General features: G+C 34.6%; 2 long non-coding RNA genes and 1 other non-coding gene across 3 annotated transcripts; all 3 read left to right on the top strand.

Annotated features, from left to right (window-relative positions):
• Positions 1-12,636: 12,636 nt before the first annotated feature.
• On the top strand, positions 12,637-12,743 carry LOC114424858. Its single transcript, XR_003669148.1, has one exon. It is a non-coding gene; the product is annotated as a small nucleolar RNA R71 (small nucleolar RNA).
• Positions 12,744-24,123: 11,380 nt separating this feature from the next.
• On the top strand, positions 24,124-24,804 carry LOC114421412. Its single transcript, XR_003668533.1, has 4 exons — positions 24,124-24,159; positions 24,253-24,473; positions 24,574-24,630; positions 24,705-24,804. It is a non-coding gene; the product is annotated as an uncharacterized LOC114421412 (long non-coding RNA).
• Positions 24,805-32,703: 7,899 nt separating this feature from the next.
• On the top strand, positions 32,704-34,283 carry LOC114423816. The gene is made up of 3 exons (XR_003668905.1): positions 32,704-32,771; positions 32,851-32,944; positions 34,218-34,283. It is a non-coding gene; the product is annotated as an uncharacterized LOC114423816 (long non-coding RNA).
• The last annotated feature ends 28,231 nt before the right edge of the window (positions 34,284-62,514 follow it).

Below are 62,514 nucleotides of genomic sequence, written 5' to 3'. Positions count from 1 at the left end.
CAAGCTGACCTCATTCTTTTTTCCTCCTTTTGGACTATATATTGTTTGATACCTTTTCTGTCTATCAGGTGCATCTTCTATTGGTTCATCTGCCAATTCAAAATTTGTTGCTGATTTTTCATCTTCTGTTGGGAAGAAATCATTGCAACATTTTGATTCAAAAGAGTCTGATCCCAAAGAAATTTGAAGGCCTTTGCTCTTTACATTATATTTCCTTGAAAAGTTTTACATCTTTTCTGCAAGATATATTGAAAGAGTGAAGAATGCTTATAATGGGATTTTGCCTTCAAGATATATTCTTTGCTTCACAGAGGTAATATGATTTTATTATCAGCTTTTAATGAATAAATTAGATGTGTCAGGGAATATATATATATATATATATATATATATATATATATATATATATATATGTATGTATATATTAAGCTAGATTCTTGGGTACCCTTTATTTTCGTTATTGTGTTGGTTCCCTTAGTAGGTTGTGGTCAATATTTTGTCAAATGTCTCACTTAATTGAAATAAGAAAACAAAAATAATGTATTATATTTATATTTTCAAATAACAAATAAGCAGATATTGACCATTAACTGTTTAGGTGTTATCACCAGTACCCTCATTATTAAAAAAAGGGTTCCAGAGAAATGTCTGTTAAGACAATTCTGCATGATGGATACAAGGACAAATTTGAGTCCTCATTTGAGTTTTTAAAGTAGCAGGATCACATGGAGAAAGAGGCACACACTCTTGCAAAGATTGCATGGGACAATTTGTAGGTCCCTATTTAGGATGAGTCCATCTCTCTTAACATGTGGAAAACACATTTTCAAAGGGTTATTTTAGAGGAATATATCGAGTCAGCAAATACCCCCCAAAAGCCATTTCAATTTAAAAAACAAATTTGTTTGTTAGTTTTGAAATCTTTTTGGCATCACAGATGTGAATCTCATTTAGCTTGTGACTCTTGTATTAGTATTGAAATTTAATTTTAGAAATTCTTTTCAAAATTATCTTAGGAAGGTGAAGTTTTGACATTGTACATAGATGTAATTATGTGGACAATGCATAGCTGATTCTCTACTTTTGGACAGAAAACATGGCAAAGGTTGAAGACTTCAAATATACTTCATGATGCCATCCCTCATACACATGAAAGAATAGGTCATCCAATGCATATCAAGGTAACTAACTTTATACTGATTTATATTTTATACTCATGTATGTATTCTTGTTATGGAAACTATACTCAAAAGTTAGTTGCTGTATTTTTAGGGACACGCTAGCAAAAAAACATGGTAAAATGTGCAAAAAAAAACTTGGTAGTAAAATTCACAAAATGAAGATAATTGGGTAGTAAAATGTGCAATTAAACTTTATTTATTTTCGTTTAGTTACATGGAGTGTAATATTTAATATGCTAGTTCTTTTACTCCCGCTGTAATAATTATCAATGTTCTGGAGGCTCCCCACCATTTTTTGTCCTATATTGTAAGTGCACATGTTTTGTGTTTTTCTCTCCGAACACGATACTCATGTTTCTAAGGAAAATGACAGTATCCAAATCTGTCTGTAGGATGAACTTTTGTCATTTCTTTGTTTATGCTTTCCATCTTACAATTGTGCAGTTAATTAACAAGTTGTTGTTGATGCAATTATGAACTTGGGATTATATTTACTTTTCCTCCTACAGAAAATAATGGTTGTCCCGAAGTTAAGAACAAGGAAGATGCTGGCTTGTGAGTGGGAAGAAGTTCAGCCATATATTGTGGTTAGAAATCACCTTTACTTCTTGAGTACTATATATATATACTCTAGATTCATATAAACATTACCTGTCATCATAAGGTTAACAAAATTTTAGATCCAGGAACTCCACCTATGGTTTCATATCTGGTTCCAAGTCTGAGTAAAGGAGGAGGTTGTGTTAGGCCCTCGGCAGTCAATGCAAAACTCGTTGATATACCAAACAATATTCTAGACTTGAAACTGAAACTATTTGGCAAGAAAAAAGCATGTGTAGTTGATTCCATAGATATCATACTTCTTTTAAGCATATGATGTCATTCTTTGGAATGCTTATGTTTTTTGTGTTTGACTAATAAATCAGATAATATCATGTTTGGATAGTTTCTCAATGATTTTAATAAAAAAAAAAGTTGTTTTATGACATTAAATCTTTTGGATATATACTTTTAGTCAAAATCAATATAGTTTCTCCCTCCATTCCTATAAATATATTTTATGAACATGCCTGAATCATAGACAATAGAAATTGCCATTGCACTAGCAAGTATGCAGTTGGATTTAGATGCATTTGACTACCTTCCACTTGAAAGACTTGGATTTAGATTGGGAAGGATGTGCATGAATGGCATAGACGTATTGCTTATCAGGTACATGCAGCAAAAATTTAGTTGTCTCCTACAAGTTAATTCACTTTTTTTATACATTATTAGCTGACAATTGTGATATAAGCCTGTTAAAGAAAAGGTGCATACACTTATTTTCTGCCCTGAGTCAGAATAGTTGATTGGATCTAATAAAAATATGACAGATGACATATTCTTTCAGGTTACAGTTCATGCTTTAATTAAAGAAGCAATTGATTTGGAGATATTGCTTTCACATGAACGGCTAAATGAATTTTCCCCTGTGAAAGAGATGTAAGCTTTTACCCTTTTCTCTTGCATACTTGTAACATAATTTTGGGACATTGCTTTTCTTGTCAGTTGTAACATTGACATATATATATATATATATATATATATAAAAGATGTAACAAGTTAGGCTTTTATCAACCCTATGATTGGAAGAATAGTTGTGCATCATATTATATTATATTTACTACTTCCACTTTATCCTTACTAGTTATGACTAGTAATAGTAAACGTGATATTGTCAAATTCAACTGATATAAGCATTGCTCAGATCTGAGTAACTTTTCCTCCCTGGTTTCAGTCTGAGCCCAATAATGAATCAAATAGGAGAGCACATTGACATTCGACTGAAAATGAAGCATCCGTATTTGGTGCAGTAGTTTAGAGAGACTGAAATGCCACGAATAGCTGGATATTTTATTCCACTTCTAAAAAAGTGGTCTGTGGAATATGCAGGAAGGTTTGCTTGAAACAACCTTGTTTTTAGAAACATATATTTGAACCTTGGGGATGAAAATCCTTTTTCATAGTCAACAAATGTCCTTGCATTGGCTTAACTTTCAAAGTTATTCTTCAAGTTGATGATTTTATTATGTTTCTTTCTGTTAGATTCGCCAAATATTCAGCAGAAGGAATTTAGCCTGACAAAAAACTATTCAGCGGTATTGCAGGAATTATTGTGGCTATAACCTGCAGTAGTGCAGTGGTGAAATTGGGCGCTTGGCGCATCTGCTGCCCCTTACTTGTATTGTCTCTTGAAGATATTTTGGTCAAGCTCATGGATTTCTCACTCAATCTTGCACCTGTGGACAAGTTACACCGGTTAGCAACTGAGGCGGGATTTGAACTGAATTTCTTGTCCCATTTTGGTGGGAATGTCTTTCCCAATGAGAAAACTGAGGACCTAGAGTTTTTGATTGGTTTGGCCCATAAGAAATTATTGAAAGCTTTCTGTGAAGAAAGCATCACTTCAAAGAAGCAAAATTTTCAGCAAAAGGTCAAATTGCAGACTCATGCAGAAATTCGTGGATTCATAGAACTTAATCTTATAATTTTTATTTAAGAAATTTGCCACAATCACAGTGAATAGCAGAAACATTTAGGCAAACATATTTTGGATCAAATTTCAGTCCTGTTCTCTAGATGCACAGTTGACATGAAGAGAACATGTTTTATCATTGTGCATGCATTTTTCTTTTTTCAGTTTTGAAAAACAGAGAGAATATATTCCTAGTCACAGTTTACATGATCACGTCTGACATGCCTGTGACACCCTCTACCCTTACAATTATAACTAACTAATTAAATAAATCATACAAAATTTAATTAAAAGATTATAAACACATAATAATAAAAGAAGGAAAAAAAAACATGCAAAATTAATTAATAATTTTTCTTTTTAAACACATTTAATTTAATCAATTCAAAAGGATAAAGGTTCACATCCACTTAGTGAAAACATAATAGAATATTACTTTTTTTTAATAAAAGATAAGATTATCCCGGCTCAAAACAAGGCCGTCCACTCTAAATAAATAATAAAAAAAATCTAAAGTAGAAAAGTATAACACAATTATATCATTCAGTAAATCATAATCCCTATCACAGACTAAGTCTCTCCATCTCTAGCATGTGACTCATCATATGAAGGCTCACCTGAAACAAAGTGGCAATCAGCCCAAACACAAACACACACCGGGAGTGAGTTATCACATTCGTATATAATAAAACATTAGAGCATGTGAAACATATAATACTTAAAGCTGAATTTATATAAATAGCATTACTGCACAAAATCGCACACATTATTCACACCCATTCAAGTTTACACACTCCATAAAATAACATCAACCACAATTGTTAACTCAATGAAATTCAAACACAAGCGTTATGCAACAATTACACTAAGACTCAAGCCTATATGCAATGTGGTACCATGTCAGTGAAAAACAACACTGGGGCGCTTAGGAGTACATGACGAAGCACACCACACAATGGGTATACTCGGTCACTCTCACTAAGTAACATCATAAGGTGACCAGTCAGGGTTACTCTGTTTTGCGAGAATGCCCCAACCACATGGGATCAACATGGGCTTAAAGGAGCACTCAAACCGAGTATCTTTACCCCCAAGGCCTAGACTCCGAAGAATCCGTTTGGGCCTCACCTTCCTGATTCAGGTCCAACCCCTAAAATATTATTTTTTTATTTGCACGCAGACACTGTTTATGAGTTATATAATACCCATGACCTTACTCTTATATTTCAAACATATTTAACAAATTGCGCTATAGTTTAACCCTTCAGGATCCTAACTAGGAATCCTACAATTTTCTTTAACACTGCGTGATCGAGGCCGTACCCGAATCAAATAAACATGAAAATGCAGTAACTTGGAAGTGATCCTAGGTCGTTTCCCAACGAGCAGTGACAAACCAAATGTTCATAATATACTTGCAGTAACAGTAACGATTGGGGGGGGGTTGTTTGTTTTGTGATTAAAGAGCAGAACAGGTAAACTGAAATTCGAAACTACTAATATTAAAAATGGGTTGTTTCCTCTGATTCAGAAGCCATTCTCTTATCCTGGGTTAGAGAATTCGTCCCTTACAGTCAACCACTTAATCCAACCCTATTTCAATTTACTAAGCGAAAATCAACTTAGGGTTTTCAATACGTGATTAGGCACCACATACACCAGTTAGCCCTTCGTCCATTAAGCATGAATGCAAGTTAGGCTCAGAGGCAATTAATCGAACACGAAGTGTGCACTGATTAATATTCACGAATTTGGGATACTGGTGAAGGGAGAACTGCCAGGAAACCACATTACAAGCGAAACCTCAAAGAGAGTTGGGCTTCGTCCTCAAAAGGAAACAACACCAGAAAATCTAGCCTTCCATGGATTCAAACAGAAAACGCAATTGAAACATGAAGCAGAAACGTAAATGAACGGAAACGTAAATGAACAGAAACGTAAACGAACAGAAATGTAAAATGGAACAGAAACGTAAATGAGAGTAGAAGAAGAAGCAAGAACGAAATTGTAATTAGAAGCAGAAAACGTAAAATTGCATTACGAACTCAGAAACGTCAAAACAGAAAAACGAAAACCCTAAAAACAAAGCTCTGAATAATGAATAGCATAACAGAATAGAATGCCCTGCACGAATCCCAAGGCAGCTATTTAAAAAGAGTCACTCAAAGTCACTGGGCCCTATTACAATACTCTGGCCCAAAATGAAATAAACACTGAACAACATAAAATAAAATTGCGAAATTTCCTAATTAGAAATTAACTAAGGTAAGCGCTGCTTTATTTGCCCTCTTCAAGTCCACAACCAAAATCCGGATTAAGCCCAATGTTTCATTAATTCCTGAAATTAGATTAAAAACATCAAGTTAGGTAATTGAGCCCAAATAATAAAACTGCCTAATTAATTGATAATTAAGACCAATCAATACTTAAAATGGTGCAAAAAGGGTTTAGAAAATAGAAGAAAATGATGGCACATCAAAACCCCCCATACTTAGCCTTTTGCACTCCTGGGCAAAATGAAACAAAGAACAAAATCCAAGGATATCAAAGGGAGACAAACAAAAACATTCACATATTTCTCAATGAACATCAAGGAATGAAAGGAATGGGTAACATCTAACATAAGGAGATCCAAAAAGTCAAGACATTCATGAAAATCATCCAAGCAACCCAATCATGGCAAAATAGTTAATCAGCTCAAGAATGAAAAGTGATAAAGCCTCACAAGATATACACTCTATCTCTCAAGTGTCTAGGCTACTATTTACCCTCAAAGCACCCATGAAAGCAAACACCACATAAACTTGGCAAGATTCTAAAATTGACAATCAACCCATAAACACAAGCACATGAGGATCAAAAGGTCTTTTAAGGTTGTAATGGGGCCAAGGACAAGGTATGGAGAAATATGGAATAAGTGGCTAAATCCCAAAGGAATAGAGGAGCAAAGGGGAATAAGTGCATATTAAGAAAAAAATAAGAAAATAAAAAGAAGTAAAGATAAAAATTAAACATGAAGAGTAGAACCAAGAGTTTCATCATTCTTGTGCCATTTAAGATCTTATTCACTCAACTTTATTGCTTTTTTTTTTTTTTGAACTCTTTAGCCTTTGAGAAACAACATTTCATTCAGCATGTCCAACATTTAACCAATATACAATGTACATCAAGTATGGCCCAAAATACATCATGAAGCATAGCCAACAAAACAAGTTGTCCAATGAAACAAAAACCCCCCACACTTATTCCCAAAACAATTCCAAAGCTCCAAAATTCCTTAAGGATATGGTAATATCATGGTTTTTCACTTAAGGCTTGTAGTGAGCTTCAAAACAAGGAAAGGGAAACAAGGCTCAAAAGGGCTATCAAAGGAATTAATTCAAGGTAAGTCCATTTGGCTAGAAGCTTATAAGAACAAAATTGCCTTAATCATTTCCAAATATGCATGTGAATTAGGACGCATCAACAAGAATCAAGCCAAGGCTATTGTGCAAGCAATCAATGGGGCAAAACATACCAAATGATTATAATGATGGATGGCTCAAATTCTCACAAAGGTAAAATCATCACTTTCAAATTGAGCTTTCAAAACTATCATGACATGTAGAGAAGAATCAAGGATTTCAAGTCACAAAATGTCAAGAACTTTTATTTTCAAAACAATTACCCATTTTTTTGAACATATCCTATAATTCAAAGAAAAACATGCAAAGTCATACGTGCACACGAAATTGACCCAAAATATTAAACTGAAAATCCGACGAAACTAACAACATTAACAAATTAACACAACTAACAAATTAACAAAACCAACAAAACTAGCAAAACCAAAGAACACTCCCCCCCCCCCATACTTAAACAACACATTGTCCTCAATGTAGCACAATTAAAAGATTAAAAACAATTAAATCATCAAAGAGAATCGGACAAGTGTAATAAAAGCAAAGAAGGAGATAGGAAAAGAAAAACTCCCTAAGTCATGGTGGAGGAAGAGTAGGGTGGAGTAAGGAAGTCTCTTCCACCACTACGTCCACTAAAGAAGGGTTCGTGAGGAATGGCTTAAGTCGATGTCCGTTGACCTTGAAGCTCTTGTTTGTGGAGTCGCTTTTGATCTCAACTGTACCATAAGGAAAAACATTAGTAACAACAAAAGGACCAATCCACTTAGACCTCAACTTACCACTCATGAGTCCAAGCCTAGAATTATACAATAACACTTTTTGCCCAACCACAAAGTCTTTTTTAACTATCATGCTATCATGGAACTTCTTGGTCTTTTCTTTGTAGAACTTGGCATTCTCGTAGGCGTCTAGGCGGATTTCATCTAACTCACTCAGTTGCAACTTCCTTTCCTCGCCAGCTTGATCCATAGAGAAGTTGCAAGTCTTCACTGCCCAGTATGCTTTGTGCTCAATTTCCACTGGAAGATGACATGCCTTTCCAAAGACAACCCGATAAAGAGACATTCCTATGGGTGCTTTGTAGGCAGTCCGATGTGCCCGGAGAGCATCATCAAGCCTGGTACTCCAATCTTTCCTGGTTGGCTGCACAATCTTCTCTAGAATTCTCTTGATTTCCCTGTTAGAAATTTCTGCCTGTCCATTAGTCTGGGGGTGGTATGGTGTGGATACCCTGTGTACCACCCCGTACTTTTTAAGCAAGGCATGTATTGTCCTGTTGCAAAAATGGGTTCCTTGATCACTAACAATTGCTTTAGGTACTCCAAACCTGCAAAACAGATTAGACCTGACAAAGTCTGCGACAACTTTAGCATCATTAGTTCTAGTGGGCTTGGCTTCCACCCATTTTGAAACATAGTCAACTGCAAGGAGAATGTAAACATAACCAAAAGAGACAGGAAAAGGACCCATGAAATCTATACCCCAGACATCAAACACCTCACAGAATAGCATAGGTTGCTGAGGCATTTGTTGTCGCCATGTAAGTGTATTTCCTGCTCTCTGACACTGCTCACAAGTGCTGCAGATCTTCCACGCATCTTTAAAGATGGTGGGCCAATAAAAACCAGAATCCAGCACTTTGCGAGCTGTCCTTTGAACACCCAGATGACCTCCCGGTGCGGAAGAATGACAGAACTGCAGGACTGAGTCAGTCTCATGATCTGGAATGCACCGTCTAATGACCTGATCACTGCACAATTTCCACAAGTAGGGGTCATCCCAAATAAAATGCTTAGCATCACTTTTAATCTTATCTTTTTGGGCCTTAGATGCTAAGGGAGGAAAAACAGAGGCAACTAAATAATTGACAATGTTAGCAAACCAGGGAGTAGAAAGAGAGTCAGAAATACTATACAATATATACAAATGATCATCCGGGAAATCATCCCGAATAGGTGAATCTGCATCAGAGACACGTTCGATCTGACTCAAATGATCAACAACTAGATTTTGTGCTCCGCTCCTATCACGGATCTCCAAGTCAAAATCTTGGAGCCAGAGCATCCATCGGATCAACCTAGGCTTAGAATCAGCCTTCTTCAACAAGTACTTTAGAGCTGCATGGTCAGTATAAACAATAATGCGAGTACCAAGCAAATAAGATCGAAATTTTTCAAGAGCAAAAACTATGGCTAGAAGCTCTTTCTCAGTAGTAGTATAATTTGCTTGGGCAGCATCTAAAGTCCTAGAAGCATAATATATCACCCTGGGCAATTTATCAATTTTTTGAGCAAGGACAGCCCCCAATGCATAATTTGATGCGTCACACATAAGCTCAAAAGGGGCTATCCAATCGGGTGCCTGGATGATGGGGGTGGTAGTCAACGCTCTTTTGAGGCAATCAAAAGCCTCTTTGCATCTGTCATTAAAGTCAAACTCCACCTCCTTTTGCAACAAGTTGGACAGTGGAAGGGCTACTTTGCTAAAATCCCTTATAAAGCGCCTGTAGAATCCTGCATGACCAAGAAAAGATCGCACCTCTCGCACACAAGAGGGGTAAGGCAATTGTGAAATAACAAAAATTTTTGCAGGATCTACTTCAATACCCTTATTGGAAATAATGTGGCCTAAAACTATACCTTGCTCAACCATAAAATGACATTTTTCAAAATTTAGAACAAGGTTAGTTTCAATGCATCTATTCAAAACTTTTTCCAAACTATTCAAACAACCATCAAAAGAGGATCCATATACAGTGAAATCATCCATAAACACCTCTATGCAATTTTCTAAAAAATCATTGAAAATACTAATCATGCACCGCTGGAAGGTACCAGGGGCATTGCACAGGCCGAAAGGCATCCTCCTATAAGCAAAAGTGCTGAAGGGGCAGGTGAATGTGGTCTTTTCCTGATCCTCAGGAGCAATAGTAATTTGCATATAACCAGAAAAACCATCAAGGAAACAGTAGTGGGATTTACCTGCCAGGCGTTCAAGCATCTGGTCAATGAATGGCAGGGGAAAATGGTCCTTTTTGGTAACCTGGTTCAGCCTCCTATAGTCAATGCAGACTCTCCAACTGTTCTGCACCCGAGTAGGAATCAGCTCCTCCTTCTCATTTCTGATCACTGTGAGGCCAGTCTTTTTCGGGACTACCTGGACGGGACTCACCCATTGGCTGTCGGAGATAGGATAAATGATTCCAGCTTGCAAAAGCTTGGTTATCTCCTTCTTCACTACATCAAGAATCACCGGGTTGAGTCTTCTCTGTGGCTGTCTTACTGGTTTAGCTTCACCCTCTAAATTTATTCGATGCATACATGTGGATGGGCTAATACCAGGAATGTCCGCCAGGGTCCAGCCTATAGCCTTCTTATGCTTCTTGAGAACTGACAACAACTTCTCCTCTTGCTCATCAGCAAGGGAGGCAGATATAATCACTGGAAAACTCTTGCTATCATCCAAGTAAGCGTATTTTAAATTTGATGGCAGAGGCTTCAATTCTGGTGTGGTCGGCTGGACAGTGGTAGAAGGAGATGGTTTCTCAGCCTTTACCTCATAAAGAAAGTCAGAGGTATGTGTACTTCCTGAAACATGGTTAGTCCTATCTGACTCTATAAAATCAATCTCAAGAGGTAAAACACCACCACCAAGCATGCAATCAATATCACTCTCAGATTCACTCTCAGCATCAAATTCAGACATATGATCAAGTACAATTTCAGACTCAATGCATGAAGAGTGAGAGGCATGCAGATTAGAATAAAGATCAGTCATGTATTCATCAACAACATGGTCAATTATTTCAGCACGAAATAGAGAAAGATCTTCAGATGGGTATTTCATAGCATCCAGAATATTAAAATGAACAGTTATATCACCAAACTCCATGGACAGTGTGCCTGCATAAACATCTATCTTAGTTCTAGCAGTTTTCATAAAGGGTCTGCCTAGAATGATGGGAACTGATCCTTGAGAAAATCCATCTTCCATATTCAAGATATAAAAATCAACAGGGAAAATCAGTTCACCAACTCTAACTAAGACATCTTCTATGAAACCAACAGGATAGGCAACACTTCTGTTAGCTAAATGAATTACCACATCAGTTGACTGCAAGGGACCTAGAGATAGAGAATTAAAAATAGACAGAGGCATAACACTAACAGAAGCTCCTAAATCTAGCATGGCATTGTCAAACTTACTATTCCCTATGATACAAGGTATGCTGAATGTACCTGGATCTTTGCATTTTTCAGGAATTTGAGGAACAGATTTACCAATCAATGCGGAGACATTTCTGCCCATGCTAATCCGTTCACTTCCTTTAAGCTTCCGCTTATTAGTGCACAGCTCCTTCAAGAATTTGACATATCTTGGAATTTGCTTTATTGCATCCAACAGAGGTATGTTTACCTCTACCTTTCTAAACGTTTCCAAGATCTCTTTCTTTGCCTCTTCCATTTTTTTGTTGGAAACTGCTCTTGGAGGGAATGGAAGAGGGGGAATGTGCTGCTTCTGCAAATCAGAATTACTTGTGGAAGAAGATTCACCTGCACAGAAATTGTTAGGTAAATTTTTGTCATCACCTTTTTCTGGAATAGAGTGAAGTTTGGCAGGTTCATTTGCAGATGAGGAAGGTGCTACGGGTTGAGGTCCTTGACATTGCTTTCCCGACCTCAATGAAATGGCACTGACATTTTTGGGATTTTGGACAGCTTGAGAAGGCAGCTTGTCAGAATTCTGGGACTGTTGTTGATTCAATTGGGTAGCCAATTGTCCCATCTGATTGGTTAAGCTCTGAATGGAGGCTCTGGTCTCTTGCTAAAACTGCATGTTCTGCATAGTCATTTGCCTCACAAGTTCTTCGAGGGAAGGTTGTGGAGGGGCCTCAACTGTTGGCTGTTTCTGGGGTTGTTGCTGTTGTTGGATTGGTGGAGGAATGTATGGTCTGCTTGGGCCAGCAGCATTTTGGAAGGAAGGAGCAGGCTGCTGTTGTTGCTGAGGGCTGGACCATCTGAGGTTAGGGTGATTCCTCCATCCAGGGTTGTATCTGTTGCTGGAAAGGTCATAATTGTTCTGCTGTGGTTGATTTTGCTGCTGAGGTTGAGGAGGTCTATTGTAAATATTTGCAGCATAAGCTTCAGGCTGCTCAATTGCTCCAGGTTGCTGCATGGAAGGGCAAAGGTCTGTATGGTGGTCAGCAGAGGAGCACAAACCACAAACCCTTGCGACAGGTACAGATTTCTGATTCAAGGCCAGCTGGGTTACCAAGTTAACCAATGCATCCAGTTTGCCTTCAAGCTTCTTAGTTTCAGATGATGCAGATGGGTTTGTAGCTACCTCATGCACTCCTCTAATGACTATGGCATCATTTCTGGCGCTAAACTGCTGAGAGTTGGAGGCCATCTTCTCAATTAAATTTCTGGCTTCAGCAGGAGTCATGTCTCCAAGGGCTCCACCACTGGCAGCATCTATCATACTTCTCTCCATATTACTGAGTCCTTCATAAAAATATTGGAGAAGAAGCTGTTCTGAAATCTGATGGTGAGGGCAACTGGCACATAGTTTCTTAAATCGCTCCCAGTACTCATACAGGCTCTCTCCACTGAGCTGTCTAATACCTGAGATATCTTTCCTGATGGCTGTGGTCCTGGAAGCAGGGAAAAATTTTTCTAAGAATACTCTCTTAAGGTCATCCCAGCTCGTGATGGACCTTGGAGCAAGGTAATACAACCAGTCCTTTGCCACTCCCTCTAATGAATGAGGAAAAGCCTTCAGAAATATGTGATCCTCTTGGACATCTGGGGGTTTCATGGTGGAGCAGACAATATGAAATTCCTTCAAATGTTTGTGCGGGTCTTCACCTGCAAGGCCATGAAACTTTGGAAGCAAATGAATTAGTCCAGTTTTAAGAACATATGGGACATCCTCATCAGGGTATTGGATGCACAAGCTTTCGTAGGTGAAATCAGGTGCAGCCATTTCCCTTAGAGTCCTCTCACGAGGTGGAGGTTGTGCCATGTTCTCAGAATGTGCAAAATCAGAATGCTCAGAATCAGAATGCTCAAAATTATAATGCTCAAGATCAGGATGTTCAAAATCACCAATAACAGAATGCACAGATTCACCAGTTATGGAATGCTCAGAATGATCAAAAGGTATAAAATGATGCCTAACTAATCTATGAAATGTCCTATCTATCTCAGGATCAAAGGGTTGTAAGTCAGATGGATTGCCTCTAGTCATACACTACATTCAGCATGCACACAACTAGTTGCCTTGTCATGTAAATAAAGGTGTAGGTTTGAACTACAGCTACCCTCAAATGATATCCAAATGACTTGAAATTTTGTGAGCAACCCTATAAAATGATGAGAAGATAGCACAAAAAATTTCAGACAAAAATTCAAAGTCTAACTATGAAAGCTAAAAATGGTAGGTTAAGAAAAATAAGTGAATAAAACTTGAAAAATAAAAAACTTTTGACAGAATCACTTTTTTTTGGACGATGGAGACCTCAGCCGGCCAATGGCGGGCTGCCACGATGTAGGAAATTTTTTTCTACCCCAAATGCATATGTAATATTTGCGATTCTGATAACCGGAGCAAAAGTTATGGCCGTTTGAAGTTTTGACAAACACAAAATTTGCTACTTTTTTGGAACTTTCAAATCTGACCAAACTAAAGGCTCTAGCTATTTTTCCCACACAATATGGATTAAAAGAAGTTACCACAAAAAAATTCAGCCAAAAATAACAACCCTAGCTACTAAAACAAAAAATCTCAAATAATTCAGCATGGGTGGTCGCTAAAATCCGTCTCTAATTGATTTCTACTACTACTCTGTTTTTCCGCAAGCTGATTTCTACTACTACTCTGTTTTCAAGCACAATCTTCACAGCAAAACAACCAAGATTGAAACAGGGGAAACGCTTAATGGAAAAACTGAAACATAACACACATTAAACAAAATACCAGGACACTAAACAACACTAACACACATACTAACACAATACTAACAATTAAACATAAAACACGAAAGGATTAAACACACAACACTAGCTAGCTATTATGAACCTTTGGACACTACTCCCCGGCAACGGCGCCAAATTTGATCGAGGCCGTACCCGAATCAAATAAACATGAAAATGCAGTAACTAGGAAGTGATCCTAGGTCGTTTCCCAACGAGCAGTGACAAACCAAATGTTCATAATATACTTGCAGTAACAGTAACGATTGGGGGGGGGGTTTGTTTGTTTTGTGATTAAAGAGCAGAACAGGTAAACTGAAATTCGAAACTACTAATATTAAAAACGGGTTGTTTCCTCTGATTCAGAAGCCATTCTCTTATCCTGGGTTAGAGAATTCGTCCCTAACAGTCAACCACTTAATCCAACCCTATTTCAATTTACTAAGCGAAAATCAACTTAGGGTTTTCAATACGTGATTAGGCACCACATACACCAGTTAGCCCTTCGTCCATTAAGCATGAACGCAAGTTAGGCTCAGAGGCAATTAATCGAACATGAAGTGTGCACTGATTAATATTCACGAATTTGGGATACTGGTGAAGGGAGAACTGCCAGGAAACCACATTACAAGCGAAACCTCAAAGAGAGTTGGGCTTCGTCCTCAAAAGGAAACAACACCAGAAAATCTAGCCTTCCATGGATTCAAACAGAAAACGCAATTGAAACATGAAGCAGAAACGTAAATGAACAGAAACGTAAACGAACAGAAATGTAAAATGGAACAGAAACGTAAATGAGAGTAGAAGAAGAAGCAAGAACGAAATTGTAATTAGAAGCAGAAAACGTAAAATTGCATTACGAACTCAGAAACGTCAAAACAGAAAAACGAAAACCCTAAAAACAAAGCTCTGAATAATGAATAGCATAACAAAATAGAATGCCCTGCACGAATCCCAAGGCAGCTATTTAAAAAGAGTCACTCAAAGTCACTGGGCCCTATTACAATACTCTGGCCCAAAACGAAATAAACACTGAACAACATAAAATAAAATTGCAAAATTTCCTAATTAGAAATTAACTAAGGTAAGCGCGGCTTTATTTGCCCTCTTCAAGTCCACAACCAAAATCCGGATTAAGCCCAATGTTTCATTAATTCCTGAAATTAGATTAAAAACAACAAGTTAGCTAATTGAGCCCAAATAATAAAACTGCCTAATTAATTGACAATTAAGACCAATCAATAATTAAAATGGTGCAAAAAGGGTTTAGAAAATAGAAGAAAATGATGGCACATCACTGCGCATAAAAGTTCTCTCAAGGTACACACTGGTCGGGTTACTGTATAACTCATAACTCACATGACAAGTAATATCTTTACAAATATCAATCACACACTCATTCACAACCATGTTTCATGTCTACAGTTTAACATTTCACACTCTAACTAATTACAAAATATACTCAACAATTAGATAACAATGTATCATAATAATAAGAATATACAATATTTAACTTCAAGGCTTATAAACAAGTAACTATAAAATACACGTAAAATATATATATAAGTATATTATATTCAAAATATATAACAAAATATATATATTAACGTAAACGTAAACGTGCATATCACATATAACATATAAAAAGTATTAAATATATATTAATATAAAGTAATCACAATAATATCAAATATATTATTAAGTAAATACAAATTATATATAACAATAAAATATATACTCATATTGATTTCTATGAACAACATGTATACCTATATTTTAAATATATTTCAACTAAGTTGCCAACATCAAGAAAATGCCTAATTACAATGTGAATACAATTTTAGTTAATTTCTTTAAATGATTTTAGCCAATTCAATTATCCAACAATCCCTACACCTATGAATTTCATGACAAAAAATTACCCACGTGAAATAAAATATACAGTTTGTAAAAAAAAAGTATCAATATATATGTACACGTATACACTGCGGTGTAAAAATAATTATCTGGACACAATATACATTAGCACAGGAACAAGATTGAAAGGCCAACATATCTGGTATAAACAAAATCACCACCACACAATTTTTATGTTAATTATAAAGAATTCTAATTCCTAAGGTACACACCTAACAGAGAAACACATCAATCCTACAACAAACTCGCAACAGAACACATCAATTCTACAACAAACTCGCAACAGAACACCAATTGGTTCATCAAACACACTCAATCCGCGATTAAACATGAAAACATAATTAAATTCATAAACACCCCAAAATAACCCAAAAATTGATCCTCTAGGGATCCCTACACATGTTCATTCTAATCCCCAAGCGTGAGTAACTCATCCCTTACCTCGAGGTAGTCGCTTAAATGTTCTCTGTTAGCAATGGTGGCGTCTCTGGTGCTCTCTAGAGCTCCTCCTCTGATTGCTCTGTTAGGGTTCTTGTGCGTCAGAAAAGAAGAAAGGAACAAAATGTGTTTTCCAAAAAGCTGCTCTAGGTTAACATTTGGCTTATATAGTGGGAATTTATGACCTAATAATTTTTATTTTATTTTTTCTTATTTATTTATGTATTAATTTATTATTTTCTTATTTACTTATTAAAGTTACGGCTGTTACAATTCCACCCCCCTAAAAAAAAAGTTTCGCCCCCGAAACTTACCGGTATCGAATAAGGTAGGATATGCATCACGCATCTGACCCTCTAGTTCCCAGGTGGCATCCTCGCCCGAAGCACTTCCCCATACTACTTTGACCAAGGGAATCTCTTTCCCCCTTAGCTGCTTAACCATATGATCGTCGATCCTCAGTGGTTGTGTTTCATATGTCAAGTTCTCTTTCACTTGGACATTGTCTAATTCGATCACGTGCGACGGATCATGGACATATTTTCTGAGCTGAGAGATATGGAAGACACTGTGGAGATTTGAGATAGATGGTGGCAAAGCCACCTGATACGCAACTGGGCCGACACGCTTTAGGATTTCAAAAGGACCAATGAATCTAGGTGTGAGCTTATGGGACTTCAACGCCCTACCAACCCCAGTCCACGGAGTGACTCTCAGAAATACATGATCACCTACAGCAAATTCAAGATCCTTTCTTCTCTTATCATAGTAGCTCTTCTGCCTACTTTGGGCTGCTCTCATCCTTTCTTGGATTAACTTGACCTTTTCTGTGGTCTGCTGAACTACCTCAGGTCCTAAGGCAATGCTCTCACTGGAATCTACCCAACATAGAGGTGTCCTACATCTTCTACCATACAATGCCTCGTAAGGCGCCATACCTATACTGGAGTGAAAACTATTGTTGTAGGTAAACTCTATCAAGGGTAAGAAACTATCTCAACTACCCCTCTGCTCTAACACACAGGCTCTCAAGAGGTCCTCTAAGGATTGGATGGTGCACTCGGTTTGACCGTCAGTCTGTGGGTGGTAAGCAGAACTCAACCTAAGCTTGGTCCCCAAGGCTTTATGAAGACTCTCCCAAAATCTAGAGGTAAATCTGGGATCTCTATCAGAAACTATGCTAGATGGAACACCGTGTAATCTAACTATCTCACTGACGTACAAGCTAGTCAACCTCTCTAAAGAATATCTGATGTTTATTGGGATGAAGTGAGCAGATTTGGTCAACCTGTCTACAATAACCCAAATGGAATCTAAACCTTTGGGGGTCCTAGGTAACCCCACTACGAAATCCATGGAGATGCTATCCCACTTCCACTCAGGTATCTCTAAAGGTTGCAACTTCCCTGAAGGCTTCTGGTGTTCTATCTTAGCTTTCTGACACACTAGGCATGCAAGGACAAACTCATTAACTTCTTTCTTCAGACCCGGCCACCAAAACATCTGCCTAAGGTCCTGGTACATCTTAGTCGCTCCCGGGTGGATACTCAGACTACTTCTATGGCCCTCTTCCAAAATCGTTCTTCTAAGCTTAGGTACACTAGGAACGCACACCCTATCCTGAAACCTCAAGACTCCATCAGTTCCCACTCTAAAACTACTCTCTCTCCCTGCGACTATGGACTCTAACTGGGCTGACAAGAATGGGTCAAACTTCTGACCCTCACGGATCTCGCTCAAAAGTTCGCTGGTGACTCTCAACATACCCAACTTAATGCTACTAGAGGTGATCTCACATGCCAAACTCATGTCTCTAAACTGCTCTAAGAGGTCCAACTCTCTAACCATCAAAGCAGACATTTGAAGGGATTTTCTACTTAAGGCGTCAGCTACTACATTGGCTTTACCTGGATGATAGCTAAGCTCAAAATCGTAATCCTTAAGGAACTCTAACCATCTCCTCTGCCTCATGTTAAGCTCTTTTTGATCAAACAAATATCTAAGGCTCTTATGGTCACTAAACACCTCAAATTTAGATCCATAAAGGTAATGCCTCCAAAGCTTAAGAGCAAAAACTACGGCCGCTAACTCAAGATCGTGTGTGGGATAATTCCTTTCATGTATCTTAAGTTGTCGAGAAGCATAGGCCACAACCTGTCCCCGTTGCATAAGCACTCCACCCAAACCCATCTTGGACACATCACAATACACCACAAAAGATTCACTCGGATTAGGTAACACTAAGACTGGTGCAGTGGTCAACCTTTCCTTAAGGGTACGGAAACTACTCTCACATTGGGCATCCCACACAAAAACTTGACCTTTACGAGTAAGCTTAGTCAAAGGTAAGGCTAGCTTAGAAAAACCCTCTATGAATCTACGGTAGTATCCTGCTAAGCCAAGAAAGCTCCTAATCTCAAACACTGACTTAGGACTCTCCCAACTCATCACTGCCTCTACTTTGGAAGGATCTACCGCTATCCCTCCCTTAGATATAACGTGCCCTAAGAAGCTCACCTCCTCTAGCCAAAAATCACACTTGGACAACTTAGCATACAGTCTATTGTCTTTAAGGGTTTGCAACACAACTCTCAAATGCTCCTCATGTTCCTCTCTCATCTTAGAGTACACTAAGATATCATCTATGAAGACCACTACAAAACTATCTAGGTAGGGGTGAAAGATCCTATTCATATAGTCCATGAACACACCAGGGGCGTTGGTCACACCAAAAGGCATAACCAAGTACTCATAATGACCGTAACGGGTCCTAAAGGCAGTCTTCGGAACATCTTCAGGTTTCACTCTAATCTGGTGGTAACCTGACCTAAGATCTATCTTACTGAACACACAAGCCCCTACTAATTGGTCCATCAAGTCATCTATCCTAGGCAAAGGGTACCTATTCTTAATGGTTACCTTATTCAACTGACGATAATCTACACATAGCCTCATGGTCCCATCCTTCTTAACTAACAACACCGGTGCTCCCCAGGGTGACACACTAGGCCTTACAAATTGTTTCTCTAAAAGTTCCTCTAACTGTTTCTTAAGCTCGCCCAACTCCACAGGGGACATCCTATAAGGTGCTATGGATATGGGTCCAGTACCGGGCACTAGGTCTATCGAGAACTCGACCTCTCTCTCAGGTGGTAATCCTGACACCTCCTCAAACACCTCTGGAAACTCTCTCACCAATGGTATATCACTCACAGGGGTTTTGGTCTCAACACTCATACTAGCTAAGATCATGTATACCTGTGCATCCTCCCTTAAAGATGCCTCAACTTGGTTAGCAGACAAAAACATATCACCTTCACTCACACCAAACTCAGGAAAGACAACAGATTTCTGAAAACAATTTAATAAGACATGATTGGAAGATAACCAGTCCATACCAAGAATAACATCAATCTGACTCAAAGGTAGAACAACTAAGTCAATAAGAAATTGTCTATCAGAAATTAAGACAGGACATTGCAAACACACATCAGAAGTTAAAATAGACCCACTAGTAGGTGTATTCACAATCAAGTCAAATTTCAAGGAAGACACAGGCAAGGCAAGTTTTTCAACACAGACACGAGAAATAAATGAATGGGTCGCACCTGAATCATACAATACAACCAAGGGAACTTGACTTATGAAACACATACCTTGGATGAGTTCATCAGACTGTGCGGCATCAGCACCACTAAGAGCAAACACTCTCCCTGTGGTCCTTGGTCGTCCACTCTGATTATTCAGACTTCCACTCCTCTTCTCCCTCCTCGGATATGGGCAACTGGTACTGAGGTGGCCCTTACCTTGGCAGTTAAAACAAGTCACCTCTCTATCTGTGCACTCACGTGCAATATGCCCAAGCCGACCACACTTCCCACACCTGAGTGGTGTAGTAACAATAGCAGGAGCACCACTACCACCACTACTTCTACCCGCAGACTAAGACACCCTGTTAATTGCCTGAGAACTCCCACCAACTGGTTGAAGTCCTCCACTAGTCCTCTGTCCTCCAGAATGGTTTCCATATTTCCCGGGAGGGGCAGAATATGGCTTAGCACGATTGTGAGTCACAGGCTTCTTATCTTTCCCATGACTAACATTGGCATTCCTGTAAAAAGCAGTCTTCTCCCGCTGATCTTCATCAAAGATTCTACACATGTTGGTCAACTGTGCAAAGTCATGAATACCGTGATAATTTACCATCATTTTTACTTCTGGTCGAAGGCCATTGACAAATTTCACGCATTTGGACCTCTCCCCAGCTTCCCCCTGATAATGAGGAAAATACCTTACAAGGTTCTCAAACCTCGCCGCATACTCTGCCACCGTCATACTTTCCTGTTTCAGCTCGAGAAACTCCATCTCCTTCCTATTCTTCACATCCTCTGGAAAATACTTCTCCAGAAAAGTTTGTCTTAAAGTCTCCCATTGGACAACAACACCACCTGCTCCCTCTAAACGTGGGCGAGTGTTCTCCCACCAGTACTCCGCCTCATCTGCTAGCATGTGAGTAGCAAACAACACCTTCTGATGGTCCTGACACTCCATCACCCGGAAGATCTTCTCAATCTCCCTCAGCCAAGCCTCAGCACCCTCAGGATCATAACCCCCTTTGAAAGTAGGTGGGTTGTTCCTCTGAAAGCGATCTAACCCATGGTACATAGTTGCTCCTCCACCGCCTCCCTGATTGGCCATAACTTGTGCCAAGTTGTTCAAGGCCTCGGTAAGAAGTCGTTCTCGCTCATTTCTCGCAGCCATTACTTCCTATGTCACGCAAGAAACAAAACTTTGAAGAAAAAAAAATAAAATAAAAATATACTACACAATAGAGTACACCTCTAATCAAACAAAACAAACACAACACATCAGAGTACACAAGGAAACACAGAAAGCTCATAACACACATGGCCGAAAGGTTCGACCTGCTCTGATACCACTAAATGTGACACCCTCTACCCTTACAATTATAACTAACTAATTAAATAAATCATACAAAATTTAATTAAAAGATTATAAACACATAATAATAAAAGAAGGAAAAAAAAACATGCAAAATTAATTAATAATTTTTCTTTTTAAACACATTTAATTTAATCAATTCAAAAGGATAAAGGTTCACATCCACTTAGTGAAAACATAATAGAATATTACTTTTTTTTAATAAAAGATAAGATTATCCCGGCTCAAAACAAGGCCGTCCACTCTAAATAAATAATAATAAAAAATCTAAAGTAGAAAAGTATAACACAATTATATCATTCAGTAAATCATAATCCCTATCACAGACTAAGTCTCTCCATCTCTAGCATGTGACTCATCATATGAAGGCTCACCTGAAACAAAGTGGCAATCAGCCCAAACACAAACACACACCGGGAGTGAGTTATCACATTCGTATATAATAAAACATTAGAGCATGTGAAACATATAATACTTAAAGCTGAATTTATATAAATAGCATTACTGCACAAAATCGCACACATTATTCACACCCATTCAAGTTTACACACTCCATAAAATAACATCAACCACAATTGTTAACTCAATGAAATTCAAACACAAGCGTTATGCAACAATTACACTAAGACTCAAGCCTATATGCAATGTGGTACCATGTCAGTGAAAAACAACACTGGGGCACTTAGGAGTACATGACAAAGCACACCACACAATGGGTATACTCGGTCACTCTCACTAAGTAACATCATAAGGTGACCAGTCAGGGTTACTCTGTTTTGCGAGAATGCCCCAACCACATGGGATCAACATGGGCTTAAAGGAGCACTCAAACCGAGTATCTTTACCCCCAAGGCCTAGACTCCGAAGAATCCGTTTGGGCCTCACCTTCCTGATTCAGGTCCAACCCCTAAAATATTATTTTTTTATTTGCACGCAGACACTGTTTATGAGTTATATAATACCCACGACCTTACTCTTATATTTCAAACATATTTAACAAATTGCGCTATAGTTTAACCCTTCAGGATCCTAACTAGGAATCCTACAATTTTCTTTAACACTGCGCATAAAAGTTCTCTCAAGGTACACACTGATCGGGTTACTGTATAACTCGTAACTCACATGACAAGTAATATCTTTACAAATATCAATCACACACTCATTCACAATCATGTTTCATGTCTACAGTTTAACATTTCACACTCTAACTAATTACAAAATATACTCAACAATTAGATAACAATGTATCATAATAATAAGAACATACAATATTTAACTTCAAGGCTTATAAACAAGTAACTATAAAATACACGTAAAATATATATATAAGTATATTATATTCAAAATATATAACAAAATATATATATTAACGTAAACGTAAACGTGCATATCACGTATAACATATAAAAAGTATTAAATATATATTAATATAAAGTAATCACAATAATATCAAATATATTATTAAGTAAATACAAATTATATATAACAATAAAATATATACTCATATTGATTTCTATGAACAACATGTATACCTATATTTTAAATATATTTCAACTAAGTTGCCAACATCAAGAAAATGCCTAATTACAATGTGAATACAATTTTAGTTAATTTCTTTAAATGATTTTAGCCAATTCAATTATCCAACAATCCCTACACCTATGAATTTCATGACAAGAAATTACCCACGTGAAATAAAATATATAGTTTGTAAAAAAAATAGTATCAATATATATGTACACGTATACACTGCGGTGTAAAAATAATTATCTGGACACAATATACATTAGCACAGGAACAAGATTGAAAGGCCAACATATCTGGTATAAACAAAATCACCACCACACAATTTTTATGTTAATTATAAAGAATTCTAATTCCTAAGGTACACACCTAACAGAGAAACACATCAATCCTACAACAAACTCGCAACAGAACACATCAATTCTACAACAAACTCGCAACAGAACACCAATTGGTTCATCAAACACACTCAATCCGCGATTAAACATGAAAACATAATTAAATTCATAAACACCCCAAAATAACCCAAAAATTGATCCTCTAGGGATCCCTACACATGTTCATTCTAATCCCCAAGCGTGAGTAACTCATCCCTTACCTCGAGGTAGTCGCTTAAATGTTCTCTGTTAGCAATGGTGGCGTCTCTGGTGCTCTCTAGAGCTCCTCCTCTTATTCCTCTGTTAGGGTTCTTGTGCGTCAGAAAAGAAGAAAGGATTAGAATGTGTTTTCCAAAAAGCTGCTCTAGGTTAACATTTGGCTTATATAGTGGGAATTTATGACCTAATAATTTTTATTTTATTTTTTCTTATTTATTTATGTATTAATTTATTATTTTCTTATTTACTTATTAAAGTTACGGCTATTACAATGCCTACCAAATACCCGATCTTGTTAATCTCGTTTTTTTTACACGTGTAGTGGTTATATATCATTCTACATTCAGATAGTTGTTTATGGTGTACCTTTTACACATACAAGCAGATAGCTTGGCCACATTGGGACTTTTTACATATCTTGGAGGAAGGACTAGAATATTTTTGTCAGCAATGGGCATTAAGGATCATGACGGAGTAATTAAGAACTTCCTCAGGTTGATCTCTTTGCTTGTTTGTTACATTTTAACCATTCCAATTTTCAACATACCGATCCTGAAGATTCAATGCTTTGATTTTAGTTACTTGGAATGTGGAATTCTTTTTGTTTATCCAGAATTTTCCTCCATTTGAGTGTATCAGTGTTTCATGGAGGTTAGTTTCTGTTAATTCAGCCAATGCTGATGTTAAATACCTTTTCTATGTCGGGCTTAAATGTAACTAATTGTAATCTATTCTGTCTTTCAGGTGGTAACTGATGAGATAGGATGGCTTGATTTTTATGGTTCATATGTTCAAATAAATTGCAAGGAGAAAAGGTCTAAACATAATGCTCGCCAGGCAGAGAAAGAGATAATTTCTTCTGTAGTGTTTACTGTGTGCTATGATGTTTTCTCTGGATTTGCACACTTCAATCGCTAAACTCAACAATCATTGGACACAGCTTCGCGCTCATACTTGCTTCGTTGGTAATATTTAATTTGTACATCAGTTTTACTAGTCAAAGTTTCTTTGTCTGCCTATAATTACTATTGACCTTGTATTTTTATTCTCTTTTTAACATCCTAGTCAGGGTTTGTTAAGTATTTGTCTGCAATATCACTGGGCTGCTTATGACAATTCAGGGTAGGTTGGTTCTGGTTTGATGGATTCTTATATGCACTAAATATTGTGGATCATTAAATAGTGCCTATTTGCAGTGAATCACTAAATACTGCGGATCATGCTGCATTTGACAACCATACATCATATATGGGAAGTATAAATGGACCCAAGTTACCTCTGGTGTTTGAAGTGCAGTAGATGCCACATGATTTAACTACTGAAGGATGTTCAAAGAACAATTTTCAAAACAGTTGTATATTCAATAAGGTATGTTACTTAGGCAACGCACATGATAGATACTAAGTTAAGGAAATTCATTATCTTGCTAAACTTGGGATGTAAATTGCTGCCTTCTGTGATACTCAAATTTATCTAGCCATTTTTTAATTCGATTGCAAGGTTTTGGTTCAATTTTTGTTCTCAGTGTTGGCCTTTTAGCTCATGTATTTTGGCAATGATGAAGGTTGGTTTTATTGATGTTTATTTTTATCAAGTATCCTTGGTAGTTGGCAATTTATCCTTGAAGGATAAGAGAAAATCTAAAGGGTTTTTATAATTCCTTTAGGAAAATCAGTAGGATTAGGAAACAAAGTGAATCTTGTTGTCATTGAGATTTATTGAATAGCTTCATAGCTGAGACTGAAGGCATTGTAAAAACAGAAATCAGCTACAATGATCAAAGTACTCGGTAGATATCCACAAGAGAGAGAAGTTCTTCAGTAGTGAATTTTTTATAATGAACTCCTTTTGTTTTAGGAATGGGGTTTGAAAGGAAATTGCTATGTGGTCATGATCTTTTCTTTTCCTTCTAAATATTAATAATGCAAGTTAGCAGAATAAACATAGTTTGAGTGTAAAAATTGAAAGTGATGAGCTCTATTGCAGTATTACTGCATGTGCTTTCTGCACGGCATGGATGCATGGTAGTAAGATTCCCTATTCTGCACGAAATATGTTGGCCCAAGATTTAATGCATAACAAACCAATGACCTACAGTTTTGAACTAGTGTTTTCTAGTGTCAACTTTGTGGAACATCAGTTATACATATTCCTTGCTCTTAGTAACCAATTCTTTCGCATTTCTTTTAATCATAGGCTCCAATTTCAGCAATCACGAATAAGAAAACATACGAGGAAGATACCTGTGTCAACAAGTCAAATCCTCAGCATGAAAGTTTTATCAAGAGATACAGCATCAAGTTGGCATCCACAAGTGCAGTAAGAGTTCTAATCACGTGTTTCTTGTAAACAAGTTGTTTTGTAGGTTCTTTATTTGTGGAAAATTTTACTAGGACCTCTGGATGGGTATTGCATTGCTCTTCATAGACATTATGGTTGCTTTAGAAATACTTGTAAGGCAAGTGCACGGCTGCAAGGCTTCCGGGAGTCAAAGAAAGAGACTAAACAGAACCATGACTGACATATTGTGCTAATTCCAGTGACAATCTTAATGCTAATTCCTGTGAGCACCTTTACACTTTCAAATCCATGTGATCTAGTTTACTTTCCGTTTCCTCTTATGTGGATGTAATATCAACTAATTGTTTATCAGCTTCATAAGAAGTTTGGTAGATTTCCCGTGGTAAATAGAAGCATCAGACTAAAGAAGGACAACAAAACTGTGTTTACAGATAGTGAACCCAAAGTTACAAAACTTGAGTGTGGATATTTTGTTAAAATGCAGTTTGTGGGCTTACTTTAATTACATTTCAATTGCTTTGGTTTGTTGAATGTTTTCCATGTTGACATATACACAAGGGGAATTCAAAATTTCAAATTCAGATCTTTAGCTGTTTAGACACTGAGAGAATCAAGAGGTGCCATTGTTGAATAAATAATTATTGTCTACTTCTAGTTGTCAAATGTATTAATAAACTTAAGAGTTGTAGAAATGTGGAGATATGTATCGGGTTAATCTTTGTTTTTATCAGTGTTTGATGAAAGAGTTTACACTTGGACTTCAAAGATGAATTTTCAATGTTATTTTTCACACACATTCATCCCATTTTTAAGGCCATACTAAACTACCCATTAATAAGATGATGTGTAATGCTTTTTTCTAACATATATTAAATTTTTTTAATTCCTCTAGCATTTTCTTAAATGGTGTCCACTTTATTTTAGAAACAAAATCAAGTAGTTTTACACTAGTATTTCAATGAAATGTTTGATTTTCATTGTGTTACCAGGTAACAGCTGTAGGCCATGCAGCTATTCTAGCAGCTATCAAGAAGTATATGACATTAAATCTTTTGGATATATACTTTTAGTCAAAATCAATATAGTTTCTCCCTCCATTCCTATAAATATATATTTTATGAACATGCCTGAATCATAGACAATAGAAATTGTCATTGCACTTAGCAAGTATGCAGTTGGATTTAGATGCATTTGACTACCTTCCACTTGAAAGACTTGGCCACCCAATTTTGTGTTTTCTTTCAAGAAAATGAGAAATTTACTACCTCTGCTGCAAAGTGCAAACTCTTTTTTTCCCCACCTTTTTTAAGGTTCTATCTCCTTTCTATACCACCATGCATAACTGTTTTTTACTCGGTTTTGGACCAAATGTCTTTATTTTGGACCCAAGTATGCAGTTTTGGACCAAATGTCTTTATTTTGAAATATTGGGACTAAAATTGCAGATTTTTTAAAACAAGGGGACCAAATGTCTCTTTTAAAATGGAAGGATCAAAATTGCGGATTGAGCAAAATAGGGGGACCAAAACTGCATTTAAGCCTTTGTTTTATTTTGGGTTAGGGATGTTAGTTCTGTTCAAGTTGATAGGATCATGGGACAAAATTAGTCTACTCCATTCGCAAAAGCTATCTGTGAACAGAACCATTTATATTTCCAAAAGAGAAACAATTGACTGAGATGAGAATATTTATTGCACCGTAAATTCCCATAAGTGATTCTTTGGAGTTTGTAGCTGATGATACTTACAAACACTGGCTTGGTCATTCATATTGTACTTATGTGTGCTCATAAGTTCTAATGGTAGGAAGTATTTGAAAATAAAGATAAATATTATTAGAATATTGGGATTATTATTGTGGTAGGATTCTTATATGTTCCATTGCAAAGTCATTATGGATGTAAGCACCTACGTTCAGGACAGGAACTGTAGCATCACCAGCACATTAAATAGTTAGCTATTTTTATTTCAATGCACTTAAACAAAATATTTGATCCTTCAAGGATGGTAAAATCATTTCCTATTTGATGGAAGGTCTCCAGGCTGACGAACCTAAAAATGGAGCCCTCAGTTTTCTTATTAAACTGAATTCTTCGTTTAAGAACTTTCAATTGCTATTTTTTTTTATAAAAAAATTCCATCCTTTGTGTACTCTGGAAATTTTGCTTTTTGTTTTGCATTCATTTCTTGTTTATGTAATTAGCCAATAATTTCATTTAGTACAATACAATTCAATGTTATTAAAGTATGAAAGCTAAGACTTATAATGCTGAAGCTTTCTTCTTCTCTGTTATTGTTCACAGTATGTGACACCCTCTACCCCGACATACATATAAATAAATAAAATATATTGGTAAACAAAAATCAAATGGGTAAAAGGTTCACATTCATTTCAATTACCAAATAAACTCATTAAAAATATATTCGGCTCAAAATAAGGCCGTCAAATTTACAAAAATATTTTGTTAAATCAGTGAAGCGAAATAAAATAGACTAACATCATAAAATTAACATAAAAACTTATATCTCAATGTCACATCTTATCAGAGCGTTGTGTCCCGACGTCCTTCAGCACAATATTCCTTAAAGCAGTTTACCTAGTCATCTGCTCCCCCGAACACAAAGTTCAAGATCATCACAGGATCCAAACACAAACAGCAAACTGGGAGTGAGTTATCACATTCCTAACTAATAGAGAAACAAGACAACTAGATATACATATCATATAAACCAAATAAAACTTACTTACATGTAATTCACGTAATTCCACCACTTTGTCATTCAAAGTTCACTTTTCATCCATCAATCACACTTTTCAATCATCAATCACATTACACAAGAATCACACGCTCTGATCAACACATAATAACACCTCAATTTCATAATAAACAATTAGCAAGCGCATGAGACAATTATGCTAAGACTCAAGCCTACATGCAATGTGGTACCATGTCAGTGAAAAACCACCTTGGGGCGCTTAGGAGTACATAACAAGACACACCACACAATGGGTTTGCCAGGTCACTCTCACTAAGTAAAATCATAGGGAGACCAGTCAGGGTCACGATGTTTTGCGAGAATGCTCCAACCATATGGGATCAGCATAGGCTTAAATGAGCACTCAAACCCGATGACCCCCAAGGCCTACACTCCGAAGAGTCCGTCAGGGCCTCTCCCTCCTGATTCAAGTCCAACCCCTAAAATCATTTTAGCACACGGACACTGCTAGTGAATTATACAATACCCACGACCTCACACTCGTGTCTTAAACACGTACAACATATTGCGCTACAATTTAACATTGGTTCCTAAATAGGAACCTACACTTTCTCTTTAACACTGGTTCCTAAATAGGAAACCTACACTTTCTCTTTAACACTGCGCATTTACACTTTTCTCAAGATAACACTGGTCGGGTTATTGTACAATTCACAGCTTACAACACAAATAATGTCACATCAAGAATTAATCACACATTTATTCACAACCAAAACTCATTCACAATTTCACATCTCATAATGTCACAATCCACCATCACATGTTTTCACGTATCTCACAATTCAACACCTGTTTTACTTTACACTTTTACTCAATCTCAATAACAATATTATAATCTCAAGGCAACATATTATTCCATAATTCATCACATATTTCATTTATAAGCACTGCTCATGAATTATACAATACCACGACCTCACACTCATGTTTCAAACATGTTTAACACAATTGCGCTACAATTTAACACTGGTTCCTAACTAGGAACCTACACTTTCTCTTTAACACTGCGCATAAACACTGGTCGGGTTATTGTATAATTCATAGCTCACGATATAATTAATGTAACATCAAGTGTTAAACATACTCACTTATTTACAATCGAATATCATGTCCACACTTTAACATCTCATAACATCACATCAACCATCTCATAACATTCCTAATGATATTCATAAGGTACAACATACACATGTTCATCAAATTTAACCATAATACTCTCAAACTCCAACACTTAATAATTTTTGGAATCATACTATAACACTCTACAATATTATTTACATAAATTATTAATATAAATAACAACCTCTCTCTATATATAAGCTAGCATACATCATATTGAATCACAAATTACAAAGTACGCTTTCAATGCACAAATTCTAAATAATTATATGAACACTTTGGTCAATTTCAATTATGATATTAACTTTTTAAATTATATATAAAAACCTAAACAGCAAGAAAAAGAGAAAATACAAAATCAATATCTCTCTCTAAATTTCTCCTTTATTTCATCAATTCATATTAATTAGAAAAAATACTCGATCTATAGGGTTCACGCTCAACACAATAGCATATCAATTCCACAACAATTGGTCTGTCAAACATATATAATTCACTGTAATAATTATAAGGATAAAATGAAAATGCAAAAACACCCCAAAACTCATTCCAATTGATATCTCTAAGGATCCCTACACATGTTCTCACTAATTCCCAATTATGAATAACTCATCCCTTACCTCTAAGCGGACTCACGTGTCTTCAGTCAGCGATAGCAGCATCTCTAGCGGTTCTCTGAGATTCCTCCAATTTTTTTCCTCTAGCTGCTTCGATAGAATTCCTAAACGTCAAAGAGACAGAGAAGGGATTGAAGCCTCCACTTGTACTGTCACCATGCGATTTATTTTTCTCCCTCCACAAATATTATCTCCCAAATCCCAACGGTGAAAGCGTGCGAAATTGAATTTCGAACAACATATCCAAATTTCATAAACATCCAACGGTTAACGAAACCGGGATCATAGTTTTACCGAGACAGCTCTGGGTTTCTGCGGGAAAGGAAAATGCTACAATGCGAGGGGTATTTCTCTTAGCTCAGACATAATATTCCCAACGGTGAGAATGCTCATATTTGGGTTGCGAAAGTGGTGCTCAAATTTCATGACGATCCAACGGTGAACGAGTCCGAGATCGTCGTTTTTCTGAGATAGGTTAGGTGGCCTGGGGAAAAAAGAGAGGGTTTTGGGAGAAGAGAGAAGAAACAACATTGTGAGGCAGAGGAGGCTAAGGAGTCCGTCTGAAAGACCTAGCATGTTATTTATAACTAGGGGCATTTACGACCTATTGTTTACTCTATTTATTTATTTATTATTTTATAAAAACAAACTTTATTTTATTCTCTATCAAACAAATAAATAAAATACCCTTTTTATTTTCTCTCAAATCATTATTTTAATTAATAATTATATCTCCTTATTTATTTATTTATAAAATCTCATCATTTTTTTAAAATCTATCTTTTTATAAATAACAATCCTTTTTAATCTAGTTTACGAAAATTGGGATGTTACACAGTACCTTCGGTGGAAATCCACTGGTCAGTGCAGTTGCAATTGCCTCACTAGAAGTGATAAAAAATGAGAGACTCATTGAGAGGTATCAAATGCATTGCCAAATCTTATATTGTCAATACATACTTATTATAATGTAGACTTGAATAGTTAAATCCAAGTCTTGACAAGTATATTTTATTCATTTCATCAAGCATCATCAGAATCTGAAATAAAAGCTTCAAAACTAAGGCCTGGGTTCTGGGAGTTAATAACTGTATTAAATATAATGTTATTCTTATATTGGGATAAATTTGTTTATTGATGATTGAGAATTTGTCTCCATGCTTCTTGTGCTTTTCAGAGAATTTTACAAATAAATCCCAGTAGCTTAGATCAAATCCTATTGTGTATTTTTTTTTTTGGTGGGGTCATGAAATCCTATCATGTCTAAAATATCGTTTTAGGATGTTTTGTGTTAAGGACTTCTATTCATCATATATGTTGAATATTTGCACTTCCAACAGTACCTATTTTTATTTCAGATCCTATTCCTCACCCTTCCCGAAAAAGTAACCACAACTCTTTAGACCTGGCTTGATATTTGTATTTTCAGTCTGTGTATTTTCTAATTTTGCCCCATTTACTAGTTTCAGACCATGTTTACAAAGCTTCACGAGAACTTGGTATTATAATTTTATTTTGAATCACATGAGTTACAACTGTGTCTGCGTGCAAAAAAGATTGAATGTTCCTTGAAGATACTAAATAATACAAGTTTTGGAGATCCTGAGGTACTTATTTGCTAACAAAATTTAAATGTAGGGAATTAATAATTCTTTCTAAGCCCTTTAACTTTCTACTCAGTCCCCCCTCCACCCTTCAGAACTTGAGTTACAAAGCTTATGTTCATCAATTTATGTTCTAAAATTTTTTATTTGGCTTTTTACTAGTATTGAGTGTTTTTCCAGTTGTGTTGACTTGAATCCATTCACAAAGTTTGTCTTGAACTCTTCTAATGAATTATCTTTTCTCTGAGTTTACTCTTTCAAATCCGACTTCATAATTACATAGCTTTTGGGTCTAGTGTTTTGATTACTTATTTTAGTGCTGTTAAAGTTGTTGTTTGATTATGTTTTATTAATGTTTTATATTTCTAGCTTGCTGTAGAAGTTGTAGTGTTTTCTAGCTTGTTGTAGAAGCTCTTAGAAGTTGTCCTGTAATCTGTCACCATTGGTCAATTCTCATATATATATATATATATATATATATATATACACACACACACACACACACACACACACATCTCTCAGCAAACTAGGATCCTTTTTGTGTGCATATTTTCATTCTCAAACATTTCAAGTAGTGTCATTTAGCCCAAGTTGGTCTAATTTTATTTTTTTGGTTGGTTTAGTGTTTGATCCATTAGACATTTCACCCTATGGGCATGGGTATTTCATCCAAGCTTCAAACTGCTGGGTGTTCTTGTCAAGCTTTTTAAATAAGTCTTGTCATCTTATTACTGTTTGTTTTATTATTCTAATGGTTGACTATAAATGGGTTGTTAGGAGGGAAAATCTGCACTATCACCCGAGACTCTGTTGAAATACATAGATGAACTTCCATTGTGTGCAAGGTATTACGGTTTACAAATTTGTTTGTTCTAATTTAGATTTGCTTGACAATGAGTTAACCCTTGGTTAAAATTAATCTAGGAATCAAACAGTTGATCATCAGACTCAAAAAAGCATGTCTGAGGGTTTGTCAGAATTGGTGACAGTGCAGAAGCTATGGAGCACTGCAGTTCTGGTAAGATTTAGCAAATTCTTTTTGATCCTGTGCACTCATCATCCACTCTTATGTCTTATTGGTTATTGCTTTTGAAACTTCTTCTGTTAATCTTCTAAATTACAACTTGATCAATTGATGACCGTATAAATCCAAACAATCCAAAAAGTAGCTTTTTGGTACATTATATAGTTACTACTGAAAATTTTCGTAACTGAGTAGGAAAAGAAGTTTTAATATGGACACTAAATTGAGAAAGTAATTCATGTTGTCAACTATACTCATACCCTTTGGATGAATCTTCATTAATGTTTGTGATCAAGAATTCAAAGAAAAGAGAACACAAAATTAGATATGAAATGCTTTCATTTTGTTATTCTAAATTTATATTACAATGGAAGCTTGTGCTACAAGCTGAGAAGATAACTTACTGTCACATCAACAGTTATTGACAGATCTAACAAACAGTTATCTGCAACAACAAACTTAACTAACAGACAACTGTCTAACTATATCGGAAGTCTAACAGACAACTATCTAACTGTATGGGAAATTGTCTATGTTAGGATATGCATCCTCACCTTTTTCCTATGGTTGTTGTGAATTTCACAAGTCAGAGTTCGAATTTTCTAGGGTGAATCAAAGATAGTAAATGGCCAGTTGGGGGTTCATCAGATTTATGTGAGGTAAGGGGAGCAATAGGACTGTAGTTTTAGGTTGAATTTTGGCTATTTGGGTGCTGTGAGTAGTACCTGTTGGATAGTGTTGGGGTTTAATGGGATAGAGCAAATGAAGGAAGCATTAACTAGGGTGTAGATGAGGTGAACCTTCAATCTGGCCAAACACTCTTAACAACTTTTAGTAAAGGTTATGAATGAGTACAGTCATCCCAAAATAAAAACTAAACCAAAATATGGAGATTATTTGATCTTTAAGGTTGTGCTTTCTGGATCCTAAAGCATGGTAACCATATATTTATAATGTGTATCATAGTTATTTAATGATATCTTATCATGGAAGGATTATGAGATGATCTTGAATTTCTATGTTTGATATTCTCCATGCCTGTTCCTTTTGATGAAGCTTTTTTCTTGATTATTCCTTTTTTTTATGGCAGATGGACATTCTAGTATTTTGCCTTGCAAGTAGCTATGATTTCATCTGCCAATAAAATTTTTTGGAAAATATTGTATTCATTGTGATTGCCTAAACTTTTTCTTTTGAAATTGTTTGGTAATTAGTTGTTGCCGTGGCTAAGTTGGAGTTCATGATCCTGATTTTTCTTTTTGTTCAGTGCCTATATGAAGCTGGAAAGTATTGCAGAGTGCGACTATTGGATTTGTTTTGTGAAGCTCTCAGTAAACATTTATACCTTTCAAGGGTTTCTGATTGTGATGTGGGGGATGAAAAAGATTGTGATTTGTCCTCAACAAATGATCCCAGACAACAATATTCCATCATGAAAAGCGGTGGTATTATTGGCAAAATAGTATGCAAAGTGAGGTAACTAGGAATTTGATGCTTATCTTCTTTCAGAAAAAAAATTTGTTGATGTAGAGCAATATTTGTTCCCAATTAAGAGCATATTTAAGCAGAAAAGGAGGAAGGATGGGTAGGGAAGCCATAAAATCTATTTTGTTATATAAAAGATGACATCTGAAGCATACAGATACCTTCTTATATGGTCAAGACCAGGTTATGAAGTATTCTATTGCCTGAATCTAATAGGAAAGAAATAGAAAACTATTGACTTCAAAAAAGAATAGGAGTAGGAGACCAAATATTCTAACAAAAAAATTTGATAACATCACAATAGCTGGTGTTGATAATCATTGAGATTAAATTGAAATATTCCTTCCTTCTTTATTTGTCTATTCATACATTTATATACTTTTGATGGGAAAATGGAAATTATGCAGGGATCTCCCTACAGGGATGCTATATCAGTTGATTGAGAGTTGGGAAAAACTTACTGCTGATGTTTTAGAGGTATGTTTAAACTTGAATATATGGTTGTGGGGAATGTTAATTTTTATGAATTAACTTTTTTCCTTGTTGAGACCATGTTTTGGAGTAATTGGATCCAATTATTGAATGTTGACATCTTAGATGATGATATTGCTTATGCTATCTTTTTAGTGGCTTCCAACAGAAGGTCAGCAAGCTAAGTGTACTCATTGACCTCAACCTGCCGCAGGCATCTTTGATGGATTTTAGTAACTACGATGAATTAAATTATACACTATAAAGGAGTAGTAGATATTGGCAGAGTTGGTAGTGACTAATATCCAATTAAAACTAGTTTTTAATTTCCCCACAAGTATGCAATTCTGAACCAGACAATTCTAAGTAGATCAGTGAATTACATCACAATGGAGATGATTAGTGTTGTGTACTCAAAATGCTCTGTTTTTGCATAGAGGGATTTTTTTTGGGAGGATCACAATTTATAAATCCCTGTTTAAAAGCTTAAAATCTTTTAGCTTTGGAACAATTGAATAGACAAGTTAGTTAATATGGTGAGTAGGCCTACCCATGGGTCTTAAGATGGTCAGTTAACTCCTTTCTGATTTGGATACTGCATCAGTTACTGGTTTTTCTATGAACTCAACTTATTTGGAAGTTACTTTGGGAGTAATATGCATTTGTTTCTTTGAATTATCACATTTCTCTCACTTAGCCATGTCTTTTTACTACTCTCCTTTATTTTTGTTTTTATTTTTCTTCAGGATTCCTATTAGGATTTTATAGCTATCTAAGAGTCATGTATTGTTATTATTGTTGTTGTTTTGGTTCAAAATTAAAATCATTGTATTAATTGGTAAGTGGCTATAGAGTTTCCCTATGGGAAGTTAATAGTTGCCCATAGTTACTCACATTGGGATTAGGTTAGCAAGAGAGCATATCATATTAAAGTGAATTGGTGATGCTAGGCTGATGAGCATGGCTGCTCATTGAAAACATCTTTTAAAAACATGCTTTTGGAGTTAGGACCAATTCTGGTTTTGCGTGACCTATTTCTTGAATATTCTTGTGGGTTAAAAAACTTGGAATTTGGATTCATATGATGTTTGTGTTAGTAAATATTTGTGTTTTAATTTTAAATTTATAAATATATATTAATTCTATTTTATAAAATAATATTTATTTTAGATTCTCTTAAGATTTTGTTTTAATGAGTCAAACTAGTTTGTTATATTTGTTGTGACAACGGTAGGTTGGTTTTCCAACGGTCATATTTCTAACGGTCATATTTTGTTGTTGCAAAATGCCTATATATATCTCTTTCCTCTTTTCTAGAAATGACAGACTGAGAGCTCTGGTTTCTTTCTGCCAAAAATTTATCTCTTTCTTTTCCTATACAAAACTTAATTTTTGTGAGAGCAAGAGCATTGGTGTTCATAAGGTTCGGGGATCCTTTCGCTGCACCCGATCGGAACCAACGGGTTGTCGTATCTTGGGAGAGGAGCGCAATCAGAATTTCTTACCCGTGCAGTGGGGGCGTTTTCTCTCTAAGGATAGCGTTTACGCGCTTCAACCGAGGCTATATCTTTCTTCCCTTAATTTTTTTTTCTTGTGCTTATTGTATGTTATAATGCATTATTCATGTGCTGTCAATTAAATTTAATTTGCTACTGCTATTTTGTTATTTAATTCAAGACTGTGCATCTTCTTCGTATTTATTTTTCTTCATTTTTTATTTTCTTTTCCAACAGTCTTAGAGAGAAAAATTTGTTATTATTTAAAATGTTTTATTATATTATTTTATTTCCTTAAATTTTACATAAGTGAGAGATTGTTGAAAAATATTTTCTTATAATTTGAAATTTAAAATATATTTTCTTCATTAATGATGGTTTTGAAGAGAAAATGCTTTTAGAATTAGTTTATGTGAAAAACTAAAAGCATACTTCTAATTTCATTCCTATATGATTAGAAAACTATCTTTTACTTGGTCAAATGATCCTGTGAACACAAGTCTTTAAAATCAGGACATTTGTTGTTTGGTTTTTAATTTTTAATGTTTAACATTATTATTACTACTGCAAGTATTTTGTTGTTACATGTTGACTGATTGTCTCTTTATTTATAACTCATTGATAAAAGATAAGCCTGTGAAGATATAACACACAAAAATAATAAAATAAACACTTTGGTGAAACTTTATATTTTGCATGTCGTATTCTTAAAAGAGTACCTTATAAACAAAAGAAAATTTTTTATGAGCTATGGAGAAAAAAAAGAACCAAATCTGAAATATCTTAAAGTGTGGGGGTGTCTAGTAAAGGTTAATATCCCTATTAATAAGAAAAGGAAAAAAATATTAATTGTATTTTGTTGGATATTTTTTACATAATACTACTTATAGATTCTTGGTTATTAATTCAGAAGTATCTAAAATTTCTAATGGTACTATTATGGAGTCTAGAGATGTGACTTTCTTTGAAAATATTTTTTCTTGAAAAATAAATTGTTAAATCTTTGTATGGTTTGAAACAAGCTCCAAAGCATTGACACAAAAGTTTGATTAAGTCATTCTTTTGTATGATTTTCAAATTAATGATAGTGATAAATGTGTGTATGTGAAACAATTTGATGATAATGGATGCGTCATTTTATGTATCTGGATGACATATTGATATTTGGTAGTAAATGAATTTCATAAATGATGTGAAGTTTTTCTTGTCTAGAAATTTTGATATGAAAGACCTTGGTTGTGTAGATGTGATTTTGGGTATTAAGCTTATAGAGAAAAATGATGGTATGATTTTTTTTTACCCAATCTTATTATGTTGAAAAACTATATATTAAAGAAGTTTAATTATTTTGATGTGAAACATGTTTCTACTCCTTATGACTCATCCATCAAGTTAAAGAAAAATTTGAGTAAAGGATTTTCTTCACATAAATATTCTCAAAGTATCGTTTCTTTATTGCATTTGACAAACTTCTCTAGGCTTGTCTGATATTGCATATGCAGTTGGTAGATTGGAAAGTAATTGAGAGATTTAGTAATACAAACTTGAAGTTCTGATTTTGATGAAATAAAATTGACAAGTGGTTATGTTTTTGCTTTAGCTGGTTGTGCAGTATCATGAAAATCTACCAGACAAATTATTATTTCACATGAAAGCAAAAATTATTGCTTTAAATACTGCTACTAGTGAGGCTGAATTTCTTAAAAATGTATTATGTGATTTGTCATTGTTAAATAAGCCTATACCTCCAATTCCAAAGCATTGTGATAGTCAAATTGTTATATCTAAAGTGACAAGCAAAATTTTAATGAAAAAAGAAGACACTTAAGAGTGAGACATAAGTCTATCAGAAATTTGATTTCTCATGGTGTCATTTCTCTTGACTTTGTCAGGTCAGAAAATAATATTGCGGATCCGCTTACAAAAGGGTTGACGCGTCAACAAGTACTTGAGTCGTCGAGGGGAATGGGATTAAAGCCCATTATTTAGTTACAACAATGGACACCCGTCTCCGTGTGATTGGTGATCCCATGAATGGAGTTCAACGGGTAACAACGAAATTGTTTGTTGACTAAAGTACACCAAAATGAAATTTGACGGAGCTGTTCCGTTTCTCATTCCTATGACGAGGTGTATTATAAATTGTGGCAATATTAAGGTTGAGGTATTTATATATGTGTATTTTTGGTAAAAAAAACAAAATACCTCTTAATGAATCCGATGACAATTATTGTAGGGGTGAGGGTCACAACTCACTCTTTGAGGATTCACCTAGTGAGTGTGGTGGTGGGGCCGCCACTGTGAGATATGGGCTAATCTCTAAAGGACACTCACGAAACAAGATACAAGCGCAAGGCCGTGTAACGCGCTACCACTGATTAGAACCTAATTGAACGCCAATATTGTAGGGGTTGTGTACTAAAGTCCGGTTAAAGAATATGTAGTTCAAGACAATCAAGTCACTACATTTTTCTCGGATGGAAGTTCATAAACACTAGGTATAAGGCTCAAACCCGGAAGGTTCCTTATACCGAAATACAATATCACATGCTCTTACTCTTATGTTTTTATACAAATTATCTTTTAGAAAATATATTTTAAAATTTTAAATTATGTGGGGGAATGTTGGTAAATATTTGTGTTTTAATTTAAAATTTATAAATATATATTAATTCTATTTTATAAAATAATATTTATTTTAGATTCTCTTAAGATTTTGTTTTAATGAGTCAAACTAGTTTGTTATATTTGTTGTGACAACTGTAGGTTGGTTTTCCAACGGTCATATTTCTAACGGTCATATTTTGTTGTTGCAAAATGCCGATATATATCTCTTTCCTCTTTTCTAGAAATGACAAACTGAGAGCTCTGGTTTCTTTCTGCCAAAAATTTATCTCTTTCTTTTCCTATACAAAACTTAATTTTTGTGAGAGCAAGAGCATTGGTGTTCATAAGGTTCGGGGATCCTTTCGCTGCACCCGATCGGAACCAACGGGTTGTCGTATCTTGGGAGAGGAGCGCAATCAGAATTTCTTACCCGTGCAGTGGGGGCGTTTTCTCTCTAAGGATAGCGTTTACGCGCTTCAACCGAGACTATATCTTTCTTCCCTTAATTTTTTTTCTTGTGCTTATTGTATGTTATAATGCATTATTCATGTGCTGTCAATTAAATTTAATTTGCTACTGCTATTTTGTTATTTAATTCAAGACTGTGCATCTTCTTCGTATTTATTTTTCTTCATTTTTTATTTTCTTTTCCAACAGTTTGATCCTGAAAATTTGAGATTTAAAATTCATTCTTCGAATCAGAATAAATTCATAACTGGTGCTCTTCTCAAAAAGTTGCAACTTGAGGCTTCTAGGTTATATCACCTAGCTGGATAATAATTACTAATGATTCTTCGTAGATTTGGACACCATGCAAAGCACTTATAATATGCTTTATAAGCCTTGAGGCTGGATGTTTAACACTCTCACACTGCTCAACTTTCTGGTCTATTTGGTGTAGAAATTTTGGAAACATTGGGGGGCATCCCAACTCCCAAGTGTTTGAACAAATGATTGATTCATCATATGATTTGTGGGCTTGACAAGGAAAACAATGCTTTATGCATTATAATTTGTAAGATATGACAAATTGCTTTATTTTTCTTTCATATGGTGGTCCACTAAGTACTGACAATTGTTTCAAAGGTTCCTGTAATTTAGGTATTTTGCTTTCATTGATAATTTTTCTTCCTTGTTAATGTTGCTTTCATAGATAACCGAGTTGAATGACTAAAAGACATAGTGTGATCTATGTAGTCAACCTCACCTAGTGGAATAATTTTTTTTTTCGTTGATAATGTTTCTCAATGAGAAAAATATATTAGATGGTTGGTGTAGAAGTGACGTACATAACTACTCTTGTGATTTACAAACTATTGATTTTATTGTGTTGTGTTTGAAAGGACAACTATATCAATCATCTATCGGTATCATTTTGCCAATTTCTTATTGCATTCATCGAGATAGCAAATGCACAAATCTTGTATAACTTGGTTCCTGGTCAAAGCAAATAATTTCCAAATAACAAATTCTTGCAGATTCATGACAAATTGAAAATCTTGCAATCTTCAGTAAGATGTGAAGATGGAAAGAGTTCATGCAAGAGTTCCAAGGACAATTCCAAGTAACATTCTAATTCTTTCTTGTTCCTTGTTATTTCCTTATAGATCACAATTTAGATCAGCCAAAAAAAGAACTTTCATTAATATGTACAAGTGGTACCATGTCCAAATACATAATAGATATAGATTCTATATTCTATGTAATCCTCTCCAGTTATATCTAAAAGCATCTGTCCTATCCTTCAGAACCTGCGTGAGGGGAATGAGAGAGTGAAGAGACCCCCATTTTGAGTTTTAGGGGTATGTGCTTAATTTAATTAGAAATTTAACAGAAGTCAACACCATTAGACAGAGGGGGTGCTTGTGTAGTTAGAGTAAAACTAAAGGGGTGTCACTGTAACTTGTTCTTTTTTATTTTTTAACAAATAAAAATAACAAGAAGCCATCATTCATATTTTATGAAAAAGTGTAAAGGTTGATATTAAAATAAAGCTTTTCTAAAGGTTTGAGATATAATCTAGTCTTCTATTGTTATAACAGAGTCTTTGATTTTATTTTAAAAAAAATGCATGTGATTGGTTTTTTTGTGGGATAATGAATGCAACTATTTATATTTCCAGGAGATACCCAGTAAACATTGACAAGGATGCGAGAATGTTAAATTTACAAGCTATCACATTTTTAGATTATCTACTTAGGTAAGTGTTTTTTTCATTTATGTATCGTTAACTGCGTTTTTCCCTGTTTAAGCTAACTGATGGTGGAAGACTTGATATTAGCAGCGTTATACATTAAATCTAGCTATTGTCAAGCACTCAGCTTGCCTGACCAATGCTAAAGATATGAAATGGAAGGAATAGGTCCCTTTGAAAAGGGGTTTGAGTTTTAATCTTGACTGGAAAAGAAAAGCAGTTGGTTGAGTTTGTTAGTTTGCCTACATTATTCCTGCATCCCCCTTTCTTTGTTTTTCCTGAACAAATTTAATTAAAACTTGGCAATAGTTTGATCAATGTCTTAGATTATAAAATAGTTGATGCATGATCAGTTTTCCCATCAATCATGCAAGATTCTATCATCCTAAATATTTATATTTTGAAGTTGATATCTCTAACTAGGTGACATTTATAATCACTGAGCCTCTTGCAATAGTTTAGCATGAATGTAATCAAGTATCAAACACAATCAATTAACTTCTAGTAGATTGTGTTTTACATCGACTTGTTGGCAAAATTTATAGTGGAAATATGAAGAGCTTGACTTGTTGCCTTTGCTATATTGTTGTATAAAAGTAAAATAGAAATATATTCTTATTTCCTCATTGGTAGTATTTAAGTATGGCTACTGGTTATTCTTTTCATGGAACATAAATTTTTTGAAGCCCGTGAAGGCATGGGATTGGAGGATCTCTCTAAATATGGGTCATAACACATATTGGAAGATTATTTTAGTGATTATGTGGGGAATTCAGAATTATCCAAAAACCATATTTAAATGTCAAACCAGACACTGCATTCAAAGACGGTTATTACATAATAATCGTCTTTGTTTGTCGAATTAGACACTGCATTCAAAGACGGTTATTACATAATAACCGTCTTTGAATGTTGATGTAACAATCAAAGACGGTTATTATGTAATAACCGTCTTTGAATGTCGACCCAGATGTAACATTCAAAGATGGTTATTATGTAATAAACGTCTTTGAAGTTCGAACCAGACACTGCATTCAAAGACGGTTATTACATAATAATCGTCTTTGAATGTCAACGCAGATAGAGCATTCAAAGACGGTTATTATGTAATAAACGTCTTTGAATGTCGAACCAGACACTGCATTTAAAGACGGTTATTATGTAATAACCGTCTTTGAATTGTTCTAACTTTCAAAGGCAGTAATTATAATAACTGTCGTAAAAAGCAATTGCGTTTCAACGACGTTACATACAACAACGTTACATACAACGACGGTTTACAACCGTCGTTGAAAGCACTTAATAACTGTCGTAAAAAGCCATTTTTCTAGTAGTGTGTCCTGAGACAAATACCTTTTTGTTACCCTAAGGTGAGAAAAAAAAACACCTTGGAGGATGTGATGGTGTTGGAGAATTTTCCAATAGTTCATGATCTCGTCTTCACCCCATTTCAAAGCTAGGAAATGATAAAGGTGGAGAAGAAATTGATACATACAATAGGAAAACAAACTACAAGGAATAAAAAGGATGGGGTTTATACAATAGCAAGGGTGGATATTCGTTGATAGTGGGAATGAAATGGAACATGAAACATTCCTTGCAACTTGGTTGGCAGAGATTGATTTCTCTCCCAATGGCTTGGTGAGCAAGTTTGTTTTCCTTGGTGTAGATAATCAGCTTTGTGACCAATATTTTAAGCCAACATATAAAATGATTTAGGTCTGTTGAAGAAAACAATAGTTAGTTTGGTTGATGATAAGAGGTAACTCTTTGGTCACCCTTTTACTACTTGGTTCATATTTGGGTATGAGAGAGATTCTCAAATTTGCAATCACAGCCTTGGTTGATCAACCATGAAAAACCTATGCTACGTAGGTGGCACAAGCTTAATCCCTTGAAAATTGAGGGTAGGAGATTTGCCCTAGATTCAGCTAGGGACTACTTTCCTTAGCACCCTTATGTTCAATATGTTGGATGAATAAAAATAGTTTTTTTTTTGCTATATGCATGAGAATTTCAATAGTTGTCACACAAATGTATTACACAAAAGCACCTATCACTTAAAGAGTGGCTATGCAATTTAGAATGCATCAAGAAGTTTTAGATTGTGTGGCTACATTCTTTGGAACCAAAGACATTGCATGGAAAAATTACTACATACCCATATCTAACGGGAATTTCTATTTTCCTGCTTGGCTTTTTTTGAGGGAGATGTCACCACACGTTATGCAGGATGGTGGAAGCAGTCAACACTGTATCATCATCGTGATTTTACAAAGAATAATATTACTCGGTGAAAGAGCAGTCTATGCAATGATGCTGGTGTTTCCACCTGAATTTTCTCCTTTGAAAACTATTTTATTTGGAAATCCTTCCCAAAACACTGTTGAATCACTGATGGAGGCTTTGGAGGAAGATTATAAAGATGGAAATGAGATAAATGAATCAAGGCAGTTTATTGAAGGAGTATTGGATCTTGAAAAGAGAATCAATAGACTAGATACATTGACTTAGAAATTAAATATAACAAAATTGTGTCATTGTTGAACAAATTATTAGCTTATAAACCAAATCTTTACCATTTGTTAATATGTTTTACTTATTTCTGATACTAGCATAATTAAATGACATGAATGTTCAAAAAATCAAACTACAACATGATCTTGTAGGATTTAGCAATATGTTTGTTTGTGTATGAAAGGTATGTATTTTTATAATATCTTTCGACATCAACCTATGCTTCGACATGGTATGCGTGCACACATGCACGAGCAAAATTTATCTATTATGTTAGTTGAAATTGGAGGTGATGACTCCACAAAAGTTAAGGAATACCAAAGAAAACAACTAGCGATGATAGTTTCCTTATTTCTCTATGTGCATAAGGGAAGAAAGGAAAGGGCATGGTTACAAAGAATCTAGTGATTTTCTACATTCAAGGCCCTTGGTGAAGAGTCACATGTCATGACTCTTGGTGAAGAGTCATATGTCATGTTTGTTGCGCATCTATTCATACTTTCACTTCATATGAGTGGACACAAAATCTCATGAAAGGATACAATCTTTAAATAATTTTGAAAATTTCACATAATCACCCACCATTTTCAAAATATATCTGAACCAAATGGTTTTAGATTAAACATACTCAAGTTAGTGCACAAATCAAGTTCATCAATTAATCATACAACTTAATGAACAAAATATCTCTCACCTTTTTTAACAAAATAACAAAATCCCATGATTCTGAAAATCACATGGTTTTAGATAAAAGTGAGTATTGGTTAAATAACTTAAACAACAACAAACATACAAATAGAGAATCAAGAAGATGAAAGTATAAAAAAATTGTAGATAGTGCAAACTAAATATCTCTCTCACCACAAGCAATCACTAAACAAACCAAAGATTTAGATTTAAGAATTATGTATCCTGAATTGGCTTACAAAATTCCAACTCAATCCAACACTTAATGAAGTCATAAATGCAATTTTACTATGGCTGCACGTGAAACTACAAGAATAACAAAATCCGATTTCCTACTCTTAGAGAACTTGTTCAATGTACCTTCCTCCATTACTCACACCATTTGTTGAACATATGTACCTTTGGTATCATTTTATTACCTCAGTTGTTCAAGAGAAATCTGATTGATCTTTTAGATGTTTCAAACTTTTTAAAGTCATTCCATAAGGAAGGAACTTTGTCAATGATTCAAGATAGAATCATTATAGAAATACCTGATAAAATGAGTGTGATGATATTGCTGGAAAGAACAAAAACCAAATTAAGAAAAGTGCAATTTTCCAAGGTATATTAGGCTCGACTCATCCCTAACAATATATGTAGATATTGGATGGAATATAGTGTACAAAGAATCTGGTGACTCCTTTATTTATTTATTTATTTTGTAGTGTTTTTCTTCATTTAGATTGGTTTTATTAATAGATCATCTCATCCCTTTTAGTGAAGATATTTAACCTTTTAATGATATACATCCCTTAAACCTTGGTGAAGACTCACATCTCATGACCCTTAGTCAAGAGTCACTTCTCATGGCTTTCAATGAAAAGTCACTTCTCATGTCTCTTTATGATGAGTTGCATCTATTCATACATACACTTTATATGAATAGACACATCTTTTCATGAAAGGATACAATCTTTCATTAATTTTGGACATCTTTCATAGATTATACTCCCTCTATACTCATATATAAGCAAAAAAGTCCCCTTGTTTCTTGAACTCAAATTAAGAAAATCTAACTAATTTCACCCCTATTTATTGATGTCATTCCTAAAACAATCTACATTTAATTGTAATTCAATTTTTATGGAGTCATTTTTATTCAAGGTATCAGGTTTGAGTGGAGGACATTTTAAGAATAATCTTACTTTCTACTTGAGATTAGTAAAATTAAATGATTTCAACTAACTTTCTTAATCTATGGGAAGTAATTATATTTGCTTATATATGAGACCAGAGAGAGTATTAATCTTTGACGTATATATATATATATATATATAATTCCTTCCAGTTCTGTGAATTTCAATTTAAAACTTCAAAAGTTTATGTCATGGTGTTATGTTATTTTGTGTCTACATATTTCTAACTTAATAAATAGAATATAGGTATTGATATAAGTAATGAAATTCATTAAAAAAGACAAACCTAATTTATGTATAATGTGCAACCATATCTACTCATCATTCAAAAGTAAATAGCACAATATATGAAAATCTTTTATCCCTACCAAAAGCAACAAGGAATTTTTTCTGCAACTCAAAATTAATTTTCCTTCTAAATAAACTTTTACCTTAAACTGAAAAAATTAAGTAGGAGAGAATGTCCATTAAAGAATCATAGGCAAAAGAATGTACTATACATATTAATCTATGAATGTTTAACAATGTAGATTTGTCAACAAAGGCGTACTTGACTAGTTAATAGACTTAATTGTACATTTGATGTCTTTACTTTATCGGTTTTCTTAGGAATGTTCATAAACTGATTTTATCAAATAACTTTATGAATAAATCAAGCAAAAAACTGAAAATCAAATAAACCAAAAGTTGAACAAATTAAAATTTAATAAACCCATTTGTTTTGGATAAAATCAGATTTTGGATTTCATTTTAAAATTCAATCTAATCCAACCCAAACCAAATTTATACAAATATATTTATCTAATTAAAAATTTATATTAAAACTCAAGTTTACATTTTTTTTCTTCTATAGAGTATTTATAAAACTATTGAATAACTTATACTTATCATATAAAAAAATTTATAAACTTTACCATTATAGAAATTCATGTATATCTAGTTTTGGATAAGGTATGACTCAAAATCCAAAGTTAATCATATAGAGAGAAATGTTCATTTTACTAAAGAATGTTGATACAAGACAAAAAAAACAAAAATCATTACAAAATCTGGTTTTTCCATTAGTTTTCTCGGCAAATCAATGAGTTAAATTATAAGTGACCCCAACTTTTAAAGCTTATGAATCCTATTTTGCAATGTTATCTCCCAAATTTGAGTAGCATCTCTACTACAATACCAGTTATGAAAACAATGCACGAATTCTAAAATGCAACATTTAGCAGAAGGGCCAATTTGTAAAGTTCATATAGCAATTCAATTCTAATCCATATATAACGCATTTTATATATATTCATATTCCCCAAGAGTCTACTTTTCAAATATAATTTTATTTTCATCAAACGGTATATGAATCAAACAAAGTAAAAAATTGTGTGAAGTATGTCAAAGCTGAAATTTGTAAAACAGCATGTGAGGGCAAACTTTCAACACCAAATAATATAGAAATGACTCTAAGAGCCCATACTCATGGAGGATAACCTCCCAAACCAAAATTGACATTAAAGAAAATAGAAACTCTCAATACCTTGAGAGATTTGAAGTCTTCTAGAGTTCAAGAAAATGCAAAACAAAATGGATTGATGAAAAACCCTTGTCTGCTAGAGCTCCCTCCTTGAATTTGATGTCCAAGGGACAAGATTTGAGTTGTAAAGGTGAGAACTTGACGTAGGATGACCATGAAGTTACGGAGAGAACACAAGGCAAGAGATAAAAGCTCTCTTATCTCTCCTAAAACTCTAGAAGTGGTTGTGCATGAATGAGGACCAAGGGAGAGTGTTTACATTTCTTGTATTGTAACCTTACATCTTAGAGTTTTGGGTCGGAACCCATTGGCCCATTAGGTTTTTGGGTCCAAATTTGTTTCATTAGGATTAATTAAAGTTTCATTATTCATCTTGCAAGAGACTTTAATCTTCTATCTTTCATTATATTCTACTCCTCCCGATTCCATTATAATTGTCATGTAAGAGAAAAAAATTCAAAAATAATTGTCATTTTAGCTTTTTAATGTAACATTAATCAACTTTTTTTACTTAAATTCTTAAAATATTAATGGTAGACAAAAAAAATCAATAAATGAATTAATGATGACCTCTAGTTTCCTGATATATTAAAAAATTATTCTATATTCCTATCGTTAGTTAAGTGATAACGTGTCTATTAGAAATTTTAAAATATAATTTCATGGGATTTGTGAAATCACCAATCTTTATTTAAAAACTAAATTACAATTTCTAATAGTTAAAACTCACCTAAATCAATCAAAGATGAGTTTTTTGAATCCTAGAACCTTGTCGTGTCTCACCTCAATGCTTTTAGAAAAAAGATCAAATATATTAATAATTGGATGGGCAATAGACAAAAGAAGTGCCATAGCACCAAGCCTTAGTGAGTTCAAACAAATGCAAAAGTAAAATAAATCCACAAAGTTACTCACCCATGGTACACCTTCATGAATCTGCCTCCCTTCCTAATATCCTTTATGCACCCACCTCTATGCTTAACACAATGTTGACCTCTCGTTCCCCTTTTTCAAAGTTTCAAAACGCTTCCCACTATCCTCGAACTCAGAAGTACAAATTTAATCTTTTTAGGCTAAATTAATATTAATTGTTTTTCCATGTAGAACCACTAACCATCTTTCATCACAAGGATCTTGAAAATAAAATACCTGTTTAGCTTGTTTTGAGACGGAGGGAGTAATCTATTATTAGTTAGCTTTAATTAAGACAATTAAGGTTAATTAAATTCTAGTTAACTAATTAATAATTAGAAACATTAATTATATTAGGTCTTTGTCTATTCAAATTATTTATATTAGGCCTCACTACTACGAAACAGCGCTATTACAACACTGCATTAAGGGCGGTCTAAGAAAAACCGTCGTCTTCCAAAATGCGGTGGTATTTTTGTAAATAATCATAATTTTTCAAGGACGGTCATTGTAAAAAAGTATTTAAAATATTTTTTAAAGGCGGTTTTTCAAACCCGTCTTTAAAATAAGATATTCAAAGTCGGGGTTTGAAAAGGGACCGTCGTAAACTTTTTTTTTTTTCTCGCGCCCCTTCCTCTTCTGTGGAGTAAACTTTTTTTTTCTCGCGCCCCTTCCTCTTCTCCAGAGTTTACATACCTAGCTAGGTAGTGCGCCTTCCTCATTCCCCTTCTTCTTCTCAAACGCGAACCCTAGTGTCTCTTTACGTGAACCACTTGAGCCCTAGTGTGCATTTCGTGAAGCACTATAGCTTCTTCTTCATTATCCTCGAGGTGCCGAATACTGCGCTCCAACAACTGAATACGCCATCGAAGAAACTTGTTTCGATTATCCTGAGAGCACAAGGCCTTGTGATAGAGGTCCTTGTTCTAAAACTCGCCATAGACGTTGTAACAGACAGGATGGCCCTCTCTGTCGTGTACGTGCATGAACACCACCTTCTCCAAGTCGTCACCCAGATCTTCATCCAGAAAGGCGTTGATGTTGAAGTCCTTCCTCCATCGGAGAGTGTTTGGAGCTCCCGCGCTTTAACAAACTTGAGGAGAATGACGTCAGTCCTGTCATCCTTCAAGAGAGGGACGCCCCAGATGGAAACCTCCTCATCCTTTAATTCCTCTTTCAGGAACTTCTTCAGCTCATCAATGGAATTTTTCTCGGAATCATAAACCCTATTGCTATATGGATCTGCAGGTACTGTTTGTATAGGAAGAAAAAAATTGAAAATAGTTTCTTGGGTCACCGAGCCATTGTTTTCAACTGTCTAGTTGGTGTCAAAGACAAGGTTATTATATGAAGAAAAAAATTGAAAATGTTTTGCTGTTTACTGCATTGTAGTGCTTTGGTTAATTATGATTGTGGTGTTATGCTTGATGTTTTTCAGAAGAGCTATTTACCTTCTTAGTCGATTTGTTATCACTTATAAGTGTCTGACCATTGTTTACGTTCTGTTCTGGTGTTGGGAGTAAAATTGATATGTTGGTTAACATGCAGGTCTATCCTGAAGGAACTCACTTCTTAATTCCGTGGTTTAAGAGGCCGGTTATCTATGATATCCGTGCACGACCCCATCTAGTTGAGAGTACATCTGGGAGTCGTGATCTACAGATGGTAAATAATACATGTTGCTAGGATTTGCTAGTCACAGAGAAATGGTTTTGGTATCAAATTCGTAGAACCCTAAAAAAGAATTCTGACCTTAATCATAGTGTATTCTTGGAAATGAAATTGATTTGAGCATCTTTGTGTCTTTCCTCTTTATTTGCAGGACTTTTTGCATTAGTTTCTCTACTTTGTTCCTTAATTTCTTTTTTGATGGTCTGTTTGTGTGGATATTATCTTGTCCTTGTGTTACATACATCATTGTTACTGGGCCAAACTTTAGCTAACTAAGTAATATTCTCAACTGAGATTTGTCCCTAATCTGAAATGATGTAAACAGATTTACATGTATCTCAATTTTAATATCAGCATAGCAGCTTTAGAACCTGATAGATGCCCCTAATCTGAAATGACGAAAACAGATTTACATCACCTCCCATTTGGTATTTTAAAATAATTTATTTCTGAATTTTGAAGCTGTTAGACATCTGATATTTGGCTTTGAAGTATAAATATCTTATGCAAATGCTTCATCAGTATCGAATACTCTAATCTACAATTTGCCTTTTCAAGTTTAGCCTTTGTTTCTAATGGGTGAAGGTATCTGCATCCATACTCTTTCCATCACTATCTGCATATTGGCAGGGGATATTTACTTTTCTTTTTTTATGGAATGGGATAAGCAAACTAGATGTTTATTATAATCACCTATTTTAATTTCTTTAATTCATTTAGTTGCAATGAAAGTTATAATGATTGTAATCTGGATCTTCATGCATTGATCTCAACTTTAGTATCGATGTGGACTGCGGAGAATTATAAGGTTCAACTCTACTTATTAAACTTGTCGGCTGTAGCATGGGTTTTCAGTGAAGACATCAAAATCACAAGAAAACTTAATTGGAAATTAGGAATTAAGCAAATCATGAAAAAATCGCTTTTGTAACCAGTTATGACTTTTGTGATGAATAGGTTTAAGTGCAATAGTGCAGTATTTCCAAGATGTATCGCTTATTGTCTTATGATAGTGTGCTCAATGCAGAGGTGAGACCTGCCACAGACGAAGAACATCCATCTCCATATATTGAAGAATTTCGGTAATTCTCTGAATTTTTTGTGATTGAAATATTTTATCTGATAATATGATGTTCCTTTACCAAAGTGAGCTTCACACTCTATTCAGGGGCTGAACATACTGCTTCATGTTAACTTTCATTGACTTTATTTCTTTTTTCAAATAAATTTATCTCAGATACTTAGCTTATTACAAAATATTCAATTTTATTAAACTCAATTTATTAAAATACATTTTTGTTAACATATACTTACTTTGTCTAGAATTTTTTTAAGAAGTGAATAAATATTAATTATTGTTAAGTAAGACCACATGTAACGTCAAAAATTATATCTAAAACAAACACGTATGGTAGAAAAAGAATAAGACCACATGCATTCTTTATTATACAATTTTTCTTCTAAATATTTAGTGGATTAAAAATTAAACTTGAGATTATGGATTAAAAGTTATAAGCAACAATTACAACTTTATTGTGTGACTAATTATGATTTATAAGTTTAAATTAATTTATCTCTAAATGTGATTAGAAGAGTGATTGCTCTCAGAGTGTTACTTTGTGTGTTCTTATGTTATGCCTATTTAAGTAAAAGGTCTGAATTTTGTAAAAGCAGTTTTTGATGTATTTTTTATTTGCTTGCTAGTTACTACTTTGTGTAGATGTTAACATTTCCATGTTGCATTACAGGTGATTGCTTCATGAACTGCCAAGAAAAGGATTCCTGCCATTGATATCCACTTGAACCATGGCGATAAGTGGATGTTTGCTGGCCATGAGGTGCGTGTAATGGACACTCCTGGTCACACCCAAGATCGCATTCATGCCCTATTTGCTTTAGTAATTCTTCTTAATATTGTAAAGTATTAAAAAAATCTGGTTCCTTTATGTGGCTCATTTTTCTAGTGTTCTTTTTATTTATACCGTATGCAGGCCATATAAGCTTCTATTTTCCTGGATCTGGGGCAATTTTTACCGGAGACACTTTTTTCAGCTTATCATGTGGCAAGCTCTTTGAAGGAACCCCACAGCAGGTTGTTTTAAATTGTACTTGTCCTTTTTCTTTTTTTTTTTCTTTTAAGGTTTGAGATTTCTATCCAGTAATAGGCTGTTGCATCTTCGGACGTGTCTTATTTTTATATCTTGTTTTATCCCCTTGCTAGAAGTGCTTGAAATTTTAAGTACCCGCACAAAGCAACTTGTTATTGAAATTACTATTAGATGAGGACTTTGTGAAAACCAGTATCCTTTTTTATAACTCGCAACTTGTGAATGTTAATGCCTTGATAAAATATGGTATGATTATTTGACTTATTTCTGGAACACCTTATCTAAAAATCTCTTGGGAAGGTATTTTCCATAACTGATATATATATATATATATATATATATATATATATATATATATATATATATATATATATATATATATATATATATATATAGGCTCTAAAACTATATGTGTTTTTGTTCTTGAGTTGCAGATATAGAATTTCCTTTGACAGGGTGAGTTTTCTGCATTTTTTATTTTTCTTCATTTATTTTGATAATGTTGACAGTGCATTGCTTGATTCATTTGGTTCAGCTTGTCAGTTCACGACCTCACTGGCTTGCCACTCTTTTCTCACTTTTAAGTTATAAAGATATTTACATGAAAAATCTCAAAGTTTCTTTCGTTTAGTTTATGTTATTGTTTGGTAGGCATGCTAATTTAACTTAATTTATTGCTTTTCTCAACACAGTCCTTTCTTTAAAAGTGTTTTAGTCTCTATCTCAGCTGCATGCCTGCATGTTTTTTTGTTGTGGTGTTATTGGTTAATAGATATTTGTCATATTTTTAGCAGTATAATGGATGAACAATTGAGGATACTAAAAGTCATTGTTGTGCAAGGCAAAAAATTAGTGATCCGGGATTCAAGAGCAGTGACCCTTATGTTGTTGTCAAGCTGGGGAATCAGGTAACTTGGGTTTACATTTCAGTTTTGTCTTGTATCTTTTTTATGTCAACATTATGTAGCATTTTTAAAACATCTGAACGTTGAAATGATTCACTAATTATCATGTATATCAGACAGCAAAGACCAGGGTCATTCATTGTTGCTTGAATCCTGTCTTATTTATTTGCATTTGTAAATATACACTTTTATTTGTTGACGATTCATTTTGCGTTTTGAAAAAAAAAAAAGCTTGAGATTGAAAATTTAGGACTTGTTAGGTAACAGGTCAGGGTCAGACCTCTACATATTTTCTTCTAAGTATCAATATGATAACCTAATAAGTAAAATGGTAAACAATAAGGGTGTATTAATTAACTCACCACTTGTATCTTTGTGAGTTTGGCCACATTCAATTTGCAGCCAGAGATAACCATTACCACATTACTAACCGGTTTAGTGGTATATATCTCCTCCCAGACAATTTACATGCATTTTATTATAACATATTGATAAGTTTTGCGGCAAAATATTTGAAATGGTGAGTTTAATTAGGTTGTAACTAAGTTAGTTTTTGGATAGGAAGTATTAGATAAAGATTTTTTGAAGGCTGATGACAAGATGGGAAATAGTTTTCTAAACCTTCAACCATCAAACTCTGCAGCCAGATAAAGATTTTTAAAGGTGTACTTATCATATCTTGATTTAAATTTTAAAATAAGTATATGTACTTGTCATATTTTTAATAATGTGTTGTTAAAATATAAATTTATATATAAATAAATTGTTAATATTAATTTAATATAAATAAATTAATAATAAAGTGTCTAGATCGGTGCTTATGTGATAGACGTCGTGTTTAATGCTTTCTACATCGGTTGTATCACAACCGCCGTAGTAGAACACGTGATAAACGACATCGTGTTTGTGCCAGCAACGTCGTAGAAAAAAAGCTTTCTACATCGGTCGTAAAATGACCGTCGTAGAACATGTCATAAAGAACATCATGCCTTCGACATCAACGATGTAGAAAGCAATACTTTCTACATCGTTGTTGTGGTAGGAATGATGTTGTTTATGACGTGTTTCTAAGACGGTCATTGTACGACCGATGTAGAAACTCACCCTTTACAACGACATTCGTTTCAAAGACGCGCGTCCATCGTCTTTGAAAACCCATTTCCACCAATGTAAAACGCTGTTTTTCTAGCAGTGCCTACACTAATTAATTAGTTAATTTGGTGTTCAAAACTCTAATTTCTAAGGTTTTGACTAAACTTGTTCCTTTTTACAAAATTGTCATAAATTGGTCGACTTACAACTCCTTACTTTGACTTTGGTTGACTGTTTTTGACATTTGGTTGACTGTTTTTGACATTTGGTGGGCTAAGGCTAAATCAAATCACTCTTAAAACCTTTACTTCAATTTCTAATTTATGAAACCTACTACCAAATCGACTCATCATCCAAAATTAAATAGTACATAGTATAGGAAGATCTTTTATCTATACCAAATAAAAAATTAGTTCTGATGGAATTCAAAATTTCTTTACCTTCAATTTTTTATCTATGAAACCATTACTTAAAACTAAAAAAGATAACATAGATTTGGCCAACTTTTTTTACCCTTCACATATGCGCACACACAAAAAAAAATGTTGTCCCTTTTATTGAATTTGAACCTATATATTTGGCTCAATCCTGTAGCTTCCTCCTTGAGAAGGTAGGTTGGATTCATGTTACTTTTTTATGAAACCCAACCCTAAACAACTTGGTCACAAACAAGTTGATTTTGATTAAGTGAATTGGTTCTGAACATCTAAATTTGTTTTAAACTTTTTAAAACAGAAGTTTTAAATAAGGACAAAATACAAATTATGAAAAATCACCTTGAAGTTAGTCACTTAGCTGGCGCATCATGAAAGTGTTATGGTGATATTGCTTAACAATTAAGTACTTAATCTCAATAAGTCAACAATGACATTCGAAGAAATCGAAATACGTTATGGAGGGGATGTCCTATAGTCAATGTGTGGAAGGCAATAGAAAGAATTGGAAACCTTAATCTGATGCTAAGTGTAGAGAGTGAGAGAGAGAATGGGAACTTAGTAACTCATGAAAGACTTTGAAGTCTGAGCAAGTTAGTGAATGTGTTATCACTAATATTTGAACTTTTAAATATAAAAAATATGTAAACATATAAACAACAATAGTAATTTTAAAGACATGCCACATCAATGGGTCTATGGGTTTGGTTCATGGGTTTAAAAATTAACACCCGTGACCCAACCCATACTTGAATGAGTTTGAACAAGTTGGAGTTGACCTCTAGGCAAGTGTACCTATACAAATAATTAAAAATGTATGTAGAGTATCGTTACCACAACAACTTGTCTCAATGCCTAGAACTTTCCATTTATCCACTATTTAAATGAACAAAATTTCATTTGATTGCTTTGAAATTAAAACTTGATTTTTTATCGACTAGATTAAACAATCTGTGAAAATAAAAAAGTTATAATTTTCATTAAATATGATTCAAATAGAGTTTGAGAACATTTATATTATTTAAACCATTATGACTCATGAAATACCCAAAACATCAATCTCATATAATAAAAGAGGTGTTCTATCCCAATTTCATAGTTCATGGTTAAGGAGACATCATTTCTTCTTGTCCCCAATTTCTTGGAAAAAATATTCTGAATTTTACAACTTACCACATATCCATAGAAAGATAAATCATAAAATCTTGATACATATAAAGCAAGCCTCTTATAAAATCAATATATTAAAACAAATCCCTAGGTCATAACACATCAACCATCCAATTTCAATTCCAAATAAAATCATGACTTTCCAATCACAGTGTATTCTCACATCATTCAAATGGTTGGACTGGCCACAAAAAACATTAAGAGTAAAAAAAGGACACAATAAAATAGGATAGAACTTATCAGTTGATGATGTTTTTTAGTCGACAATGGTCAAGGCTATTTTTGGTCGATGCCAAGGCCATTTTTTGGCTGACATATGCTAGGTTTTTTGGTCGACATCAAGCTAGGGTTTTTGCCAAAGTCATTTTATGGATATTTTTTGTTCAAATAGTCTAGGTTTTCGGTCAACGTTAGTCATTGTTATTTTTATGCTGACATCGGCTAAGTTTGTTTTCTATTGATGGCAGTTGAAGGTTTGTTCAACTGACGTAGGCCAAGCTTTTTCTCATCAACATTAGTAGGTATACTTTTTAACCGACGTCAAGCAAAAAAATATCACCAGCCTATGTCGTCCAAAAACGTCCAAGCCGGCGTTTGCCAAAAAATTGCCCCAATTGACATCCGATCAAAAATAGTCTCGATTGATGTCGATAAAAAAATTAATTGAAAATGACTTTCGAATCGTTCAAAAGCAAGTAAAACTTGGAAATTCCGCAGCACGGGATTAAGTTAGGTCGAACTCAGAAATATGATTCAATATCATTCCTATGTTCATTCGCTTATAAATAGAAATGGGGAAATTTTTTTGAATAGTTTGTATGCGACTATAAAGGAATGCGAAAACACACAAAAACAGGGATGAAGAAAAGAAATAGAGCAACAATACAAGTGAAGTTTGATAGCATCAATCCAATTTACCAAGTCACAAGATTGGCCTCCTAGAAGCCTTCTGACCATTAAAAGGTCCCTTTCTTCTTGGGAGTCAATTTCTTCCCTAGATTCTTCCCCTTTTGCTTCTTCACTTTCACTAGAGGAAGGTGAAGTAATAACCTATTCTTGGCTACAATAAATGTCTTGGCCCTTCATAATCATAGTTTTCTTTAGTTGCCAAATGGTCATGTAAAAGTTTCCATGAAAAAGCCAAGACTTTATTCAGAGAGCTGCTCATCCAAATAGACTTAAACACAGTTTCATTTTAATCAACATTTATGAGATTCACACTAGTTCTAATATGATAGGCTGAGGCTACAAAAAATACTTGACAATTATATATGCTATAGTAAACACTTGAGAAAGCACACTTTTCTCTGTCTAATTGAACTAGCAGCAACCTTTGCCTCAACTGTTCTAATAGTGCATCTTCCAAAAGAAAAAGCCAACATTTTGTAAATATATATGTATACCATGTTATAGAAAGGTGATGAATCGATGAAATTCACAAAATTTAAGGGTGTACATCAATTGGATTGGATTGATTTTGAAGAGAAAATTGTTTCAATCCTATGTTTTGCTTATTGAGCCTTTTTTTGTTTCTCAACTTGTCTTCCAACCATTTATTCAAGAGAAGAAAAAGAAAAAGAAAAGACGCCTTTTGGTTCAATTTTTCTAAGGTGATCGACAACTTGGATTTCAATTTTTCCGACTATTTATTGGAGTAAAGCGGCTTATAAATATACCTAGAAAAATTCAGATAGTAAAGAAATCACAATTGAGACTATTAATTAGTAAAGTATATGTATATGGTTAAAAGATCTTCGATCATTGTTAATCATTGAATTACTAGTATGTGGCACACTCTTTTTCCTAGGATTCTTTAATTGCTCAAACCTCTGCCATGTCCAGGTGAAAGCTACAAATTTTAGCCAAATAGGTACAAATTCAATAAAAGAGACATCACTTTATATTTTGTGCCTAAAGGAAAATAAATATAATAATTAATAAAAATCTCCTACTTTAACTTTTTTGAGTTTAAGGTAAATGTTTGGAAGGAAAAAAAGGAAGGAAATGTAATTTTCGATAACATAAGAAATAAATTTTTTAATTTGCTAGAAGAATAAAAAATCTTCTTATACTGTGTTCTTTACTTTTGCAAGATGAGTCAACTTGGTAGCATGTTATACTTAAAGTATATTTGTCTTTTTTAATAAATACAGTTTTCTAATAAGACCAAAAACACAACCATAGGTTCCAAATAATGGCCTAAATTTGGTTAAAAATTACTGATCCATGTTTGAAACAATGTAATACATACTCAAACAAACACTTATATATAGTGTCTCACCCGAATTTCAATATAAATAATAAATAGTTAGTGAAAAAAGTGTTGCACACATTCCTTGAACCACCATAGGCACTACAAGAAAATGCCTTATACCTACAAACACCTTTACCTACAAACATGAATTAGTGTAGGTAAAATTTAAAAATACTTTATTACCTAGCATTGTTTAATGTAGGTTCAATTCAAAGACTTATACTTACAATTTTTAGTATAGATAAATCTTGGAAAAATATATAAAAAAAAAAATACCTATAACTATGTAGTGTAGGTAAAACCTTATAAACACTTATACCTACAACTAAATTGTAGGTAAAATAAAAAAGATTTTTACTTACAAATGGATGGATAGTGTAGATAAATTAATGAAATTTTAAGATACTATTAGTATTTAATTTGAATTTGGTGTTTACTCTTATTTTAATTGCCATTGCCGGCTTCTGCGCCCTCCTCTCCGCCTTCTGCTACACCGAGTTTGTCGTCGACATGCCCATCACCGGTGGCGCCTTCAGCTACCTCCGCGTCACCTTTGGTCTGTGCTTTCCACTGTCACCGTCGCCAGAGGCTTAACGACGTACCTAGGCACCACAATCGGAATCTCCTCCGGCAAATGGCTCCTCATGGTGCCGTCTGTTCCCAAAGGCTTCAACGAAATAGACTTCGTCGTTGTCACCGTCATTTTCCACATCACTCTCGTCATCTGCTACAGGTGCTTTCCACAGTTCTTACAATGAAACTTCATTCTCTATCTTGAGACTCTTGTGTTATTAATTACAGTATAAACCTTAGGGTTTTCTCATTCCTATCTTCTACAAATTCTCCTACAAGGCTAGAAATTTTTCTGAGCAAATATACCAGATTTTGATTTTGATTCTTTTAGCATGCAACTCTATATTAATGTTGCTGCATTGTAATGATCACATCTGCAACTTACTGTAATACGGCGCAGCTTAGGCATTTGAATGCTTTTTGAATCACTGTATTTGGCGTATTTGGTTTGGCCGTTAGCCAATCCAATGTGTGGATATATTTCGCACACCTACACAAACACACCTACACCGGAGATATATATCAGTTATGGCTTTGTGTTCAGTTTTTCTCCATCTTCATCTTCTGCTTTTTGTTTGTTTGACCATAGAAGCGTTAGGTGTGGCAAAGCCTTCAGTAGCTAGTTACCTTAGCCAAGAGATACTGGCAGAGCAAGAAGCTGATAGAGTGCATGGATTACCTGTGCAGCCTCCGGTGAAGTTCAATAATATGGTGGTTATATCACTGTCAATGAAACTCAAGGAAGAGCACTGTTCTATTGGTTTTTCGAGGCCACTCACAAACCAGAACAAAAACCCGTTCTCTTATGGCTCAGTGGAGGTACTTTTTTTTACTAACTCAGTTGTTCATGTATATATTTATATTGCAATCGTTTTTATTTAGTGTTCACTCTCATGACTAATACATGATAACTTAACGAAAGGTAAGGGTAATTTCTAGTGAATTTATCTTTTAAATCTTATAGGCTGGTTTAATCTTTATCTTTTGATTTTAACATGTATTAAAAGGAATAGAGAGAGAGATGAATTTCATGATAATTTATGGAAATGAATGGAAGATAGTACTTATTTCACACTTGCGCTTTCAAATGTAATAAAAGATATGCTTCTGGCTTAAGATTCTCTAATATTGATTCTATGCAAAGTGTGTCTGTATATGATGATTGGTAAGCTTCCAGCTAATAATAATTTAAGGAAAAATAGTACTTGGACACTCATGTTATAGCAAGGCAAGGTTGAGGAGGGCAGATTGCAATGCCAAGGTGCATCCCTAGTTACCGAACAGGTCATAGCCTTTCTAGTTAGGCTCTCAAATTGGCACCCTAGAATTGTCTTCTTATTAGAGGTGTTCATGTTAAACATATTTACCTATAGTTGAAGATGATAGGTACATATTAAAGACATTTACCTACAGTTAGGAGATGTAAGTAGAAGTTAATGACTTTTACCTACACACTACACATAGTAGGTAAGACCTATAGTGACAGACAATTAGTCGTCATTATACGCCTTCTCAAAGTTGATGGAAGAAACGTCCGTAGGACAAAGTCTATCATACATTTAGCTACGGATTTTTTTTATTTATTGTGACAGTTTTTGTCCGTAGGTATTATAGGTCACTTTTCTTGTAGTAAGGCAAAATAACAAATAACAAATGTGAAACCAAGGCATTAATGTACCCAAGGCATTAAAAATTACGAGATCATGTCATATTTTCTTTTTAGGCTGAACATTCATACATGTAATTTTGCTAGTATAAGAAATAAGTAAAACATATTAACAAATGCTAAAAATTTGGTTTATAAGAATAATTTGTTCAACAATGACCAAATTTTGCTATCTTTATAATTTCTTAATCACTGTCTCAAGTCTATTGATTATCTATTCAAGATCCATTAACCCCTCAATAAATTGCCTTGATTCATTTGTCCCATTTCCATCTCCATAGTCTTCCTCCAAAGCCCTAGAGGGGATGGACCTTTTCAGGTTTTGGAGAGGATCAATAACAATGCCTATAGGTTGGACCTCCCAGAAGAGTATGGAGTCAGCACCACTTTTAACATTTCTGATTTAACTCCTTTTGCAGGTGGAGCTGATATTGAGGAGGAGGAACTAACAGATTTGAGGTCAAATCCTCTTCAAGGGGAAGGGGATGATGCAATCCTCCCTAGGAAGGGACCAATCACTAGAACCATGAGCAAGAGGCTCCAAGAAGATTGGGCTAGAGCTGCTGAAGAAGGCCCTAGGGTTCTCATGAACCTTAGGGTAGATTTTTGAGCCCATGGGCCAAGGTTGGGTCCAATTATCTTTGTACATATTAGACTAGGATGTCATTATATTTGGTCCTTGTATATAGGGCTCCATATTGTAGGTAGGGTACCCTAGAAATATAGGATTTTTCAGCCCTTGTATTTTTGGGCACCTAGACTAGTTTTTGTATTAGGGGTAGTTTTGTAATTTCACATGCACTAAGTGGATATTTGATGTGTGTGGTTGGAAATAAATTTAATTGAATTGGTAGAAGCCCAATCCAATTAAATTTTAGAGGGGGAGGTGAGCATTTGCTTACTACACCCCATTGCCACATCATATAGTCACACTTTGTGCATGTCCTTCATGCTTTTCATGCCTCATGACACCTAAGCACACTTAGTGGAGAATCTTGTAATTGATCTTGGATTAGTGGGCTGAACCATAACTAAAATTCACTAATCATAATTAGTGAAATTTTGGCTCCAAAGTTTGGCTCCACAAATTCAATTTCAAATTCAAGTGAAATTTGAATTTCCCTCCAATTTTGTGTGACACTTAGGCTATAAATAGAGGTCATGTGTGTGTATTTTTTTCAACTTTGATCATTTGAATATTAACTTCAGATTTCAGAGCTCCTTTTGAGCACAAAATTTCGTGCTCTTCTCTCTCTCTCCCTTCATTCATCTCCTTCTTCCTCCAAGCTCTTATCCATGGCCTCCTATGGTGGTGAGCTTCTTCTAGACTCATCTTCTCCTTGAAGTGGCGTCTCCTCTCTCTCTTCCTTCTCCATTCCGCTGCCATTTATCTTCCAAGAAGCAAAGGAATCCATTGATGAAGAAGATCCTAGGCCTACAAGCTCCAATGGAGCTTGCATCATGTGGTATCAGAGCATCTTCATCTAGGTGATGTTCTTTTGCTTCCTCTATCTTTTTGTTCGGTGAATTCTCTTTAATTCCTTGTTCTTCATCTTATTCTCCATGTATATCCTCCATTGTCTTGTGGTTTGGTGCTGTTTAGAGTAGATTCAAAAAAAAAATAAACCGATTAAATCTTAGATCTACACTTGTTCTTGCATTTCTATGGTTCAAATTTTGTAGATCTACTCTTGAATCTTGTTTTTGTGTTGATTTTAGGTTCTATCATTTTTCATTCATAATATTCTTGTGCTGAACCTTTAGATCTAAATTTTGTTCCAAAATATTGATTAGAAAAAAAAACACAAAAATCTAAGTGTAAATCACTTAATCCATGTTGTCTTAGAGTCATGTTTAGTCATAGTAATTGTCACATTATGCTCTAAGTTTGTGTTGAATTTTTATTTTGTTTTTTGAATTCTAGATACATTTTTTCATGTATTCTTGTCATTCTTAGCCTATCTTTTGAATTTTGAGTCTAATTCATGCATGTTATTTAGTTCATAACATGTTCTAAATCAATTCCTAGAAGTAGTCTTGTTGTTGAACTCTTTTTTGTTTTCTAAGATTCCTACATGATGCCTATGATGAAGTTGAGATGTGGTGTTGAGTTGTGGCTGGATTTGTGAATCAAATAAGTCTTAAGCTCTCTTGAATTGTGTTATTCAAGATAATTGAGCATAAGCAAACACAAATTGTAACTATCCAAGCCTTAAGCAACATAAACACTACTCTTGATTTCTAGGTTGAAATCGCTGGTGCAGGCAGCTTGAACATACAAAAGTGTATAAATTACTGGGAATTGGTCACTACGTTTTTTGAGCTGAAACTTTTACTGAATTTTTTAGACATCTGGACCAAAATTATAAAAAAAGAACCAAGCGATTTGGATTAAAGGAAAAATAAAGAAAAATCTCACAAGTTGGCAGAAAAATCAGTGTCCAGGAAAAAAAAAAAGTGAAAGGAAAGTGTGTTTGTTGTTTTGGCTCAAAATTTGCTCTATAATTGGTGCCTATTTTATACCAATCCTAGTTCTGAAATTTCAATTGAAAATTATTGTGAAAACAAGTGCCAAAACTAGAGGTTTCTTGAGTCTTTTTTTTTTTTTAGTTTTTCTACTCT

This window comes from Glycine soja, chromosome 8, assembly GCF_004193775.1.
Source record: "Glycine soja cultivar W05 chromosome 8, ASM419377v2, whole genome shotgun sequence".
In the NCBI taxonomy this organism is placed as follows: Eukaryota; Viridiplantae; Streptophyta; class Magnoliopsida; order Fabales; family Fabaceae; genus Glycine; species Glycine soja.
This window is presented reverse-complemented; position numbering and strand designations above follow the sequence as displayed.